At 40.5% G+C, this 60,948-nt stretch overlaps 2 protein-coding genes across 2 annotated transcripts; both read left to right on the forward strand.

The window, feature by feature from the left end:
* Window positions 1-32,138: 32,138 nt before the first annotated feature.
* Window positions 32,139-57,774, forward strand: LOC124282103 (beta-1,3-galactosyltransferase 5-like). The gene is made up of 2 exons (XM_046718076.1): window positions 32,139-32,231; window positions 56,618-57,774. Exon 2 carries the CDS (start codon window positions 56,620-56,622, stop codon window positions 57,772-57,774), a length of 1,155 nt encoding a protein of 384 aa, XP_046574032.1. The 5' UTR covers window positions 32,139-32,231; window positions 56,618-56,619.
* Window positions 32,459-40,039, forward strand: LOC124282078 (beta-1,3-galactosyltransferase 5-like). Its single transcript, XM_046718049.1, has 2 exons — window positions 32,459-32,494; window positions 38,800-40,039. Exon 2 carries the CDS (start codon window positions 38,802-38,804, stop codon window positions 39,954-39,956), a length of 1,155 nt encoding a protein of 384 aa, XP_046574005.1. The 5' UTR covers window positions 32,459-32,494; window positions 38,800-38,801; the 3' UTR covers window positions 39,957-40,039.
* Window positions 57,775-60,948: the final 3,174 nt, after the last annotated feature.

Below are 60,948 nucleotides of genomic sequence, written 5' to 3' on the forward strand. Positions count from 1 at the left end.
TGATTTTCAGGTTTGAACATGAAATGCATTACAGCAAAGTTGGGGTTGAGAACGCATTACAGAACTGCTAGTTTTACTGTTTATCTAGTTGTTGTTTTCTGAAGTTGGGTTTAAAATATAAATAATTAAAGTTTAGAAAATCGTGATTGCTTCATATCTACATAAGAAACGAAGACAAAAACATCACAACTTGGATTGTGCTTTATATTGCCTGTGTAGGAGTGGCTATGGGAAATCTACAAATAGAAAGGAACAAAAGACCTGTACTTCAAACTAATTTGTTCCTGCTTTTCTGGGGGACTCAGGAAATAGAAATATACACCGTTGTATACAGATCGTTTGTTGTCAGATTTGCAGCTTTTGAATCCATAACACAGATTTCTACAGGCAAAGGCAGCAGAGAACATCGAAATAGATTAAGACCGGTAAAGATCCGGGAAAGAATTGATCTTCAGTAACCCATGCTTGTCGTAAGAGGCGACTAACGGGATTGGGTGGCCAGGCCCGCTGACTTGGTTGACACATGTCATCGGTTCCCAATTGCGTAGATCAATGCTCATGCTGTTGATCACTGGATTGTCTGGTCCAGACTCGTTTATTTAGACCGCCGACATATAGCTGGAATATTGCTGAGTGTGGCGTTAAACAACCAACCAACCAAAATAGATTGAATCAGATGTTACAGTGACAAAGTTAGATATTAAAGGGTTTCTTTGCTTTTTAATATTTGATAAATGAAATATACCAAGCAGTTAGATTTCTTGTGATTTTTCACTTGTCCTCTACCTACATAGGGGCGGTGGGGTAGCCTAATGGTTAAAGCGTTCGCTCGTCTCGTCTAGGCTACCCCACCACCCCTACACAGTAAGGGAGCAGTTGAATGAGAAGTAGTTAGCTCCGAGTTCGAGTCGGCGAAAATACATTTGTATAAAAATCAACAACTTTCTTTTTCATTTTCGGATCGGCGGCCAAATTGCAGAAATATAAAATGTTGCCCTGAGACAAAATTACAACAGAGTTCTAGTAAACCTTGTTTACATTCGTGCTTAACTTATCGGACGGTTTTTTGTAATTAGCGTGACAAATATACCTTGGAGAGAGAAACTCTGACCCTCGGAGATTTGTAACGCACAAACACTAGCGTTAAAGTACATATTGCCACTGACAGGGTCTTAACATTATATACTCTTATCTCTGTCTTTATTTCAGTTTTGCCGCTACTTTCAGTCTGGTTACATTAACCTTTGAATACTGTTTGTGTTGAAATTTAACAGCTATGCTTTCATAAATGCACAAAGCCACTTTGAAAGTGGTCAAATGTAACATATGTGATTGCACTTTCCCAGTAAAGTACTGATTCTAGTACTTTTGTTAGGTTGAGTCCCATCTGAGATTCGAACCCTCACCATCATAGTCAGGTGCGGAGAGATGGATGGATGGATGGAATGTGGATGGATGAATCGCACTCAGCAATATTCCAGCTATACAACGGACGTCTGTAAACAGCCTTTGTCAGGACCAGACAATAATGTAATAATTCTGCATTTATATTGCACTAAACTCCATTCACTAGTCGGATGCTCATAGCGGTAACAATCGGACTGACCGCCTCCGTGGTGTAGTGGTTAGAGCGTCCGCCCGGAGAGCGGAAGGTCGCGGGTTCGATCCCCGACCGCGTCATACCAAAAAGTCGTTAAAATATGGTACTTGTTGGTCCCTGCCTGGCGCTCGGCAGTAATGGGTACAACAAGGACTGGTCGGCTCGGAGTCAGTATAATGTGTCTGAGTGGGGTATTCCTGCTTCACTGCGACATGGTATCTCAGTGAGCTAGCACTATAAAACCAGCTTCAGTCTGGGCTAGTACAAGCAGCCGCACATACACATACACATGCATGCACGTCGTCATATGAGCGAAATATTCTCAAGAACGACGTAAAACCCAATTTCACCTCACCTGACAATCGGAACATTATTACCCCGGATTACCTAACCTGTCAGCAAGGCGCTACGTTAATAGTCACATGACTTATCCCACTGGGTACCCATTTTCTGCTGGGTGAACAGAGGCTATTTTGAACAAACTCACTTGCCCAAGGTGAGAACACACGCATCACATGCGCTTCGTTGTGGGGCAGGACTTAAGTCCTAGAAACTCACAGGAGTCAAGCCGACACACATGGCACAGTCACCCATCCAAGGACTCTCCGCGCCCACGTAGCTTAACTTCAACTGATTTGTGACCTGAGCTCTATGCACATGACCACACACCACCACAATCCAGTGGTTGACATAATGAGCATCCATCTAAACAACTGGGTCAGCGTGACATGCGTCATCAACCAAGTCAGCGATACTGACTGACCGATCCCGTCAATCACCACTTTCGGAAAGCCCGGGGGGATCAATACACGTGGCATGTTTGTTCGTCAGCTGGTGGTCATTTTGTTTAATTTGAGATTAAATACAGTACAAATACATGTGTAAATAAATATGAAGTATCTGAGAACTTCAACAAAACAACAACAATACTAATAATTATATTTGCATTCGATTGAGGGATATGCTGTGATGTGTTAACAGCCTCCTAGCCATGGATGTTTCTGACAAACTGGTTAACGGACATGGTCCATACCACACACTGGCTGTCACACCCGTATCGTACCTCTGTAACATACTTGTACCATACATCTGTCACATACTTGTACCATACATCTGTCACATACCTGTAGCATACCTTTGTCACATCCATGTATCATACCTGTAGCATACCTCTGTCACATCCATGTATCATACCTGTAGCATACCTCTGTCACATACATGTATCATACCTGTAGCATACCTCTGTCACATCCATGTATCATACCTGTAGCATACCTCTGTCACATCCATGTATCACACCTGTAGCATACCTCTGTCACATCCATGTATCATACCTGTAGCATACCTATATCACATCCATGTAGCATACCTATATCACATCCATGTATCATACCTGTAGCATACCTCTGTCACATCCATGTATCACACCTGTAGCATACCTCTGTCACATCCATGTATCATACCTGTAGCATACCTATATCACATCCATGCGTCACACCTGTAAGATACGTAGATATACCTGACCTGAACATGATGCAGATGGTGAGGGTACGCGCACCAATGTGAAGGAACTACAACCATGATATTTTGATTAACAGAGACAGTCACGCAAGCTCAATTATTTATTTATACAAGACTGTTCATTACCTGCTTGATTCGTGATTTGACTTGTACCATACCTCTGTCACATCCCTGTATCATACCTGTGGCATACTTCTGTCACATCCATGTATCATACCTGTAGCATACCTCTGTCACATCCATGTATCATACCTGTAGCATACCTCTGTCACATCCCTGTATCATACCTGTAGCATACCTCTGTCACATCCATGTATCATACCTGTGGCATACCTCTGTCACATCCATGTATCATACCTGTGGCATACCTATGTTACATCCATGTATCATACCTGTAGCATACCTCTGTCACATCCCTGTATCATACCTGTAGCATACCTCTGTCACATCCCTGTATCATACCTGTGGCATACCTCTGTCACATCCATGCGTCATACCTGTAGCATACCTCTGTCACATCCATGTATCATACCTGTAGCATACCTCTGTCACATCCATGTATCATACCTGTAGCATACCTCTGTCACATCCCTGTATCATACCTGTGGCATACTTCTGTCACATCCATGTATCATACCTGTAGCATACCTCTGTAACATCCATGTATCATGCCTGTAGCATATCGCTGTTGCATCCATGTATCATACCTGTGGCATACCTCTGTGATATCCATGTATCATACTGTAGCATATCGCTGTTGCATCCATGTATCATACCTGTGGCATACCTCTATGACATCCGTGTATCTAACCTGTAGCATGCTTCTGTTACACCCAGGACCGCCTCCGTGGTGTAGTGGTTAGAGCGTCCGCCCGGAGAGCCAAAAGACGTTAAAATATGGTACTTGTTGGTCCCTGCCTGGCGCTCGGCATTAATGGGTACAACAAGGACTGGTCGGCTCGGAGTCAGTATAATGTGTCTGAGTGTGGTATTCATGCTTCACTGCGGCATGGTATCTCAGTGGGCTAGCACTATATAACCATATTAAGTCTGGGCTAGTACAAGCAGCCGCACCTACACATACACACGCATGCACGTCGTCATATGAGCGAAATATTCTCCAGCGCGACGTTAAACCCAATTTCACCTCACCTCACCTCACATCCATGTTTCATACCTGTAGCATACCTGTGCTACATCCATGTACCATGGTTGCAGCATACCTGTGTTATATCCAGGTATCATACCAGTAGCATACCTCGGTTACATCCATGTATCACACCTGTAACATACATATGTTACATCCATGTAACACACCTGTAACATACCTGTGTTACATCCATGTATCTTACCTGTAACCTACCTCTGTAAAATCCATGTATCATACCTGTAGCATACCTCTGTTACATGCATGTATCATACCTGTAGCATACCTCTGTTACATCCATGTATCATACCTGTAGCATACCTCTGTTAAATCCATGTATCATACCTGTAGTATACCTATGTTACATCCATGTATCATGCCTGTAGCATACCTCTGTAAAATCCATGTATCATACCTGTAGCATACCTCTGTTACATGCATGTATCATACCTGTAGCATACCTCTGTTACATCCATGTATCATACCTGTAGCATACCTATGTTACATCCATGTATCATACCTGTAGCATACCTATGTTACATGCATGTATCATACCTGTAGCATACCTATGTTACATCCATGTATCATGCCTGTAGCATACCTCTGTAAAATCCATGTATCATACCTGTAGCATACCTCTGTTACTTCCATGAATCATACCTGTAGCATACCTCTGTAAAATCCATGTATCATACCTGTAGCATACCTCTGTTACTTCCATGTATCATGCCTGTAGCATACCTCTGTAAAATCCATGTATCATACCTGTAGCATACCTCTGTTACTTCCATGTATCATGGCCGTAGCATACCTCTGTAAAATCCATGTATCATACCTGTAGCATACCTCTGTTACTTCCATGAATCATACCTGTAGCATACCTCTGTTACATCCATGTATCATACCTGTAGCATACCTCTGTTACATCCATGTATCATACCTGTAGTATACCTATGTTACATCCATGTATCATGCCTGTAGCATACCTCTGTAAAATCCATGTATCATACCTCTGTTACTTCCATGTATCATACCTGTAGCATACCTCTGTTACATCCATGTATCATACCTATAGCATACCTATGTTATATCCGTACAGCATACCTGTAACACCTCTGTCAGATAATTTGAGTGAACAGTTTGAGTGAGTAGACCCACTCCAAAAAGCTTCAGGGACGTTCAATTAGCAAAGACAGTCACGCAAGCTCTCCATGCAATTATTTATTCATAGAAAACTGTTGATTATCTGCCTGACTGGTGATTCGATTATTCGATTATTTAAATACACAGTAGCATCCCATAGCATTTACCATTTTGGATTCAAGCCCTTTTGGATTCAAGCTGCAATTGGTACCAAGCAAACTGTGGTGACTTAATAGAGGGGCGGTGGAGTAGTCTAGTGGTTAAAGCGATCGCTCGTCATGCCGAAGACCCGGGTTCGATTCCCACACATGAGTACAACGTGTGAAGCCCATTTCTTGTGTCCCCCGTCGTGATATTGCTGGAATATTGCTAAAAGCGGCGTAAAACCTCACTCAGTCAGTCAGACCTAATGGATCGGACGGTCCCTCCGGGCAGTTTTGGATTTTGGAGTGATGTACAGACATGTGAATGAGTAAATGAGTTTGGTTTTACGCCGCTTGTAGCAATATTCCAGCAATATCACGGCGGGGGACACCAGAAATGAGCTTCACACATTGTACTCACCCAGATAGCATTCGGACGTTGGCCCAACGTTGGCAATGTTGGCAAAACCATTGCCAACGTCGGGCCAACGTCTGAATGCTATCTGGGGAATCGAACCCGGGACTTCAGCGTGACCAGCGAACGCTTTAACCACTAGGCTACCCACCGCCCCACAGACACGTGAAGTAGGAAGGTCATTAGACTAACGCATAGTCTCTGAATATGTATCATTTTAATAAAAACAAACAATTCCGTTTAAATTGAAAAGGAGTCCTTGTGAGGGGGGAGATTCAGAACCTGGGGGAATGTAGACTTGCCTCATTTAGATTTTATCATTGCAGAATGGAGACTAGCGCAGTTCGGGGGCTGTGTGGTATGATGCACCTAGTTCTCTGAAGTTTCACTACAAACGTCGACTACGGCTACGTTTATGCGAATCGGACATGTTTCCAATCTGCTTTTGCATCACCACCATAACTTGACTGTCTTTAAAGGCACAATGTAACACATTTTCGACAATATTTTGGAGTATATCATATATAGGGGCGTATGCACTCACTTTAGCTTTTTGCTGATGCAATAAATGACTTATTATCCTTACGACTTGCCTGAAATCGATAATTAAAACTTCGAGGCAAACAGCTTCCAAACAGAACACTTGCCATACAGTGGAGCGCAATAGTGCAGCGGTAATGTGTCTGCCTATCACGCTGCAGGCCCAGGATCGATCCCCGGTGGAGGCACCTAGGTTCGGGTCCCGAGGTGGGCACATTTGCGTAGTATCCTTGGACAAGATACTTAGATCCACATTGTCTCAGTTCACCCAGCTGTAAAATGGGTACCCGGGAGGATGTGTTGGCAATGTGGGTGTTTAGTTCATTGCGCCTAACAGGCAGCATGGTTATATGATCCCCAGGGAGTTGAAAAAGTATCGGAAAATACGATAGTGAGCGCCATATCAGCGGACTATTACTATTACTATATGGAATGTAAACATGGAATATAAATAAAAATGGAATGGAATGCTCCGTACATCGGAAACTGTCGCACGCGGTGTTTGCTGAACAGGTTTTAATCACATATTGTGCGTAGGATGTTTGCAAAGAGCGCTCCAAGGGACACAACTCTATGGGGTTCGCTTGAAATAATGTTCGTCCGGTAGAGGGCTAGAGTCGATTTAATGCAATGTTGCATTAATTCATTCGAAGTTTCTAATTTAATATTGTAATCTAAATACGTAAGTATTTTGGGGAATAAATTATATGGTAGCATCCCTGAGGGTTGATAGTTATAGTATTGTTGAGAGAAATACATTAGTTATTTTTAGAGAATTGTGGTGTGATTACTGTGATATATAGTGTGATTACTGTGATATATAGTGTGATTACTGTGATATATAGTGCCTTTAAGATGTATTTGGTTCTGTAACAATAATCCGAAAGAGTGATTTCACCTATGTCATGTTATTTATACATTGCATTGTCCAAAATTAGTTTTCTACTTTTAACGATATATGCTAGCTAGTTTTAACTCATTTTGTGAGAATCTAGTAATTTTTCTGTCCATGACAAGGTTTCATATATTATATGTATGTATTATGAATTTAGAACAAGTTTTAGTCACGATATGGCTGAAATATTGCGGATGTGACTTTAAATTTTAACTCACTCACTCCTTTTGAAGGTTTTATATACGTATGTACAATGCGTAAATTCATCTGGAACGTGAGCTCCTGCTATTGGAAATAATAAATAATAATAATATTGAGTCAATTTACATAGCGCCAAATTCCAGACCAGGTATGATCATAGCGCTAATGGGCCGGTGGGGTAGCCAAGTGGTTAAAGCGTTGGCTCGTCACGCCGAAGACCCGGGTTCGAATCCCCACATGGGTACAATGTGTGAAGCCCATTTCTGGTGTCCCCCGCCGTGATGTTGCTGGAATATTGCTAAAAGCGGCGTAAAACCAAACTCAGTCAGTCAGTCAGTCATAACGCTAATGAACAGCACAGCACATTATTACCCGAATAACCCAAGCTGCCTGGGCCAATTTCACCGAGGTAAAGAGTGCAGAATACCAAGTTTAATATGTTATCCAAAATGTAAATCAATTATTTTAAACAATAAGCATTCCTCATAGCGGTGAATAGTTCTCGTTTATACTCTTTCTACACACAATCATGTAACATTGTTGCATAAGTACCTTGACACTGGATCCATTCTATTAATCCATCATATTGTCAACGGTAGTTTTTAATGTGCACCATAAGCATTAAACAGCTGAGATCCGTGTTCTATGGATTACATAGAATTAGATCATTTTTCAATTGGTGTTTCGTTATGAAATAAATATCCAAGTCTGTGAAAACAAATTCCATCAGAAACTGGCGTCTTGATACACAAAGAGCATACCCGTGAAAAAGTATGTGGACATACATGTATATCAATGCAATGCTAATTAGTACCAAGCTAAAAAACGTAACTGACAAAATGCCCTTGTTCATTCATACATCTAACTCCTCCACAATGCCTTAAGGCACAGGTGCAGATAATCCCAATAATCATTCAGCCTTGACAAAAGTACATTGAGAACTCGGAAAAAGATTAAACGACCCTAATTAATCGCTCTATCCTCAGTGAGGGGTCAACGATGAATGAATGAGTGAGTGAGTTTAGTTTTACGTCGCTTTTAGCAATATTCCAGCATTATCATGGCTGGGAACACCCAACAATGGGCTCCACACTTTAGACCCATGCGGGGAATCGAACCCGGACCTTCGGTGTGACGAGCGAACGCATTAACCACTAGACTAACCTATCGTCCCTGCCTTGAAGGAAACAGGTGAGATGCGGGGGTGGGTTATGCTCTTGGTCATTTAGTTTGTTGTTTTAAGGTGCAAACGTTTGGAGATGTAGACGCTATGGGAGGATATTCCAAGAAGGAATATAAAGTGTCTCACCAGCACATTTGATATGCATTTTCATTTACTTCATAAGGTTACCGAGTGTGCACGTTAACGTGGGGCATGGTTGGCGAGCTGTCTAAGGCGTCACGCTAGTGATCCAGCGAGTCAAAATAGTTTTTAAAAATTATCGATGTACATTTTCCAAAATATCGACATTTGTGTAACCCCATACTTCGCAACTATACAACATTACTGGTAAAACCATACTATCAAAACATTTAAACATACAGTCAGTTGGTAGATGAACATTTCTGGACTTTGATAATAAAGCGAACATAGCTTTTAATGCTTGGTCATGTAATGTCTTAATAGCAAAATTAAATTTACCATTTCTATGAAATTTAGCACCCAGATATACATAGTCGTCAACAATATCAAGCTGCTTGGTATATGACGTTGGTATATGACCAGCTGGTGAGAGAGTGAGAGTAGGGTTGATTGAGACTGAGAAGTGTAGATGAGTTTGTGTACCCCGTCTGAGGCACCCCCAACCAAGACTGACTGCACTTGTTGTGAGTGAGTGAGTTTTCCGCCACACTCAGCAATATTCCAGCTATATGGCGGTGGTCTGTAAATAATCGAGTCTGGACCAGACAATCCAGTGATCAACAGCATGAGCATCGATCTGCACAATTGGGAACCGATGACATGTGTCAACCAAGTCAGCGAGCCTGACCACCGGATCCCGATAGTCGCCTCTTACGACAAACATGGGTTACTGAAGATCAATTCTAACCCGGATCTTCACGGGTGTGAGTTTGAGAGTGTGAGTTTGACTGAGAAAGTGAACAGCTGATTGTAAACTACATGCCATTGGAGATTTACTATACTGAGTCAAAAAAAGAAACTTCACATTCTTTCTTCATGGCACTATAAAAGAACAAGAGATGGTAAGATGGTTAAATTGTTATTATTTTATTGCTGAGATCTGTGTGATGTACTCGATACACTGACAGTGCCATAATCAGTTCCATTAGGCTACACCGCCGTTCCAAAACATGGGTATACAGAATGTCAAGTCACAAGAATAAAAATGCAAAATTTCTCAGTTCAATATCGTGTATGGCCGCCCCGCGCATTCACCACTGCCAAACACCGTCTCCTCATCGACTGCCTGATGCTTGTGAACACGTGGTTGCGGATTCTGCGCCATTGCTCTTGCAAGGCAGCGCCAAGTTCCTGCAAATTCTGAGGTTGGTTCCTAAGACCACGAAGCCTTCTCCCAAGTGCATCCCAAACGTGCTCTATTGGATTAAGGTCAGGGGACCTCGATGGCCAGTCCATGACGTTGATTCCAGCGTTTTGAAGGAAATTTCGTGTCAACATCGCGGTATGCGGCCGAGCATTATCATGCTGGAACTGTAGACCTGGGCCATGAGCCGCCATGAAAGGAACGAGTTCAGTGGTGAGCACCTGGTCGCGGTAAGCAGCAGCTGTGAGGTTTCCACGGATGACCAGAAGTCGGGAACGGTTGTTCCCACAGAAAGCACCCCACACCATGCAACTTCCGCCCCCGAATCTGTCGACTTCCTGTACACAACATTGGCCATACCGTTCACAACGTCGTCTCCAGACTCTATGCCTGCCGTCCGCGAATCTGAGGGTAAACCTGGATTCATCGCTAAAGACGACTCGATTCCAGTCTCTCTGGGTCCATCGGAGGTGACGTTGGGCCCACAGCACCACAGCAGACGTTGACGTTGATGAAACGGCGTCGATACTGGCCCACGATATGGACGTCGAGAATGGAGATTGGCAGCCCGCAACCGATTTCGAATTGTCTGTGAGGACAGTCGACCTCTAAACATCTCAGCCCTGGTTCGTGTAGCCGGCAAAAATCTGTCACGTAGTTGACGTAGGACGATTTGACGGTCTTCTGCTCGTGACGTCACACGTGGACGACCCGACCTTGGGCGATCAGAAGTGGTGCCAGTTTGTTGTAGACGACCTCGCAAATCATACACAGTACGACGGCTGCATCCCATTGCTCTTGCGACGTCAATAACTGATCTTCCCGCTTGCAACATGCCAACGGCACGTTCACGTTGCACATTTGACAATCGTGGCATTTCAAGTACCGTTAGAACTGTGGTTTAAAAGTGTTTTTTCAATTCTTGAGGCCAATGCAAACACGTGCATATCATGAAAACTTAGATGCGAAGATCACTTGATCGACTGCACGTGCAAAACCTGATTTGGCACTAACGTCATTTGCACGACGAATGGATGGGTTTGAGTGGGTTTTGCTAACGGTTTTCTAGAGTCGAAAGATAGGGATCCCATTTCGGATACATAGATGTATCATCAGAGAAAAATTATTCATTATTTTTCAAATTACATTTTGTGAAGTTTCTTTTTTGACTCAGTATATTTCAAACGTAAACAAAACATATTGGAAGTTAGTATTGTCGCAATTGCGTACAAATGATTAAATGGGCCAGTGGCGAACGCATACAAAATAATGACAGACAGACAGAAGTTTATTCGTAATATCGTCCTCGTGGCCTCTAATACAGTCACAAACTTTGGCAGTTTCGTGAAACAGAGGTCATAATTTGTATTGGGATCTTACTTTAAAAACATAATGTAAAAATAGTGCTGTGCAGTATATAACTTAATTGGGGGGTTTTGGATTGCAAAATTGACAGCAGAGTGAGTGGGCCTTTGTAGACATTTTGTAATTGTTTGAAATAACTGTCTCTATACCGCTGATATTTGTCACATCGGAAGAATACATGATTCTCAGTTTCTGTTTCTGCGGCATCACATAATGAACACAAATAGTTCATACGTGGGGTATCTTCATTAAGTCTGCACATGTTCACTTTAAAGTTGTTATTCGAAATACGAAACTTGATAAGTGCACGGATCAGATGTTTTATATTTTAGTTCTGTTATGTAGGTCTCCAGGCAAAGTTCATGTTGAAACTGTGAATAATGGCTGAAAAAAGTGGAACTGTTGATTTCGTCGTGCCAAGTTTGGTAGGCAATATCCTTCAATCGTGGGGCGGTGGGGTAGCCTAGTGGTTAAAGCGTTGGCTCGTCACGCCGAAGACCCGGGTTCGATTCCCCACATGGGCACAATGTGTTAAGCCCATTTCTGGTGTCCCCCGCCGTGATATTGCTGGAATATTGCTAAAAGCGGCGTAAAACTAAACTCAGTCAGTCAGTCAGTCCTTCAATCGTTGTTCAAAAGTATACATTGTAATATACAGCCCTAATTATCTTTTCTCGCATTTGGCCTCGGGTTAATTCCGGTGTGTTTACATTCGACGAGTTTTCCCCGTCGGTATATAGGCAGTGAGTTTCATTGCGTTTATCCTCAGTCTTTGGATTGTGAGACGTAATACCGTTTGAATAACATTAAAAACTACTCGATGTTGTGTACATTGTAATCCATATCCTTTTTACCTGATAGAACTTATATTTAACTGTCGTTTCGTCAGAGCTATTGCTTCGGCAATGTTATCCATGGAGGCGGCCATATTTGATGATGACGTCATGAGTTTATGTGTACACAGTTCGTTGACAAAATTACTTTTGCAAATTCTGTATTTTAAGCGTCAAAAGACATTTCCACAATTATAATGAGTCCAGTGACGCTCTACATTTATTATTCTGCACCAATAATAAATTAATATGTTTTGCTTGTTGATTGTAAACAAATTACGTCATGAGGATTGTGACGTAGTTCTGGTCAGTTGTCAGTTGACAGTTCTAGACTGATTGTGGTGGAGGCGAGTCGCTGTTTTTCCGTATATTTTCACCGGTATCTACCGAGAACAGTAGTATATAGCAGGTCGTCAGACGGTAGATTTGGTTGAGGGAGGTTGAGGGAAGGGTAAGGACATTGATTGGCTGATGTAAGTCACGTGATCATAGCTGATAGGTAAATATAGACAGCACGTCACAGGTTAGGAAAGTTCAATGAAAGGTGTCGGTGTTTTAAGGCAGTCGTGCAGAAAACTTTTCATTAAGCGAGAAAAAAAACAAAACAAAAGCAAAGTGTCCTGAATAGAGCTATGTATAGCATGCTGCCCTGAATAGACAGACAGACAGTACCCGTCAGCCCGGTTTTGAATTGAGCGCGCTTGACAACTCACGTGACTCCGTCGTTTTAAATAGCCCGCGCTCGACAGAGCGGGCGACCTGTTTTGATGAATGCAGGGTGTGTGTGTTGAAAGTACATCGTATCACAATAGAGACGGGTTGTGTCAACATGGTTCGGAGACGGAATCTTCAATTCATGTAAAATGTAGTTAAAAAACATTTCATTCAGAACGCGTCCTGTACAAGTATAACACCATCAAAGTAATGGAAAGTTGGTGTAGGTTTATATGTTATTTCATACTATTTGTTTTGTTTGTTTTTTCCTCCAAATATAGCGTGATGAGAAATAAATGATTTTGAGCCATGTACACTAATGGATACAGTTTTAGGTTTACTAGACAGCGAGATGTTTGAAATAAAAGGCTTGAAATACACATGGATAGAAGCATATCAATATCATATAACACACGTATAATACCATGAAAGTCACGTCGTATTATAGGTGAGAGCAGAAGGTAGATTTGGTGGAGGGAAATGAGGGAAATGTATTGGCTGATCCAAGTCACGTGATCACCGTCAAATAGCCCGATCTGGGCAAAGCGTTGGACTATTGTTCACCCTTTGTAAAGAAGGCGCTGAATTATTCAGCCCTGTGCCGACTTGATGCTGATGTTTGAACGTTATTTCACGCGAACTTTTTTCTTCCCCTGCAAATGTAAGCTTATGAAACAAATAAACTGTAGCGTTTGTGTATATGAAACTATGTATCCAATTTTAGTTTTACTTCAGGACTGAATTTCAGGGCGTGTTGTTTAACGGTTTGAAATACATATGGATAACTATATATATCCATGTTAAATAGAAAAAAACAAACAACAAAAAAAACAACAACAAAAAACAAACAAACAAAACAAACGATGAAACATGTAGCAGTGCGACAGCATGCAGCTAGGTTTGTTGGGAAAGAGACAGAATTTGCAATCTATAAGAAAATTTAGTGGTGAGCAACGTGTTTAACAATAATTACCCTTCATTCGAAGAGAGAACCTAGTTTAGGAATTTAGACGTTGGAAACATCATACAATATAATGATAAATACATTTTACTTCAACCTAAATTAAGGATTATGCTCGGAAAATATAAGTGTAGGTGTTTGAAAAGTAACGAATTACGGTTAGACTTGTAGATGGCATCACATTCCAAGTAACGTAATCAGACTGAAAACCATAGTTTCACGAAGTATACTCAGTACTCAAGGAGGACGACATGCATGACTGAACAGTCAATGCAACAGGCAGGTGTGTGTACCATTTATCTGGTGTGAACTGAGGGCTGTGAAGGAAAAGGTTCAATGTCTTTTCCCGTGTGAGCATACATGGGTGGTTCCTATCCCAACCCGTCAGTCATGTCTACAGTGAGATACACAGGCGCGTTGAATGGATAGTTACTATTTGTCAATCATTATTCGTAAAATATCCTATATAGACATCATCTGCACACCAGAGCGTTATTTTAGTTTCAACAACGAGCGAGAATTCATCAACTTTTACGTGACCAGTCTGAACATGGACTCAACAAACGCGTAAGTATACTTCTTAATGAGGTCTCACTATTTAATTTTTATAAATGAGAATGCTACAGCTAACAAATGTTTTGATTTCAATAAAAGGGTATATGTTAGTATAGTAATTATGAGTTTCATGACCAAGTTTATGAAATCATGTAGAAACATTTTTGTATCTCTAGCGTGAATTGAAAGAAACGTTATGTCTTTCAGACAATTTACCTGTCCACAGTGCGGGAAAGGTTTTAATAGAAAAGATAACCTTTGCCGCCATGTGCGATCAGTCCACCGTGGAGAACGTTACGTGTGCTTTCCATGCACAAAAAATCTTTTGCTTCAAATCAAAAACTGAAGCAACACAAATGTGCCTTGTCGCAACAACGGCTATCGGAATATCGATGTAGCGTGAGTAGTGTTTATTATTTATGTGTAAGTTCTCGCTTCTGTCTGCTATAATATCATCAGATATATTTGATCATATGTAGAGATATTATCTTCCTATGTCTTTAACCGACTGTTTCATAAGGTGTATATTTTAAAGACGTGAGCAATGTTGTCTACAGTTTCAAATGTTACTTTGACATAGTATCGCAGTGGTTATCATCAGTAAAGTTAAATGTTACAGCGACATAGCGACAAACTTCCCCTATAATTCAGAGCATTTTGTTGAAAAATGTTACTTCTATATACAGAAATGCCCCGAGGTGTTCCCTTCTCCCCGTGAGCTGGGCGTGCATTTTCTTCGCGTTCATTCTTCCGGTGAGTTTATGTTCATCTCCGACATTAATCTTGTGTATGTACTGCTTCCGTGTATTTTCGAGTGTGTTTTAGTTTAGTATGTACAGATAATGATGTAGATTTACAGGCACAACTACACAAACAGATGTTCACGCACGCCCGTCTACCTCGAGAGGAGTGCCGGTTAGTGGGGGTAAGCCTCTATTATATCTCTCTCTGTCACTTCATTCATCCATGTACGATGGTTAGTATTACCGAGGTTCGTACCGCATAGGGTTTCAATGTGTGTGTGTGTGTGCGTGTGCGCGCGCGTGCGTGCGTGCGTGCGTGCGTGCGTGCGTGCGTGTGTGTGTGAGATGTGTTTGTAGATAGCATCGGCCGGGGAATGTTTTCAATAAATTGTTTTGTATTTCAGGGACAAGCCAGCCGACACCGTCCACCTCCTCAGGTCAGGCTGCAAGGGCGGGAAACTCTCGTGGTAGTGGAGGTAGATATTGAATAGTATTTTATATGCTAAGGGTTTTAGGTAGCCCTGAATTATGTATTAATTCAGTTCGTCATAGTGTTAATATGTATTCGCTTTGGAAGTATTATACCATGTGTTAGTCATGAGTTTTATTTGAAGCATAAAAGCTGGTAGTGAGTGAATGATGCTGTTATATGAGACTTAGTATTCATACATTGAATTTTTTCTCTATCACCAACTCCCTCGTCTTCCCACGTCGCAGCATCGGATGGTTGTACCTGCCGGACGTGTCATAGGCGTTTCTTGAGGATCGGTTGTCTCTACCGTCATCAGATGATGGAGGGACACCGTATCCTATCATCGCAGTCCGGCGGGAGTATAATATGGATACCGATGCTGCTGTTAGTGAGCTCCAACCACGCCCATGGGGAGAAGGTCCAACCCCGTGGGTAGACGAGAGCACTGGCGAGGTGACGGAGCCCGGACTCCAGGAAGCCTATGACCTGGACGCTCCGTTTATCCTCGCACGGGACCAACCCGGCGAGGTGTTTTCAATCTACAACCTCCCCCTTAACAACAACTTTTCCATAGGTGAGTTGATGGAACGCGCTAGGGATATCTATCAATCGTTAAATCATAGTTTTAGGATGAATTTAGCATTCGGTGTCATCCTACGGCTCGTGGAGACGGACGCTATCGCTATTTCCAACCTTACGCTGTCGATCCTCTCTTTACTAGTCCTCTCTATATCACCGAATTGGAGGATATCAAACGGTTACGCCAGAGACTGGAAAGCTTAGATGTCATGTCTTTACTCCTCAAACAACGCCCCGATACCAAATGGAAACCTGTTTTGATTACCCATGTGAATTTCTTTATTTACAGAACAAATTTTCCGTTCGGCCACCCTCCAGCCCCTCTCCCCGAATATATTAAAAATCATAAAGCTATCCTTTCTTTAGATTATAACAAGAAGACTAAACAACTTTATAAGGATCACTTATGCGCTTTCCGGTGTTTGGCATTGCATCGAGATCCTACAAGTCGGGGTGCTTTAGAAAAGCCTACCAAAGCTCTTTACTATCAGTGGGTCATGTACTGTCGGGACCATCATCTCCACACTCTTTCTATAAGATTGGTCCCGAAGAGTATAAAGGTCTCGACCCAGCTCTCTTACCTCGTTTTGAAGTCTGTTTGCGTGTGAATGTGAGCATGTTCACTCTTGACGTGACGGGAGTAGCTCAACCCGTGTATAAATCTCAAGGGTTGTATCAGGAACACATGCATTTAAATCAATTCGAAAATCATTTGTCCCTCATCACCGACATGACCATCTATTGTAAACGCTACCAGTGTCCCATGTGCGAACGTCTCTTCAGGCGCCAAAACAAATGCAACGAACACCAACGTCGTTGCACAGGTCAAACGACTTTGCGGTTCCCGGGTGGTTTCCACCACACCCCAAAGACCGTGTTTGACGAGCTGGAAGGTTTTTTTTTGAAACCCATGAATACCGCAACCAAGAAACTGAGATGGACACAAGAACACCGCCCCATCTCAGTTAGCGTGTGTTCCAATGTGGAAGGGTTTACTTCACCACACTGCATCGTCGATTCCGATCCGGATCCATTGATTGCAGCCATGTTTGAATACATGACGGAAATAGGCAAAGCTGTAAACAAGCTAGCCAAAGTAAAATATAAAGAGGTGTTAGAAACCTTGCGCGATATGATAAAGTCGTTGCCTGACAATGGTGGTGGTGATGATGATGATGATGATGATGATGATGATGATGATGATGATGATGCTCACAACGTCATGGAGAGTGACAACCACCCCACCCAAGGTAAACCAACTCGCGCACATTCTACACCCGAGACTAAGTGGAGAAAGCATGTGAGCGATCACTGCGGGAAGCTTCTGGGATACTGTTCTCAAGTCCCCGTCCTCGGATTTAATTCAGCTCGTTACGACCTGAATATCATTAAAGAGAAACTTCCCAAACATCTCTCTCTCGATGACGAATCTCAGGCTTTCAACGTCAAGAAAAACAATGCTTACTTGTGTCAAAGTAATCAAAGTTTCAAATTTCTTGACGTCACGCAATACCTCTCTCCCGGAACGAGTTATTCTCAGTTTTTGAAAGCGTTTGGAGTGCAAGAGAAAAAGGATTTTTCCCGTACGAGTATCTTGACACCCCGGAAAAGCTAAACGAAACTCGACTCTACCCCTCTGGGTGAGGCGTGGTATTCCAGTCTCAAACAGAAGTCCGTCCTAGATGTCTGCTAGCCCTAATTCTAACTCCTGAAAAACACGTTGTTAGCAGAGCGTGGTTTCGATCCACGGTCCTCTGTGTTATGAGCCCAGTGCGCTTCCACTGTGCCACTCTGCTCTCCCTTCACCTACCTTTTGTTAGGACTTTTATACACCACATCAACCAATGACAACCAAAATTGATTTATTCTCAAATAGTCTCAAATACACACAGAATTGTACAATGAACATCACACTCTTACACATGTAAATCTACATGACTACCCCAACGGACCACCTCTTTCTGAGGTACTCCTACCAGGGCCAAATACGGACAGTTTGGAGACCATTTTTCATGTTCGACCCAAGGATCATCCTCTACGTCCCAGTTCCGGAGAACAACACCACATTGAACAACCTTGCAAGCGTCCCCTCTGATTAAGTACACAAATCCTGCCTGGGCCATTTGACTAGGACTCTGTTTCATCTGCACAGGCAAAGACTGAAAGGAATTAAGCCGTTCTTGGAACTGTGTTCGAGGTCTGATAGGGATACTGTCCATACATAGGTACCCACCTAGATCATCATGACCATGAGGATACTCTGTCTCTAGTCCCAACAATGTCATGGCTTGTATCTCTCCGCATTCCTCCAACGCTTTGCAGAAGAGGGTGTAAGCTTGGGGTCCTCGCCGGGGAAGGGTATCTAATAAAGCTCTCACCCGGTCAAAGAACGTCCGTGGTTTTTCGATAATCTCTGCCTTCATGAAGATGGTAAGGACTTCAAACTGTACCAGTTTGTCCACCACCTCTTCTACGTGCTTTATAGCTTGCACTAGACCGGAGTGATTCTTCCTCAGGATATCACGGTGAACGGCTTCCATCTTCAAGATAAACAGCCAACAGAGAGAGAGAGAGTTGTATAGCTGGATGTCGTCTGTGTAGTCAGGGATGAAGTGATGCATGATCCGAAATGAAGGGGTTTATATATTTTCATCCCAAACCGGATTAAACCAGTTGATCTATCCATATGCCATGATGTCATTCTCTTTCAGTTGCTATGCACCTTTTGGAAAGTGGTTTATCCCAAGGTCAGCTCAGTACAAGGTCATTGACACCCCTGTGAAATGAGGTCAGCCAGGTGTTCGATGATGACGTCATTTTTCGTCTATTTCAACCTGTCTACAACATATATTTTCTCGGGCTAATTGTGTCACTTGTCGACTTCCAGTAGCAAACAGTACGTTAACCCAGAAACTGTACATCCAAAATGTGAAACCAATAAATTATAAAGAAATACTATATATTAACAAATCTATTATATAATTAACTAGATTTACAAATCAATACGCATTACTGCGAAGTAGGTTCAGCGACAGTGCACTACACAGTGACATTTCATTCAATGGCAGTACATAATACAATAGTATGAGTAATGGTACAATATCGACAGGGGGACAAAATTCCATTGATGTTCCACTTCTTTATTTAATGAATGCGACGTTTCAGGGTAGATACAATGGCGGTTATCAAGTGTATGATGTACAGAAATATGAATTAGGAAGGTGACTTACTTGAGGATAATTGACGTCTATACAAGTATAAATGATGATAGATTGGTGTTTACACATCAGATGAAGTTGAAGAGTAGAGTCCGTTTGATGTATATGTAAGAATAAATGAGGAGTTAACAACACACATTATTAATTAGAAATTCAGTAGGCGATGGTCAAGTTGCACAAAGGCCTAAACTTGATACTCAGGGTGAAATAACGATCGTCAAGAGTGAACATGCTCACATTCACACGGAAACAGACTTCAAAGTGAGGTAAGAGAGCTGGGTCGAGACCTTTATACTCTTCGGGACCAATCTTATAGAAAGAGTGTGGAGATGATGGTCCCGACAGTACATGACCCACTGCTAGTAAAGAGCTTTGGTAGGCCTTTCTAAAGCACCCCGACTTGTAGGATCTCGATGCAATGCCAAACACCGGAAAGCGCATAAGTGATCCTTATAAAGTTGTTTAGTCTTCTTGTTATAATCTAAAGAAAGGATAGCTTTATGATTTTTAATATATTCGGGGAGAGGGGCTGGAGGGTGGCCGAACGGAAAATTTGTTCTGTAAATAAAGAAATTCACATTGGTAATCAAAACAGGTTTCCATTTGGTATCGGGGCGTTGTTTGAGGAGTAAAGACATGATATCTAAGCTTTCCAGTCTCTGGCGTAACCGTTCGAGATCCTCCAACTCGGTGATATAGAGAGGACTAGTAAAGAGAGGATCGACAGCGTAAGGATGGAAATAGCGATAGCGTCCGTCTCCACGTGCCGTAGGATGACACCGAATGCTAAATTCATCCTAAAACTATGATTTAACGATTGGTAGATATCCCTAGCGCGTTCCATCAACTCACCTATGGAAAAGTTGTTGTTAAGGGGGAGGTTGTAGATTGAAAACACCTTGCCGGGTTGGTCCCGTGCGAGGATAAACGGAGCGTCCAGGTCATAGGCTTCCTGGAGTCCGGGCTCCGTCACCTCGCCAGTGCTCTCGTCTACCCACGGGGTTGGACCTTCTCCCCATGGGCGTGGTTGGAGCTCACTAACAGCAGCATCGGTATCCATATTATACTCCCGCCGGACTGCGATGATAGGATACGGTGTCCCTCCATCATCTGATGACGGTAGAGAGACAACCGATCCTCGAAACGCCTATGACACGTCCGGCAGGTACAACCATCCGATGCTGCGACGTGGGAAGACGAGGGAGTTGGTGATAGAGAAAAAATTCAATGTATGAATACTAAGTCTCATATAACAGCATCATTCACTCACTACCAGCTTTTATGCTTCAAATAAAACTCATGACTAACACATGGTATAATACTTCCAAAGCGAATACATATTAACACTATGACGAACTGAATTAATACATAATTCAGGGCTACCTAAAACCCTTAGCATATAAAATACTATTCAATATCTACCTCCACTACCACGAGAGTTTCCCGCCCTTGCAGCCTGACCCGAGGAGGTGGACGGTGTCGGCTGGCTTGTCCCTGAAATACAAAAACAATTTATTGAAAACATTCCCCGGCCGATGCTATCTACAAACACATCTCACACACACACGCACGCACGCACGCACGCACGCACGCGCGCGCACACGCACACACACACACACATTGAAACCCTATGCGGTACGAACCTCGGTAATACTAACCATCGTACATGGATGAATGAAGTGACAGAGAGATATAATAGAGCTTACCCCCACTAACCGGCACTCCTCTCGAGGTAGACGGGCGTGCGTGAACATCTGTTTGTGTAGTTGTGCCTGTAAATATACATCATTATCTGTACATACTAAACTAAAACACACTCGAAAATACACGGAAGCAGTACATAGACAAGATTAATGTCGGAGATGAACATAAACTCACCGGAAGAATGAACGCGCCGAAAATGCACGCCCAGCTCACGGGGAGAAGGGAACACCTCGGGGCATTTCTGTATATAGAAGTAACATTTTTCAGCAAAATGCTCTGAATTATAGGGGAAGTTTGTCGCTATGTCGCTGTAACATTTAACTTTACTGATGATAACCACTGCGATACTATGTCAAAGTAACAATTGAAACTGTAGACAACATTGCTCACGTCTTTAAAATATACACCTTATGAAACAGTCGGTTAAAGACATAGGAAGATAATATCTCTACATATGATCAAATATATCTGATGATATTATAGCAGACAGAAGCGAGAACTTACATAAATAATAAACACTACTCACGCTACATCGATATTCCGATAGCCGTTGTTGCGACAAGGCACATTTGTGTTGCTTCAGTTTTTGATTTGAAGCAAAAGATTTTGTGCATGGAAAGCACACGTAACGTTCTCCACGGTGGACTGATCGCACATGGCGGCAAAGGTTATCTTTTCTATTAAAACCTTTCCCGCACTGTGGACAGGTAAATTGTATGAAATACATAACGTTTCTTTCAATTCACGCTAGAGATACAAAAATTGTTTCTACATGATTTCATAAACTTGGTCATGAAACTCATAATTACTATACTAACATATACCCTTTTATTGAAATCAAAACATTTGTTAGCTGTAGCATTCTCATTTATAAAAACTAAATAGTGAGACCTCATTAAGAAGTATACTTACGCGTTTGTTGAGTCCATGTTCAGACTGGTCACGTAAAAGTTGATGAATTCTCGCTCGTTGTTGAAACTAAAATAACGCTCTGGTGTGCAGATGATGTCTATATAGGATATTTTACGAATAATGATTGACAAATAGTAACTATCCATTCAACGCGCCTGTGTATCTCACTGTAGACATGACTGACGGGTTGGGATAGGAACCACCCATGTATGCTCACACGGGAAAAGACATTGAACCTTTTCCTTCACAGCCCTCAGTTCACACACCGAATGGTACACACACCTGCCTGTTGCATTGACTGTTCAGTCATGCATGTCGTCCTCCTTGAGTACTGAGTATACTTCGTGAAACTATGGTTTTCAGTCTGATTACGTTACTTGGAATGTGATGCCATCTACAAGTCTAACCGTAATTCGTTACTTTTCAAACACCTACACTTATATTTTCCGAGCATAATCCTTAATTTAGGTTGAAGTAAAATGTATTTATCATTATATTGTATGATGTTTCCAACGTCTAAATTCCTAAACTAGGTTCTCTCTTCGAATGAAGGGTAATTATTGTTAAACACGTTGCTCACCACTAAATTTTCTTATAGATTGCAAATTCTGTGTCTTTCCCAACAAACCTAGCTGCATGCTGTCGCACTGCTACATGTTTCATCGTTTGTTTTGTTTGTTTGTTTTTTGTTTGTTGTTGTTTTTTTTGGTTGTTGTTTTTTTCTATTTAACATGGATATATATAGTTATCCATATGTATTTCAAACCGTTAAACAACACGCCCTGAAATTCAGTCCTGAAGTAAAACTAAAATTGGATACATAGTTTCATATACACAAACGCTACAGTTTATTTGTTTCATAAGCTTACATTTGCAGGGGAAGAAAAAAAGCTCGCGTGAAATAACGTTCAAACATCAGCATCAAGTCGGCACAGGGCTGAATAATTCAGCGCCTTCTTTACATCATCATCATCACACGTTTATTACTCAAAATAATCCACCATCGGTGGTACATGAGTATAACAAAGAGGTATGTTACATACAATATGTACAACAAGATGACTAAATGATGCATCAATTAAAGTGTTTGCAAACAATCTTGATGAACTTGGATACATTTTTAAGGGTAGAAATTTTACTTGAAAACAGTTGACGGAATTTCGATAAATTTGGCCAGGAACTATAAGGTTCTTTTAACAACGATTTACGTATGTCTGCAAAATAATTACATTTAAACAAATAGTGGAACTCATCTCCGATCAAATGTGAGTCACATAAGTTACAAACTCTGTGTTCTTTTGGTATATTTTGCCATCTCCCTGTTTCTATGGGGAGTTTATGGTTGCATGTTCTAAATTTTAGGATCGGTTTAGAAATAGCATCTGAGAGAAGTAGGTATTGTTCGAAGTTTGGAGAGCGCTTCAGAACTTTATAGTATATTCCTTTAGAGGAGTTTTGCATATCGCTCGTCCACGATTGTAAAAATTGGTCCATTAAGATAGATTCAACATTTGAAATGATCCATGAATTTGAGTATAGATGAGGGTTGTCAAAAACGTCAGGCAATCCGCACCTACAGAGAATATGTTTAATATGACTTAGCCAGACATAGTTATTCGATGTTTTGTTTTGTTTAGTAATATATTGAAGAATGAAAGCTGCTATTTTGTTATTTGGATGTGATAATGTCAATTTACACCAGTACGAGATTAGTCGTTTCGAAATTTGAAGCTGAATAGGTTCCCTACCAAGCTCCCCGTACACCATGAAATTAGGGGTGTTATATTTTAAACCAATTGCTAATTTAAGAAATTTTAGATGTACTCTTTCTATCATGTCAGTCTTCTCATGTCCCCATATTTCACATCCATACATCAATATTGGTACTATTAATCTATCAAATGCAGAAAGGAGCAGGTCCAGTGGTAACTTAACATTTCTGGCACGTTTTAGTAACGCTATTGATGCCTTCATACCAAGATCGGCTATGTGTTTAACAGCAAAATTCATACGACCATTTCTGTGTAGTAGAGTTCCCAGATATTTATAAGTGTCTACAACTTCTATTCTATCATCATATAGTGTAAACGATTTCTTATAACTAGCTGCAGGTCCGGAACCAAAAACAATAATATTAGTTTTACTAATATTTACTTTAAGTTTCCATATGTCGCAATATACAGCGAATTTATTCAGTGTATGTTGTAAATCATCATGAGTTTCAGCTAAAGAGGACTGTATCGTCAGCGTAAAGTAGAACTAGCAATTTTAGATAAATAATAAACTCATCATTATTTGTTTTTAATTCAATACCGACACATGCTTGTTCTTCTAAATGGGATTCTAAGTCATTTAGAAATAAAGAAAATAAAAGAGGGGACAAGTTTTCTCCTTGTCTAACTCCTGAAAGACAATAAAAGAAATCTGATCTTGCAGATTCTACCATAACGCAAGATTTTATATCATTATACATATTTTGTATTAAAGTCAGTATTTTACCCTTGATACCAGTTTGTCTTAATTTGGTCCACAGTCCAATTCTCCAAACCTTATCAAATGCTTTAGAAAAATCAATAAAGGCACAAAAGAGTTTCTTTTTACATTTCTTCAAATGATTTAACAAATTATGAATAATAAACACATTATCTGTTGTGGAGAAGCCTTTTCGGAAACCGGATTGACATGCGATATTATATCGTTATCATCACAAAATTTATTTAATCTCTCGTTTAGGATGCTAGTAAAAGTTTACCAAAGCAGCTTAAGATAGAGATTGGTCTATATGAAGCCGGGTCCGTACGATTACCAGTTTTCTTATAGATAGGTTTGATAGTACCAGTAAGCCATGCTTCGGGCAAAATTCCAGTCTGAAGTACAGCGTTAAAATATTCAACATAAAATGGTAGCAGTTTTGGTAAGGCTGAAGATAAGTGCTCATTTGAAATTGAGTCTAAGCCAGGCGTCTTGTTTTTCTTCAGTTTTGAAGGGCAACGACGATTTCATTTGAGGTTATTTCATCATTGAGTACACTAACATCATAATTTGGGGGTCTGACATTCCATCCCTGTCCACATCATCGTTAATGGTACTTTCGTTAACATTTTAAAATAATCATAGAATTCATCTAATGAGATAGGACAACTGTCTTCTTTCTGTTTTCCTTTCAATAATCTCCAATAGTGTTTTGGAGATAAATGCTGGGTTTCGCGTAACTGTTTTCTAATAAAATTATTTTCTTTCTTTATATACTTATTCATTGTTTTCTTATACTCTTTACTTGCTGTACGGAAAAGAGTTTTATTATGATCGGTTTTGTTCTTATAATAGACATATTTTGCTTTGAAAAATGACTTGCGTTTCTTCTTACAATCTGATCCAAACCATGGCTTATAGAAAGCATTCGTTTTACTACGAGTAGTGGTATTAGCCTTATAAGGAATATCGCCAAATGTTTTTCGTGCAGAATCAATTAGCACGTGCGCGACCTCATGAGCTATTTCATTCACAACCTCTAGTGGGTTACCTTGACCTTCCCTTAGTGACCTTGCCTTCGTGCACAGTGTGTTTACACAATCATCTGAAATGTTTTCAAGGAATACAACAACTTTATCATGCATGAATTTACCTGGTTTGCTGTCAGGAATGTCTGTGTGGGTATGAGCTGCCGTCTGCTCATGACATATGTTTGCATAATGGGTGTCTGACATATGTAGACTGAAGTGAATTGGTTTATGTACATCAGATAGCATTGGGCAAAATTCTTCAATATTAAAATCATGGAGTAAAGGTAGTGCATTTGGTGAGGAAATGACATAGTCTACTGTACTGACGTCTTTACATGTTGTTTTACCTTGGTGTTTATCCAAACCAAGTCTACCATTACAGATGACTAAATTATGATTTTACACAACTCAATCAATCTAAATCCATAATTGTTTGGTTGGCCTCTGTCTTGAGATGTTCTCTTAAGTGGAATGCCAAGATCTTCGAGCATTGATTCCGAGTCAAGTTCCGTCTTCATGTCCTCAAGGTCTAGATCTTCAGATATATGTCTATCAAATGTACAGAAATCAACCAAAGATTTAGTCCTTGCGTTAAAATCACCAGTTAGGATGATAGTGTCGGAATGAGTAGATACTGATGAGAGATCGTGTTCAATTGACTCAAACATGTCATCACTAGAGAATCGGGAGCATTCTGGTGGTATATATACAATACCTACATGTACATCTTGGGCTAGGTTGAACGCTTTGCCCAGCGCGGGCTATTTGACGGTGATCACGTGACTTGGATCAGCCAATACATTTCCCTCCACCAAATCTACCTTCTGCTCTCACCTATAATACGACGTGACTTTCATGGTATTATACGTGTGTTATATGATATTGATATGCTTCTATCCATGTGTATTTCAAGCCTTTTATTTCAAACATCTCGCTGTCTAGTAAAACTAAAACTGTACCCATTAGTGTACATGGCTCAAAATCATTGATTGCTCATCACGCTATATTTGGAGGGGAAAAAAACAACAAAAACAAACAGTATGAAATAACATATAAACCTACACCAACTTTCCATTACTTTGATGGTGTTATACTTGTACAGGACGCGTTCTGAATGAAATGTTTTTTAACTACATTTTACATGAATTGAAGATTCCGTCTCCGAACCATGTTGACACAACCCATCTCTATATTGTGATACGATGTACTTTCAACACACACACCCTGCATTCATCAAAACAGGTCGCCCGCTCTGTCGAGCGCGGGCTATTTAAAACGACGGAGTCACGTGAGTTGTCAAGCGCGCTCAATTCAAAACCGGGCTGACGGGTACTGTCTGTCTGTCTATTCAGGGCAGCATGCTATACATAGCTCTATTCAGGACACTTTGCTTTTGTTTTGTTTTTTTCTCGCTTAATGAAGAGTTTTCTGCACGACTGCCTTAAAACACCGACACCTTTCATTGAACTTTCCTAACCTGTGACGTGCTGTCTATATTTACCTATCAGCTATGATCACGTGACTTACATCAGCCAATCCATGTCCTTACCCTTCCCACTCTCCTACCCAGAGTTCCATGCGGCAAGCCAGCATAGTACCTCTGCCACAGGCCAGAAAAATGTGACGAATCGTCACATCGTGCACCGTCCATTCAATATAATGTACAGATTTCTTTTACTCTTTTATTTTTGACGAGTCTACACATCTAACTAAACATCTTTAATAGAATGGCTTAGTTTCACTGAGAAAATATCCAAAAACATGTAACACTATTTCGATTTGCGTAGCGATCCTTTGTTTACATAGGTTGTACGGCTCCACGTGCTGTCATCGAAGCCGACGGAGAGCAAACGATGCAGCCAGTTTGATATCTAAATATGTACTGTCATAGGCCTAACTGTCGCAGTTGTGGAAGAATATATATGTAACAATGTAAAAAATTATGAAGAGAGCGCCGAAAAGCTTTCGTGAGTCCAGTCTCTTCTTATTATGAATATGCGCGTCTGATTACAAACAAGAGAAAAGTCCGGTCACGTGATATGCAAATTAGCCTGTGGCAGTGATGTTATGTTAAGCCATCGCTGTGCCGGAGTGTGTACCCTTCCCTCAACCTCCCTCAACCAAATCTACCGTCTGACGACCTGCTATATACTACTGAGAACACCACAATATTATGTAAGTATACTATATCCAAGCTTTGTTTGAGACAGAACTTACTTAACCAGAAGTTTGTTCTGGTTGGTATAATATTTGACATTACTGACTTTGATAAATTTATATGTAATAAATTCTTGTTCATTGTTTCAACTTCATGTTGCTAAGTTATTATTTAATTGGTAAAAACTGTAATTAACAGGGTAAAAGTGAGAGTGGTCCACAGAACCGACATGCTACTTAAATAAAATTTATTTTTCTCCTTTTACCCCCATTGAACCGTTACAACATGAATAGCTGCACGTTAGCAACGCCCTGGTTTAACCAGACATGAGAAAACCCGTTTCTGAATAGCAAGCTTCTAACATTGGATGCCCAGTTTGTTCTGCCCATGTCATCAAATGTTTGTAGCATTATAACCCGATGAAGTAAAATGTCGAAACTATATTTATAATGTCCGCGTGGTGGTATTCACAATGGTTGTATTGTTGTGTAAATCATATAACACAACCGATAACCTGACACTGAAACCGAAATTGTTTTGTTTGTTTGTTGTTAAACATCACACTCAGCAATATTCCAGCTGCTAGTATATGACCACGGTCTGTGAATAGTCGATCCTCGACCAGAACCATGAAGATCTGGGTTAGAATATTGATCTCCAGTAACCCATGCTTGTCGTAAGAGGCGACTAACGGGATCGGGTGGTCAGGCTCGTTTAACCCCCTGGATACCACAGGGACATATATGTCCTTCCCCTTCAACCCTCAATTTGAAGTCGAATAAAAATCAAAATATCCCACGCACACAAATACACTTCACAGTTTCGAATTCTGCGGGAAATTTCCTGTTTTTTGATACCATCCACTATTATTTTAGACAAAGCTCAAGTGCTGAAAATGACCTTTCAAAATAGGCTTCATCGAAAGTGGCGACATTTTTGACACAGTACGAAATCGCGATTCACAGCGTTATTTGCTGTATGTTTTGAAATGTGAAAATCGGATAATTCCTGGGAGTACTGAATTTCAAAACTAACCTATTCATGATCACTGATATCAGTTTTACATGAAATCGCTAATTATAATTCTGAAACGTTGCCGATGAATCTAGAATTGGTTGGGATGTTTTCGAAAATGCACTTACACGAACGCCGTAGAGCGCTTTCCGCCATATTGGATAGTGTTTACAAAATCACGTTTCGCGAAGGCCGGTATTGAGACGCCTATTACATCACGTATATTTCATATTCAGCTTCGAACAATGCATCACTGAATTCCCCATACATTTTAGAATCAAACTGCAACTGGTCTGTGTCACCAATACCAACTGTCTAGATAAAATGAGACGAAACATATTGGGTGTGAAAACGAACGCTGTGCTCGAAAGACTGCGCTGGTTCGAAACGTAAACAAAGACAAATTCCGATTTTACACTGCGTAGCATTTTCTGAAATTTTCCAACATTCATCCGTCTGTTCATAGCTTGCAATAGCTTTTGAATATGCATGGAAAGAGTATCGTAGTAAGAAATAGGAAATTATAAATAGATACAATGCAATGATTTGATAATTCATAAGAAATTGTCAAAGTTTCCGTGCAGCGTGACGCCATGACTGGCGCAAAATCACGCAGAACGACAACTGTAATATATCAGCATTTCTGGCTTCTTCTCTTACTTACAGTGAAAACGATAGAAACATATAACAATACACAGTTAGTCAGAATCATTCTGATTACTTACATCTCATATTGATGTACAAACGATCCCTGAATCAATGGAAGAGTCCTCGCAAAATCGTATCTATCCTTGTCAGCAAAGCCGCCATTTTGTAAGAAATAAGTCATCGGTAGTGATGTCATACGTCAACATTGTTGTACATATTAGGCCATTTCTTTGAGGTGAAGGTCGGTTGAACAAGAGTAAACACAATCGCCCAATCCTTCCGATTACACTGTCAGTATTATAATGTATATTTTGCGGATAGTTCAGATACTTTTTCATGAAACTGACCTCAGTATCTACATTTAGCCTTGTCAAATATCATATCATACTTGCATATAGGGTTTACGGTGTTTTATTCTTTGAAAGGTTTTGATTGTTTGAATAATATTTACATAAGAAATTGACACATTTAGTGCAGTACACCATATTCTAAACCTTTACACAAGTGTTAGAAGATCAAACGTAGCCATAACTGCAATATTACTTTAGTTCCTATGATGTACAATATTCAATGCATTTGAACTAATATCGCAGTTTCACATGAACAGGTTAATGAATGGCGATTTGATTAAACCTTATAAGTAAAACTGATAATATTTAATGAAAATGATTTGTGTATGTTATGAAATGTATATGCACACACATTTAAAGGAAATGGCTTGTTCATTGCACATTTTTGTGTCGTTTTATAGAGAAAACAACGATGTAAATTGATTGGCCAGGTGCGCGTTTGTCGGAAACGTTTTATGATTCACTATCATTGTTTTCGATAATATAATCAATTCATATTCGATTTAAAAATATTGTGATGACAGGATATCAAACTCTAACTATATTTATACGAAAATTGTTTAAAAATGTATAAAGCATGTCATGTCTTAATTTGGACAAATCTTACATCCATATTCTAATACATAGTACGTACTAGTTCCATATATAAAAAGCTATCTTTTTTGCATCTTCCATTGCATACGTATGAAGAGAAATAGCTGCATAATCATAAATAAAGTAAATTCCTATCCTAAACAAAATATTCAGGTGTTGTGAAATGTTATTTTTCATTTACGTTAAATTGATGCCAAACAGGTGCGCGTGTTGCTCATGATAAGATACACAGTCAAACTGTCTAATTGTTGATATATTCAGGACACTATTTAACATGAAAAAAAACAGTCATTTTATGTTTCGTCTAAAGAGTGTTAATTCTGAAAAAGAAGCCGAGACCTTTCACACAATTAATGGAAATTAGGTGAGATATATACTAATCAGAATACCAATGTCGTCACTTTCCGACGTCGCAAAATGCATAAAACAAGCAATGACGTCAACTAAAATGTTGTATTATTTTCAGCAATTTCATTACATTTGAAGATATGGCTAGTATTCTGGTAATAACGATGCAAAATTAGTCAAAATACATCTACACAAACAGGAGAATATGGGAATCTAAGAACTAACTTATATATCGGATAGGGCCATCCAAATCGCTATTACGTGCTTTCAAATGTAGTACCTTGTCATCTTTTCTTATAAATTGTGAAACTACCAAAGCGTATCCGCTCACATTGGGGAACTTTGAATTGGAATAGTTTGGTTCACCGTGAACAAACAATAACGAAAATATAGCGTCCGTATCCACAACAAATACTCTCCATGTAATTAGAGTTACATTGACCTCGTGTTAAGAATAACGGAGTTATGCCCCCTTATCATTATACGTGTATGACCTCTCTGTCGTCGTTTGACGTCGTAGAAGAAAATCCATTTTTTGACATTTATTGCGAGTCATTTTTAATGTTGAGCGTATAATGTTATGCATAAGCACATAAATCCAATTCATATACACTTATGTCGTTCAGATATCAGGCTGTATTTTCTTCGCTCACACTTTCCGTAGAGATGCCAAAATAAAAAAATTGTAGCACAGTGCTTTTATGGGTGCGCGATAAAAAGCGGAGAAATTTACTGTTTTTTAACGCATAACAAAAAATTGGACAATATTTAGCAAGGTCTATTTTTCAAACCGCCGAGGAAGTTGCACTTATATTAATACCAACGGATAGGAAATTTAGTATTCTACATTTCTGTGTAATTTTATAGCCGTACGTAGATCCAGGACCACGCGAGCGCAATTCTCGCACAACGTTCACTTTTCAAAGCGTATGAAAATGTGCGCCTGAAAAAAAAACTCGGCAGCCAGGGGGTTAACTTTGTTGACACATGTCAATCAAGATCGATGCTCATGCTGTTGATCACTGGATTGTCTGGTCCAGACTCGATTATTTACAGACCGCCGCGTAAAACACCAAACCAACCAAACACCAGTAAAGGCGTCCTACTCCTTCTGGACACGCGTGGCAGGGTGGCTTTTACCTTCAGACAGAACAAGCTGGGCTCCATGATAAAATCCAATCAACTCTGCCTTCAATGATTAAGCAACGCTAACACGCCGAAGACCGACTTAATTAAAACGTCACATTCGCTCTCTTGACCCGCCACTGAGAAGTGACTATGCAAACACATCAGTAATTCATTAGCTACAGCCCTACTGGTCAGGGTAATAATCACGTGAACACGCGTCCAACTGTAACTATGGAGACGAGATGTGAACCGTCATCTGTAACCTTACAAGCCAACGAGGATGTTTACGACTCAAACCCCCATGCGCTCGTGACAGAAAAGTAAGTAAATATTTCCGTATTGATTGAGAATTTGTTGATGAATGCTAAGTGATATGTCTTAGTGTTGGAACATTGGTAGTTGAATTGTACGATGTGTAAAATCTACGGGATTCTCTTGTACTGCGTTCAGCATTTCGGGAGGTAATATAGGACTTTGTGCCGCTTCCTTACAGCGGATGCTTGGGCAAGTGGACACGTGGTTTAGACACTTCCGTGACCATTTCCTGTCCTGTATATTCCTGGGTTCATATTCCTGAGTGCGAGTAAGTAGTGATTCATGTTTCGCTAGTGAATATGATATCTACTCAGTACTGATGATATATACACATTCATGCCACCCGCATTTGTGCTGAGCCCATGCCTAGTAATGTGTATATACATAATCATGGCTCCCGCGTTAGTGCTGAGCCCATGTCTAGTAATGTGTATATACATAATCATGGCTCCCGCGTTAGTGCTGAGCCCATGTCTAGTAACGTGTATATATAAACATTCATGTCATCCGCGTTAGTGCTGAGCCCATGTCTAGTAATGTGTATATACATAATCATGGCTCCCGCGTTAGTGCTGAGCCCATGTCTAGTAATGTGTATATATAAACATTCATGTCATCCGCGTTAGTGCTGAGCCCATATCTTGCAATGAGTATATACACAAAGAACAAGCACCCCTGTATTTTTGTTATGATGGGTATTCAACACGTACATAAAACTTGTCGTGGTGACCACGATGGAAAAACATGATTTTTTCTGACCCGTATTATCCCTTGACTGATAAAAAACTACAAAATGATTGGAATCCATGTTGATTTTGTGATGAGTAAAAAGGAGGTTTAATGTCGATTTAAGTTTAGGCTTGGCCGATAGGCAGGCCTATATGCCAGTATCAGAGTGACAGGTACTGTTGGACCGTAACTACCGCAGCGCTCCAAGCGGGCAAGGGGGCGCAACTCCAGGAATGTTCCCCATTGCTCATTTAGAAAAAACGACACTGATTTTCATACAAAACCATGTCTGTACAAGTATGGCAAGTTGAATTTATTGGTGAATGTGAACATTTAAAATGTCATTTTGTGTGGGTATAATGTGTGAAGCCCATTTTCTGGTGTCCCCGTAGTGATATTGCTGGAATATTGCTAAAAGCTGCGAAAACCTAAACGCATGCACACAGGCGCGCACTCAGATCAGTCAAGTGGTGAGCTTGTGTCTTTTGATGATGGGAGACATAGTCACACGCTGAACAGTTATATTTCTTATATATAACTAACTATCGAATCGCAATGGACTAGCAGTAGGGTACAAGTATCCGCTTTCCATTTGTGGCTTGCATCAGAGATATGTGATCTCATGACCGATGTTTACACTGCTTTAAGCCTCGGTCAGAAATATTTCTGCTATGCATATGCCCATGATGTGAATAGCTGGATTGTCTGGTCCAGATTTGATTATTTACAGACCGCCGCCATGTAGCTGAAATATTCCTGAGTGCGGCGTTAAACAACAAACAAAGCAGATTTATTTCGATATTTCAGTATATCCAGTATGTTATATGTAATCTTATGTCTCTTGTTTACACTGCCTCATTCAGGAATATTTCATCTATATACTGAGAGAAACAAATAAAGGAACACAGGAAAATCCAAGTGTTCCTTTAATATTTTCCAGTTTTCATCACCATCTTTGAATAGCGCTGAATCTCAGGGAATCTCAGAGAAAAATAAAGGAACACTGCCATGAAGTGGTGTTCCCTTATTTGTTTCCCTCAGTATATTTGTCGTTGGTGGTTTCTCTGAAAGTGAGTGAGTTTAGTTTTACGCCGCACTTAGCAGCATTCCATCTATATGGAGGCGGTCTGTAAATAATCGGGCACAATGCACAGCATGCATCTACGCAGCTGGGATACGATGACATGTGCCAACCAAGTCAGCGAGTCTGACCATCCGATCCCGTTAGTCGCCTTTTTACGATAAGAATGGGTTACTGAAGATCAATTCTAACCCGGATCTTCACGGGTGGTTTCTCTGAGAGAATAACTGATCATACGGGTTCACATCGTGTCATGTATCCGGTAACCAATACCACCAGTCAGCTACTAATCCCCTCGGTCCCTCTGTTTCCATTGCTCGTTACGTGTAACCACACATTACATAAGATCCTGTGTTGCATTGTGGATAGATTGGAGGCTACGAGTCACCGCTAGTCAAGACAACACAAGGTAGGACTGTACGCTGTAGAATGTGCCCACCTGAAGACCTTACTTGTCTGTTCTTGCTATAATTTCCTTGCTCAACCCAACCTCTACAACTTTGTAGATGCGAACTTCTTGTTCGTTGCATAGAGTGTCGTTTCAGTTTAGATTCTTACACCGTTGTCTTTGAGCTTGACAACGGTGTAAGAATCCGAAACATCACTCTTGTAAACGTTCATAATTTATGGCTAGGGGGTGATGATGATTTTATAGGGTGAGGGTTGGTGTGTGGGGTGGGGGTTGGGGAAGGATGTATGGGTGGGTGGGTGGGTGTGCTTGTCGAAGATACAAGAATCTGTATCGAAACGCCGCATCACCTGAATAAAGAAGTTGTTCATCAATAATGTTTGTCAATATAGAACAAACTTTATGGACAACAACTTCTTTTATTCATGAGTAGCACTCACGAATAAAAGAAGTTGTTATCCATAACGTTTGGCCTAAATTGTACTTCCCAACTTCTAAAATACCACTCAAAGACGCCATAAAGGTTGTCCTTGTCTAACTGACAAATTGGTTGTAACCGGTTCTCAGTTTGCCGGCTGGCATTGGCCTCATGAAAGAATCACCTGGCCGAGATAATCTTGTCTGGGGTATTGTGACCTGTTAACAAGTCCAAGTGACGTAACCCCTGATGTTTAAGTATCTAAGCTATTGTTGTTCTGGGACAATCCCGTGAGTTAGTACAGTTCGCGATGTTACATATTAAATAGCAAGCTATGTTAGAGCAATTCAATTCTTTAATGCAAGGAAACACTTGACTCCCCGCCCCATACCTATGTAGCTTGATATTTTATCTCAGGTTTTAGTGTTTATCACGAAGGTGATGGTCGTTTAGCTCACGTAACAAATGTGTTCAGTGACATAACAAGCACTATTCAACGTGGGCATGTGTTACACTCTATAATCAACAACCCTTAGTGTCCAAACGTTCTACCTTTGTTTGCAATATCGACGAAATGAAAGCTTTCGATCGAATCAGCCTTCATCGTCTCTGAAATATAAACAGCAAATGCTGGATGTAAATGACATTTCTACTCAGCTGTTAAATTATGTAGGAAATTAATTCGCCAAGAGATTCCGTAAACGGCCATTAAGACGATTAAATTATTTTTCGTGATGGTATAAGACAAGTTGTCGTCTATAGTATTGTTGTTTTTTCGTCGTTTTTCAAACAATTAACTAGACTGAAGATTCTTATGACCAAAACAGTGGAATCAATATTGATAAAGCTATGCTTAGTACACATATACGAGGCTTTGAAAAGAAACAGTTATGAATACACAATGTGAGTAAGTGAGTTTAGTTTTAAGCCGCACTCAGCAATATTCAAGCTATACTGATGTACAAAAGAAAGTGCACACCTGGTGTATTGAGACTATTCCCAAATTAACAAATATTTTGCTAGCAACATTGTAATTGGGTAAGATATCTAGTGTTATTGCAACACGTACACAATGTTTGTGTTTAAGTTAATTTTAATGCCGTTTTCAAGACAATATTTCATCAAAGCATCAGGTGTGTACCAACATCACGAGCATCGATCTACGCGATTGGGACACGATGACATGTGTCAACCAAGTCAGCGAGCCTGACCACCCGATCCCTTTAGCCGCCTCATACGACAAACCTGGGTTACTGAAGATCAATTCTAACCCTGATCTTCACGGGTGAATACACAATGTCAAAACTGTTGTTATAATAAAAGAAGGGGCGGTGGGTTAGCCTTCTAATTGTTAAGTAATCTGCATTAGACAATAGCCAACACCCCATTGTGCCTACCTCAACCACAGTTGACTGCATTTGTGTCCTTGAGCAACAGGTGAAGGTATAATGAGGTGAAGGAACTCATTAAGTTTTGCGTTTTATACAATAGTCCATTGTGCATACAAGGTGTCAGCGCTTGGTTATAACAAAGGATATAACAAAGGCAGCAATTTGTTATTTGGATGAAATTGGTAGTTAACCGTGTGAACAGGTTGTAGATAGGGTGTTTTTAGGCGTTGAAATCCTTTCTTTCTCTGTGGGAAATCACGTTACCGGTTATTGCAGTACAGGTCGAAGACTCGTTCGGAATCCGTGTCATTTTATTACACTTGGCAAGAGATGACGAATTTCAACACAACTGATGTTGGAAAAATGTGTCGCGTTTTCACATCAATATGATGAATAAAACCTTTAGAGAGTGAGTTGGGTTTTACGCCGCTTTTAGCAATATCGCGGCGGGGGACACCACGCATTGTATCCATGTAGGGAATCGAACCCGAGCCTTCGGCGCAACGAGCAAACACTTTGACCACCAGGCTACCTTGTTTGCCCTCACTGATGACAAGTGCTTGCACAAATAACAACAAAATCAGCCTCAATTTGTGATGAGAATTACTTTCTACATACTTGCACATATGACAAATACAAACATGATTTATTGACCACCTTCTACTGTATATTCTGACTTTGTTCATTCAGTCTCACATTATGATGAGATTGTACACATCACAAACACAAACATCATTGATTGAACACAGTTCTATGGAATATTCATTCTTTTATCATTCAATCCCGTTTTATTGTGTGAAATGGTTGCAAATTACACAAATAAGAACCATTCGTCACCACTCGCCCCTTTCCGTAACCTGCAAGCGCTATGCGCTTGTCCCGGAATAACACGAGTTGGTCACGAATGAAATAAGAACCCGTGTTTCAAACTGTGACGTCGGCCAGGAGTAGTACAATAGTACTAGTTACCACCCACGACACACCAAAAGTATTTTACATTCGTGAACGTCTACAGAAACACGGAAAAACCTAACACATTAATTTACAGTTACGTGTGATCAAACGGATGTTTGGTTTTTAGAGACATTTAGAAATTGGAACCGTAATTTATTAATGTGCAACTACTATCCAGAAAAACTAAACAAGGTTAATTTTTTTAGAAAACGTTGAAATTGAATGTAAATGAATCCGGCTAGCTGAAGAGGCAAGGGAGATATAGTGGAAATGAGGACACGCCGGAGAAGCTGTGTACCGGACATAGTATTTTGGAGTATAACCGACGGACTGTTGCGAGATAACGCTGTTTTGAACAATATTTCATGTATGTCACGTCACGTCATATCATTCGGGAGGTCGATCCGAATTAATGCAAATATTTGTTGTTCATTCTGAAGAAGCTACGAGCTTGGGTATGTGCCGCCAGACATTGCGTCATATATGGGAGAAATCATTAGACACTGTTACAGCACCGTTCGTAACTACTCGTCCCTTTCCGTAACCTGAAAGTAGACTCGTACCCGTCTCGTAGCCATGTCCGGGATAAATATTCCCCCCAGCCAATCAGAATGCGCGTATGTAGAGAAGAAATTGGGTCAAAATAGGTCTTTGAAATATTTTTTCATTTCACCTTGCATAACTTTTGCCCAGACACTTCAAGTATATTCTAATTACTGCATAGTCCTCCTGGGTTTCCTGAATTTTTATAACGAGGATATTTTAACATTATGGCGTAGGAAAGCATATAAGCATGTTAAACACACCCTTTGAGGTAATTTCCTTGGCGTAGATGCCATGCCATTTGTGTTTTCCAAGTAAACTAGAGTTACATGCCCTTGAAAATAGTTCGGCGACTAGACTATTTCTTTTTCTCTGCGCTTTTGCGCTCAGACAAAGCCACGTTCAATAAAATGGCTACGAGAGGGGTACAAGTCTACTTTCAGGTTACGGAAAGGGACGAGTAGTTAGGAATGTTACAGCACTAGAAGCAACATCGTTGTCGGATTTGAAACACCTTACATGTTATTTATCATTTCTCTATAAGCATTGTGACATATAGTTGGTTTGAGATGGCCAGTGAGCTTTGGGCTAGGCAACAGCGACAATGGCGTCATGTCATTTTAGTTAGTATTGAGATTAGTTTTATCCTGCTTTTAGCAATATTCCAGCATTATCACGGCGGAGTCATCATAGTTGTTTCAACAGTGGACCCACGGTGATCCAGGTTAGAATTGATCTTAAGTAACCCATGCTTGTCGTAAGAGGAGAGTAACGGGATCGGGTGATCAGACTCGCTGACTTGGTTGACACACGTCATCGTGTACCAATTGCGTAGATCGATGCTCATGATGTTGGTCACTGGATTGTCTGGTCCAGACTCGATTATTTACAGACCGCAGCCATATAGCTGGAATATTGTTGAGTTCGGCGTAAAACTAAACTCACTCACTCGCTCAACACAGTTAATCGCGGAACATCCGCTTTCCGGTACCGCCCTGTGTTACAGCGATATTTACACGACACTTAATCAGGAACTTTTATTTCCCAGAAATGCCGTTCCGGATACCAGCGCTGAGGAAGTTCACCAGGCGTCACCTCCTCTCCATCACCGCCCTCAACCTCTTTGTCCTGCTCACCATCTTCTTCACCATCGACCTCATACCCAGAAAAAAAGTCCGTGACAACGGAACAGCCCGCAGCCCCCGGGACCAGGATCACGACCAACAGAACTGCAGCGATATTTGTCCCATTCCAACTGTAACCCCGTGTGAGAAACAGGCCGTCAATCCATTGTATGTGTTTTACGGCCACCAGGAACTACTTTCATCACCGGAAGTGTTTACGCCTAGGCGTGATATCATCACGCCGACTGACTACAATTTCTCCATCAAGGCCATCGATGTTTGTCCGGAGAAAAGTAGTCCTCTGTTGTTGATAATGGTTCTTTCCATGCATGACCATGTAAAGCAAAGGAGCAGCGTGCGAAACACGTGGGGGAGCGTCGCTCGTGATAAACCATGGCCAAAGAAAAAGTTATATGGCGAAACAAAGCTTGTGTTTCTTCTCGGTACGCAATCGCACAATGAAACAAATAAGAAAGTCCGCGAAGAAGCGGAAGTGCACGGCGACATTGTAATGGCGGACTTCGCGGAGTCGTACTTCAATTTGACGCTGAAGGTTCTGTCAGGGTTGAAATGGATGAAAACGTTCTGCCCAGGCGCACAGTTCGTGATGAAGATCGATGAAGACTCCTTCCCCGACATTCCAAGGATAACAAACCTTCTGGTTTCCACGGAAATGCAAAACACCATATACGGACCGCTGGCCTTCTCTGAATCAGTGGACAGGAAACTTCTCAAAGCCAAAGTTTCCAAGGATGCCTACCCGCCTAAATTTTATCCTCCTCACGTGAAGGGTAATATGTATGTGATGCCAAAGGCTCTGGCTTTGAATATCCTCAATGTGTCTAATTATTTCCCGTACGTAAACATTGAAGATGCTTTCATCACAGGAATCCTAGCCAAGCATTTCAATGCCCGTCATTTGGACATACCAGCTTCGCTTTATGAAAAACACCCTAAGAGCGCCCCTGACGTTTGTAGCTTTGTGTTTGAGAAGATAATATTGGCACAGCAAATATCCCCGGAGTTGGCCGAGAGATTCTGGAGACGGATTGTGAGTCCTGAACTTTGTGGAATTGTTTGATGCGACTGGGTCCAAAAGATGAATGGATATTTTTATATACGCTTTTTTACGAATTCAATGATGAAATACATGATCGTTTCATGCAAATATCGCCTTCGGGAGTGAGTGCATGTTGCTTTATGACGCATCAGCAATATTGCATCTATTAACCAAGTGAGTGAGTGAGTTTAGTTTTACGCCGCACTCAGCAATATTCCAGCTATATGGCGGCGGTCTGTACATAATCGTCTGGACAATACAATCCAGTGATCAACAGTATGAGCATCGATCTGCGCAAATGGGAACCGATGACATGTGTCAACCAGGTCAGCGAGCCTGACCACCCGATCCCGTTAGTGGCCTCTTACGACAAGGATGGGTTACTGAAGATCAATATTCTAACCCGGATTTTCACGGGTACTGTTCACAAAGTCACACACCAAGAGTATAATGACAGTCAAAGTAGCCATGACAGCTGTGAGTGAGTGAGTGAGTGAGTGGTGAGTGAGTGAGTGAGTGAGTGAGTGAGTGAGTGAGTGAGTGAGTGAGTGAGTGAGTGAGTGAGTGAGTGAGTGAGTGAGTGAGTGAGTGAGTGAGTGAGTGAGTGAGTGAGTGAGTGAGTGAGTTTTACGCTTCTTTTAAAGTCCGTTTGGCTCAAAAGCGGAACGATGAATTGCAATCTAACTCGAAAACTACTAAACATATAATACTCAATGAAACACTGACCATAATCAAAACATCAGACCAACTCTGTGATTATTTTGCAGAATTTATTTCCTCAAAATAAAAAGAGGAACATCCGGTCCGCTGTTGAGCCAAACGGACTATAGCAATATTCCAGCAATATCACGGCAGAGGAACACCACAAATGGGCTTCACACATTGAACCCATGTGGGGAATCGAACATAGGTCTTCCACTAGCTATACTGCTCCACCGCCCTGTGTATGAGAGCTTTTATGAACTTATATGACACGAAAAAGAGGACGAACTTATTTTCTAATATTCTTGTCACCATGCCTATTAATGGCTGCATAAAACTTAAAACATAACATAAAATGAACGCTTTTGATATGATTTTTCGCAAAAAAAGAGAATGCAATATTTATCTTTAAATGAAGTCTTCATTTTTACAGACTTATTATGTTGAAATATCAAATTGTCTCTGTCATGAACTGTGTCCCCATGTTTTGACCATTTTGCTCTGCTTTTACTACACTGTTGGATTTTGAACACTAATGTCCATAAGATGCTATTATATGTATACATTGTAAAATGTTTTCGGGTATAAAAACGTTTAAAATTGTTCAGAGTTATGTTTTAGAACCAAGAGTGAGTAAAGTTTGGGCCGCTATTAGCAATATTTCAGCAATATTACGGCGGGGGACACCGGGAATGGATTTCACACATTGTAATCGTGTGGGGAATCGAACCAGGGTTTTCACATGGTTTAACCACTGGGCTATCCCACCTTTCCTTTTAGAACGAAGAGGATCAAAGGATCAGTGTGTTTCAACTAGGCACGTCTAATGACTATAACACATCTTACGCTCCAAACTGTATAGATTTTGTAAAGCTGAGATTTATGAGACGGGAAAATACTCGATGGCAAATTACTGAAATGCATGACGCAGGGATGTCTTGACGCAACATCTGTGCTAACTTGATTATGTTTATTAGTGGACGTGGGAGGCCGCCCATGGCCGCAGGTGAAGTAAAGGATTGTCCAAAACCTGGAAGACCGCTCCCGCGTTAGTGCTGAGCCCATGTCTAGTAACGTGTATATATAAACATTCATGTCATCCGCGTTAGTGCTGAGCCCATAACTAGTAATGTGAATATATAAACATTCATGTCACACGCGTTAGTGCTGAGCACATATCTTGCAATGAATATATACAGACAGACAGACAGACAGACAGAAATATTTTATTAAAGTGTCACGTGATATGTTACAGGTAAAACAATATTTCATATGCCTAGATAAAACATATCACCCAGCCATAACATTGGCTTACGAGACACTACTAAAATAATTTAACTAAAAAATGTACAATATACAATCTGGACGATTGTATTCATGACATACATAAAACAGTACATTGGTAAGATATATTAAGAATGTAACTGCCTTCTACGGAACATATCGTTAATAGCATCAGCTAAAAGTTTAAGAACCTTGATTTCAGTAGTATTCATTATCATAATAAATTTCAGATGATGACTATCATCTGGGCTAAAACTAAATTCGTCTATAAAGTTACTTTTAAGATCATGGTAAAAAGCACAATTTAAAAGAAAATGGGCTTCAGACTCTACAGAGTCACAAAAGGGGCATAATCTTTGATTTATGGGTGTGGGGGGTTTGCTATAACGTCCATTTTCAATAGTAAGAGGTAGGATACCACAGCGTAATTTACTTAGATTACTTCTCCTATGTCTAGACATAATATATCTTACATACAGTTCTGGTCTACAATCTTTTTTAAACAACCTGTAAGTGCGTAACTTATTACCGTTAACCTTGCCTTTGTCGTCCCAAAGCTCTGAAAACCACTTTTCCTCATCTAATCTACACAAACGTTGTTTAATGACTGATATTTTGGAATTGATACCAGAAGTCGGCGATAACAAAGTATCATACAACAGCAACTGTCTACCCAATTTAACAAGGTTAAAAGCAAAAGAACCTTTTCGATTCATGGACCACCTAAATACCTTATTCGTAAGTCTGTCCTCTGACATATGATACAATTTGACAAAACAACGGAAACTCTCTATCCGCTGTTTAGTGAGACAAGTCCTCCAACCAAGTTCACCCTGAACAGCAAAGTTAGACGTATTACGAGGTACACCCAGGAAGAAACGACCAGCTTTGTTTTGTATGTTACTTATTTCACGCTGTCCATATAGTCCCCAAATAGGTGCACAGTAGAGTAAGATAGGCTGCACTGTTGATTCATAGAGTTTTGTGAACACATCATATGCCATATCACCACATTGTCTATATTTAGTGATGAGTAGAGACAGAGCACGGCTCGCACTTTTTGCGATCTCCTTTACTGTGAACTTTTTATCAAGGTGTTCCTCAAACTACAGTCCTAAGTACTTGTAACAATCACTGTATGATAAGGCCGTGTTGCAGCATCGAAACTGATAATTAGATCTATCAATGTTAAACCGTCTGAAGTACACAACCTTTGTCTTATCCGTGTTAATACTCAGACGCCATCTAGAACACCACCGTGTCACAAGGTCCAACATTCGCTGTAGTTTGTCTTCACTTGGGGCTAATAGAACTATATCGTCTGCATACAGTAATATGGAGACACAGAGTTCGTCTACAGATACACCGTCATTGAGGTTGGTAATCTCCTCCGCCAGGTCATTGATGTAGAGGGAGAACAGAGTGGGGGACAGGGTGCAGCCTTGCCTCACCCCCGTTGACACTTGAAAGAATGACGTCATAAGGTTATTGACACGTACTGCACTAGAGGTTTTATGGTAGAGAGACTGTATGGTAGAGAACATCTTCCCGTTGATCCCTGCACGTAGCAGCTTCAACCATAAGCAGTTCCTGTCCACATTATCGAAAGCCTTTCTAAGGTCGATAAAACAAGTATAAGTTGATTGCTTACAATCCAGCCTAGTCTTCAGCAGTGTGTACAAACTGTATATGTGATCAAAGCAGCTTCGGTGTTTGCGAAATCCGTTTTGAGAATCTGACAAAATGTTACTAGAGTCCAGCCAAGATGAGACACGATGATTGAGGACATCACAATAGATCTTGCAGGGTACAGATATTAGGGAGATCCCTCTATAGGTTCGAGGTGAACGCACATCGGTGTCACTTTTCACTAAAGGGTTAATGATCGACTGTTTCCATGCACTTGGAGTGATGCCACTATCAAAACATTTGGTGAAAAGGTTATACAGTATCTCGATACAGGCGTCGTTTTTAAAGGTCACATAAACCCTAGGGGGTACAAATACATAAATCACTAACTGGCATCGTTGTAAATGAAACCCCGTCATTAAAACTACTCATTTCGACCTTTAATTGACTTAAATCGACCTTTTTGACAACAGTGCACAATTCTCACCCGCGAACGAAATTTCAACCAATCAGAGCGGCGCGCCTCTGTGACGTCATATGAGGAATAGCTTTGAGAGCCGATGCAGAATTCATCTACATTTTAGGGGGTAAATTATCGTGTTTACAGGCTTGTATAAACCTGAAATCGTGACAATTGTTGTGGAAAATGAAAGCTATATGTTCTCACAATCTACTGTCATTTAATTTTGTCTCCTGCTTTGCCTAGTTTCCGAGTTACAACTTGTTTTCATAGACGATTCTGTCAAAATCGATTGGTGTCGTTAGGCCCTATTTGTATAATGCCTGATCCAAATTGATCCCGTTTCTGTGTTGTTTTACCTCGATATTTAATCATGTCATGTAAAAATCTGTTTGTATTCTCAAAACAGTGTCGGCCCATAAGTTTTCACATGCAATACAGCAATTAATACTCCCTCGTTGTAACCCGTGTTAGGTGGTATAAACCTACACATGTTATTTGTCATAATTCACTTGATGGTCAGTTAATGAATTTATAACAGGTATAATTAGTGGTAACACACTTAGATTACCCGACAAAGGTTCCCATTTGGCATTTCTTGTGTCTGGAGTAAACATCGATCAAAGGATTAACCGATAACACGCTGATTGATTAATTACTTTTATCTTACACAGCGGAATTGTCAAAAGGTAGTGTTTATGTATGTAGATTTACTAATCTATACTGAATACACTCTGTCGTGTCGGTGTCTGCGTAAAAACAACGTCCTTCTTTCAAAGGATTAACCGGCAATACATTGATTGATTGCCCATTATCGGCTAACTAAATTACTGTTTTTAAAGAAAGGCGGACATTATGCAATTAGTTGCCAGGTGTGCTATCTTGGGTGACCAATGAGACTACATGTATACACCAATACCTGAAAAGATTTATCACTTTTTCGTATATTAAACTGTTAAAAGACACATCATTTGGAACAGTTTTGTGGATATTGATGGATACATTCCTCGAACAAGGTAATGGCCTGATATTGTTCCTATAACTTTAATCTGTTTTAATTTTAATATTTGCATTTTGTTTTATTCATTTGTCGTAGCATTCAACAGAATCATTGTTTTCGCCGTGTAGTGTAATGAGACAGACAACATGCACTAGGGTGTGTGTGCGAATTATGATTCACATTGGCAAATTATAAAATGTCTAGATATTACAGTTCTGTTATAAATTCACTATAAGTATCAGCAGATCGTCAGCTTTTTATTTAGTTTCAAAATGCATACAAGTGTGATAATAAACTAATTAGGATTATAAGACCAAATATAAAGACGCACATTGACTAGTATCTACATACTGGTGAGTGGACATTAACCATGTGAATGTAGCAAGAAATTTATCGCGCAGTATTGTGAGGTGAGGTGAGGTGAAATTGGGTTTTACGTCGTACTTAAGAATATTTCGCTCATATGACGACGTGCATGCGTGTGTATGTGTATGTGCAGCTGCTTGTACTAGCCCAGACTTAAGCTGGTTTTATAGTGCTAGCCCACTGAGATACCATGCCGCAGTGAAGCATAAATACCCCACTCAGACACATTATACTGACTCCGAGCCGACCAGTCCTTGTTGTACCCATTAATGCCGAGCGCCAGACAGGGACCAACAAGTACCATATTTTAACGTCTTTTGGTATGACGCGATCGGGGATCGAACCCGCGACCTTCCGCTCTCCGGGCGGACGCTCTAACCACTACACCACGGAGGCGGTCCGCAGTATTGTGACTTCGACCCCCACCTCGCTTCCGTGGAAGAAATCGTTATGTTATAAGTTGTGTCATGCAAAATCCGTTTGGTTATGATTCCAATACATATTTAACAACGAGTAGAAAGTAGTCTTGATTTTCTAACTTGAAGAAAACAAACTATAATTTCATTAATTCTAACAGATGTTTTTTAGTTTTAAAAATGGCGGCGCCCTGTCGGGAACATCCGCCAGTCTGAGGATAAATGGTATTTAGGTTTGTTTTCACCGAGTTACAAAATCAAAACTACTTTCTACTGGTAGTAAAATATGTATTTTATTGATGGCCAATAGGATTTTGCATGACATAGCGTATATCATAACAATTTCTCTCGTGGCAGCGAGGTGGGTGTCAATATAATACTACTTACAATATTATTGTTACTTCGACCACAACCTCACTTCCGAGGAAGAAATCGTTATGTTACAAGTTGTGTCATAGAAAATCTTTATGGTCATCAATCATATGCATATTTTACTACAACTAGTAAGTAGTTTTGATTCTTTAACTTCCGTGAAGCGATCTGAACACAAGTAATATATCGTTTCAGGCTTCCACAACGCTCGCTTCGCACTCACAAACATAACCCATCTAGCACGAACTGCGGGGTCCTGTGGAAATCTGTGCATGGGGACACCATCGCCCGACCCCCTAGGAGCAACTGACGACAAAGCAACGATTCGGCATGTTGTCGTTGATGTCGAGAAATCATCAAAATGATGAGCGTGCTACACATTTTCTATACAACTAACTGAAAATCGTTCCTCATATGACGTCACTGCAGTGCTCTGGCGACAGAGTTACGTAACCTGTCTGTGGTTTCGTTGGCGGGCGAGAGGGAAGCAGGCGACTTTTTTGGCCACTTTTAATCGCTCGGTATTAATTAACCACAAGTTTTTAAAGAATAAATTTGGTGTTCCGCATAAGACTAACCACAAATCTTTCATATGTAATGGTTAAAAGAGTAACAAAAAACAAAGTTTAGTGGTTCTTTAAGAACTTCAGCTTTGATATTGTCTACACCCTCTGCCTTACCGTTCTTCGCCCGGTGCACAGCTCTGCGCACTTCTTCACGTGAGATTAGTGCGTTGAGAGCGCTCTCCTCGTGCCGCGCAGCATTACCGTTAGTTAATAGTTCAACCTCACGCTTCACCTCACCTAGATAACGGTTGTCGTAGTCGTCGCCGTCTGCTCCGGAATACAGCCTCTTAAAGTCACTTTCCCATTTGCTCAGCACAGAATGCACGTCACTGACGACAGTACCGTCTTCCAGTTTCACCTCCATAGGAAGTTTCTGTTTTCTCTCATTTGCGATTCCAATATTGCCGATTATTTTCCAGAAGTCAGCATCGGCTTGATTCAGTTTATCCAGGAGGTTGAACTGTTTTTGCTTTTGGTGTTGCAGCTTTAATTTTCAGTTCAATCGGTCAAACTTTCGTCTTTCATCACAGTATTTCTGCTTCAATCTCGCCTTCACACACACACCGGCTTTACAACGTAGCCACTCCTGTTCACACCGTGACGTCATATCCCACTGAATTTGCAGTTCATAACACCAGTACGGCTTCTTGAACGACTTCTTAGGTACGGGTCCAGAATTCTTCTGGAGAACAGGCAACTTGTCTTCCATCTCCTGATGTATCAGGTCGACAAAGTCATCGTACGCATGGTCGATTTCGTTTGCATTGTCAACAGTTTTCTGGATTCTGTCGATTGTTTGAGAGATAAGAAGTACAGAGGAGTCATTGTTTAGGAAGTCTTTAGGGATATGCTTACAACTGTACCATTTTGTACTGCTTGTGACATCACTGCTCTCTGGGGCGACATCATCGTGTGGCGTCACAAATCCTGATAGGTCAAGAGTATACTAGTATGGAGTGGTCCGGGAAGAGAGCACGGAACATCAGCATTGTATTGATCAATTATCGACGATATTGGTAACACTTGAAAGTCTGAGATTAAGTGGATTTGCTCGTGGGGCACCAACACATAATCCACAACTGAACGTCCCTGTGGACTGATATAAGTAAAGTTGTTCCCAGTCTCATATCGACCGTTCAGCATACAGACATTTATGTCTACCAGAAAGTCTATCAGTAGTTCACCGTACAAGTTGACGGTATTATCTATGACGTCACGTGTAGCTACTGTGTCCACGCCATGTACAAAGTCATCACGATCACCCGTCCTTGCGTTAAAATCACCACAAATTTGAACAATACCCTTGGATTGGTACCCATAAACTTGGCCAAGTAACCGGCTAAAAAACTCTTCAGGATCCAATTTACGTGAAGAACCATTTGGCGGGAGGTAACATACACAGACATACACAGAGCAGCTGCTATCATGACAGGATTCAAACTCTAGCCAGACGATATCATCTACTGAATTATCAACTATTTTACAAGAAAAGTGTTCAAGGATAGAATTTCTTACAAGTACGCCGACTCCGCCTGAACCACGCTTAGAACGTTTATGCAGAGATGTCCTATTATGCCCAAAGTAAGTAAAACCATCTTAAACTAATAAACTATCTTTTCCTCTTAAAAAAGTTTCACATAAGGCTATAATATCATAACCTCCTGATAAAACAGCAAAGGATCTAAAATCTGAACTTTCATTGTCATGGAGAGACCATCCACGACAATTCCAAAAACAAACACGCCACGCACAATCCTATGTCTTATTTGCTACGAGCTTTGTACCTCGAATGTGAACGTCATTGGATTTACCCAAATGCTTTAACATAGTTCTGATGGATGACTGAGTGTCTCTTGTCTCTTTTAAAAGTTCATTCTCGATGTACACTTTCTCGTAGCATTTAATGTCTTTTAATGATTTCTTTACCTTGAATACTTTACTCACAGCGTGTTTATTGTCCAGCGTCGCTATTACAATACCTGGTCTGTGTTGATTTGCACCTTTCCTCACAGCACGAGAAGCGCGGACATCCCGTAGCTTGAGTCCGTCACAGATCAATGAATTCACCTTTTGTAAAATCACGTTAGCGTCAGTTTCTTCACTCGCTGATTTTGGCAAATTCTTTATCACAATATTTACACCGGAAGAATTCACCTTCGCCGCATTTGCATACATAGTTTTCATTTCTTCACATCCTTTCTCCAACGTAGATATTTGTTCATTGAGTCTTTCACATTTACTTTGAAAATCATCCTTCACAGCTTTAATTTCTTCGTCTATCACATCACGGGCTATTTGTCGAAATTTTTCACATATCTTTTCCTCCAACGAGTTTTCGAGAGAGTTTATGCGTTGAGATAGACATTTATTCATATCTCGCATTTCAGACGTAAGTGTGAATACAGCATCGAACATTTTGGAAAACATATTTTCACTTACTTTGGTTTGGCAAGTTGAATCAGTTTTCTCACCGTGAGATTGTTCCTGTGCAGTATGCGCTTTGTTTGTATCACAGCACCCGCCATTGTCAATAACTTTTTGTTTTTTCGGGGCCGAGGGTTCACACTCGTTGATACTTGTTACGATTACACTTTGTTGAGACATGACGCTTTCAACATAGTCCATGGCTTCGAGTCTCTCACACATTTTCTATCAATGTCGTGAATAAAGTTAATTTCTCAAATTTTGCGACAGAATGTAAAAGTTCAGTGATCTAAATAATATCGCCTTTTAGTGTGAATATTTCCGACGGATGGCTTGAAATTTCTTTGATTCGATTCGAGTACGGCGTTAAACAACAAACAAATCCGATTTATTTCGATATTTCAGTATATCCAGTATGTTATATGTGATCTCATGTCTCTTGTTTACACTGCCTCATTCAGCAATATTTCATCTATATACTGAGAGAAACAAATAAAGGAACACAGGAAAATCCAAGTGTTCCTTTATATTTTCCAGTTTTCCTCACCATCTTTGAATATCACTGAATCTCAGGGAATCTCAGAGAAAAAACAAGGAACACTGCCATGAAGTGGTGTTCCCTTATTTGTTTCCCTCAGTATATTTGTCGTTGGTGGTTTCTCTGAGAGTGAGTGAGTTTAGTTTTACGCCGCACTTAGCAGCATTCCAGCTACATGGAGGCGGTCTGTAAATAATCGGGCACAATACACAGCATGCATCTACGCAATTGGGATACCATAACATGTGCACGTGCCAACCCGTTAGTCGCCTTTTTACGATAAGAATGGGTTACTGAAGATCAATTCTAACCCGGATCTTCACGGGTGGTTTCTCTGAGAGAATAACTGAGATGAAACTAATGAAAGTGAAATCGATCATCCGGTTTCTGGGTTCACATCGTGTCATGTATCCGGTAACCAATACCACCAGTCAGCTACTAATCCCGTCGGTCCCTCTGTTTCCATTGCTCGTTACGTGTAACCACACATTACATAAGATCCTGTGTTGCATTGTGGGTAGATTGGAGGCTACGCGTCACCGCTAGTCAAGACAACACAAGGTAGGACTGTACGCTGTAGAATGTGCCCACCTGAAGACCTTACTTGTCTGTTCTTGCTATAATTTCCTTGCTCAACACAACCTCTACAACTTTGTAGATACAAACTTCTTGTTCGTTGCATAGAGTGTCGTTTCAGTTTAGATAGTGTTTTCAAAATCACGTTTCGCGAAGGCCCGTATTGAGACGCCTATTACATCACGTATATTTCCCATTCAGCTGTGACAAATACATCACTGAATTCCTCATACATTTTAGTGTCAAATACGAAATGGTCTTTGTCACTAAAACCAAGTGACTAGGTGATATGAAACGAACGCTGTGAGCGAAAGAGAGCACTTGTTGAAATGTAAACCAGGAAACATTGAGACTTTACACTGTGTACTGTATTTTCTCAAATTTCAAACACCCATTCGTCTATTCGTAGCATGCACAGGCTCAATACTTTTAGAACATACATGGAAATAGTATCGTAGCAAAAAATAATAGATACAATACAGTAATGTGATATTTTTATACGAAATTGTCAAAGTTTCTGTCCAACGTAACGCCATGACTGACGGAAAATCTCGCAGAACAACAACGGTAATGATCGGCATATCTGGCTTCTTCTCTTACTTACAATGAAAACGATAAAACATGTAACAATACACAGATAGTCAGAATCATTTTGATTACTCACATCACACATTTATGTACAAACGATCCCCGAATCAAAGGAAAGGTCCTCGCAAAATCCTGTATACCCATGTCACCGAAGCCGCCATTTTGTAAGAAATCGGTCAACGGTTGTGATGTCATATACGTCAACATTGTTGTTACATATTTGGCAATTTCTTTGAGGTGAAGGTCGGTTGAATAAGGGTAAACACAATCGCCATGTTCCACCGATTACACTTTCAGTGTATATTTTGAGTATCTTTCAGATATTTTTTCATGAAACTAATTTCATTATCTACATTTAGCCTTGTTCTATATCATATCCTTGGATATAGGGTATACGGTTTTCATTCTTTCAAGGGTTTTGTTTTTTTGAATAATATTTACATAAGAAATTGATATACTGAGTGTAGTACACCATATTTTAAACCCTTAAACAAGTATTAGAAGAACAAACGATGGCGTAACTGCAACATGTACTTAAATAGTTCATGTATCATGTGCAATATTCGCCATTCGGACCAATATTACAGTTGCATATGAACAGGTTATGAATAGCGATTTAAATTTCAGGGGTTGTGAAATATTCTTTTTAATTTACGTCAAATTGATGCCAAACAGGTGCGTGTGTTGTTCACATTAAGATATCAAGTCAAACCGTCTAATTAAGGATCTATTCAGGACATTATTTAAATGGTAAAATCAGTCATTTTAAGTTCTGTCACAAGAGTGTTAAATTCAGACATAGAAACCGAAACCTTTTACACAATTCATGGAAATTATGTGAGATATATACTGATCAGCATACCAGTGTCGTTTTTTTCCGACGTCGCAAAATACATAAAACAAGCAATGACGTCAACTACAATTTTGTAATCTTTTCAGTAATTTCATTATATTTGAAGATGTTGCTAGTACTCAGTAAATAATGATGCAAAATCAGTCAAAATACATCTACACAAACAGGAGAATATGTGAATTTAGGAACTAATTTACATATCGGATCGGGCCATCCAAATCGCTTTTACGTGCTTTCTCATGTAGTACATTGTCACCTTTTCTTATAACTTGTGAAACTACTAAAACGTATCCGCTCACATTGGGGAACTTTGTATTGGAATACATGTAGTTTGGTTCACGGTGAACAAAACATAAGGAAAATATAGCGTCCGTATCCACAACGAATTCTCTCCAAGTGATCTGAGTTAGATTGACCTAGTGTTAAGCATAGCGGAGTTATGCCCCCTTATCTTTATACGCGTATGACCTCTCTGTCGCCCTTTGACGTCATAAGAGAAAATCCATTTTTGACATTTATTGCGAGTCATTTTTAATGTTGAGCGTATAACGTTATGCATAAGCAAATAAACCCATTTCATATATACTTATGTCGTTCAGATATCAGGCTGTAATTTATTCTCTCACACTTTCCGTAAAGATGCCAAATTAAAAAAATCGTAGCACAGTGCTTTTACCGGTGCACGATAAAAAGCGGAGAAATTTACTGTTTTTGAATGCATAGCAAAATTTTGGACATCATTTAGCAGTGTTTATTTCTCAAACCGCCGAGGTATTTGCATTTATACTTATACCAACGGATTTGAAATTTAATATTCCACATTTCTGTTTAATTTTACAGCTGTACGCAGATCCAGGACCACGCGAGCGCAAATCTCGCACAACGTTCACTTTTCAAACCTTATGAAATTGTGCGCCTGAAAAAACACTCGGCATCAAAAAGGGCTTAGACTGGTAGGAAGCAGTCTCAGGATTTAAGACAAAAAATGATCTCAGTCTTAACTTTCCCAAATATGACATATGTTGCTTAACTTTTAAGACTAAAAAATGTACGTGATCCCCGATTGAAGACAATTTTTGGGACTTAAGATCAAAATGACAGTTAAGCAAATTTTAGACTTAAGTCACTTTCATGACCCCGGGCCTGGTCGAGATAATCAATGGCGAACTTGTCTGGGGTATTGTGACCTGTTAACAAGTCCCAGTGAGGTAACCCCCGATGTTTAAGCATCTAAGCTATTGTTGTTCTGGGGCAATCCCGTGAGTTTGTACAGTTGGCGATGTTACATATTAAATAGCAAGCTATGTTTAAGCAATTCAATTCTTTAATGCAAGGAAACACTTGACTCCCCGCCCCATGCCTATGTAACTTGATATTTTAACTCAGATTTTAGTGTTTATCACAAAGGTGATGGTCGTTTAGCTCACGTAACAAATGTGATCAGTGACATAACAAGCACTATTCAACGTGGGCATGTGTTACACTCTATAATCAACAACCCTTAGTGTCCAAACGTTCTACCTTTGTTTGCAATATCGACGAAATGAAAGCTTTCGATCGAATCAGCCTTCATCGTCTCTGAAATATAAACAGCAAATGCTGGATGTAAATGACATTTCTACTCAGCTGTTAAATTATGTAGGAAATTAATTCGCCAAGAGATTCCGTAAACGGCCATTAAGACGATTAAATTATTTTTCCTGATGGTATAAGACAAGCTGTCGTCTATAGTATTGCTGTTTTTTCGTCGTTTTTCAAACAATTAACTAGACTGAAGATACTTATTACCAAAACAGTGGAATCAATATTGATAAAGCTATGCTTAGTACACATATACGAGGCTTGGAAAAGAAACAGTTATGAATACACAATGTGAGTAAGTGAGTTTAGTTTTAAGCCGCACTCCGCAATATTCCAGCTATACTGATGTACAAAAGAAAGTGCACACCTGGTGTATTGAGACTATTCCCAAATTAACAACTATTTTGCTAGTAACATTGTAATTGGGTAAGATATCTAGTGTTATTGCAACACGTACACAATGTTTGTGTTTAATTTTAATGCCGTTTTCAAGACAATATTTCATCAAAGCATCAGGTGTGTTCTTTCTTTTGTATGTCAGTGACCAACATCATGAGCATCGATCTACGCGATTGGGACACGATGACATGTGTCAACCAAGTCAGCGAGCCTGACCACCCGATCCCTTTAGCCGCCTCATACGACAAACCTGGGTTACTGAAGATCAATTCTAACCCTGATCTTCACGGGTGAATACACAATGTCAAAACTGTTGTTATAATAAAAGAAGGGGCGGTGGGTTAGCCTTCTAATTGTTAAGTAATCTGCATTAGACAATAGCCAACACCCCATTGTGCCCACCTCAACCACATCTGACTGCATTTGTGTCCTTGAGCAACAGGTGGAGGTATAATGAGGTGAAGGAACTCATTAAGGTTTGCGATTTATACAATAGCCCATTGTGCATACAAGGTGTCAGCGCTTGGTTATAACAAAGGATATAACAAAGGCAGCAATTTGTTATTTGGATGAAATTGGTAGTTAACCGTGTGAACAGGTTGAAGATAGGGTGTTTTTAGGCGTTGAAATCCTTTCTTTCTCTGTGGGAAATCACGTTACCGGTTATTGCAGTACAGGTCGAAGACTCGTTTGGAATCCGTGTCATTTTATTACACTTGGCAAGAGATGACGAATTTCAACACAACTGATGTTGGAAAAATGTGTCGCGTTTTCACATCAATATGATGAATAAAACCTTTAGAGAGTGAGTTGGGTTTTACGCCGCTTTTAGCAATATCGCGGGGGGGGACACCACCATTGTATCCATGTAGGGAATCGAACCCGACCCTCGGCGTAACGAGCAAACACTTTGACCACCAGGCTACCTTGTTTGCCCTCACTGATGACAAGTGCTTGCACAAATAACAACAAAATCAGCCTCAATTTGTGATGAGAATTACTTTCTACATACTTGCACATATGACAAATACAAACATGATTTATTGACCACCTTCTACTGTATATTCTGACTTTGTTCATTCAGTCTCACATTATGATGAGATTGTACACATCACAAACACAAACATCATTGATTGAACACAGTTCTATGGAATATTCATTCTTTTATCATTCAATCCCGTTTTATTGTGTGAAATGGTTGCAAATTACACAAATAAGAACCATTCGTCACCACTCGCCCCTTTCCGTAACCTGCAAGCGCTATTCGGCTTGTCCCGGAATAACACGAGTTGGTCACGAATGAAATAAGAACCCGTGTTTCAAACTGTGACGTCGGCCAGGATAGTACTACTTACGACCCACGACACACCAAAAGTATTTTACAGTCGTGAACGTCTACAGAAACACGGAAGAACCTAACACATTAATTTACAGTTACGTGTGATCAAACGGATGTTTGGTTTTTAGAGACATTTAGAAATTGGAACCGTAATTTATTAATGTGCAACTACTATCCAGAAAAACTAAAAAGGGTAAAATTTTAAGAAAACGTTGAAATTAAATGTAAATGAATCCGGCTAGCTGAAGAGGCAAGGGAGATGTAGTGGAAATGAGGACACGCCGGAGAAGCTGTGTACTGGACATAGTATTTTGGAGTATAACCGACGGACTGTTGCGAGATAACGCTGTTTTGAACAATATTTCATGTATGTCACGTCACGTCATATCATTCGGGAGGTCGATCCGAATAAATGTAAATATTTGTTGTTCATTCTGAAGAAGCTACGAGCTTGGGTATGTGCCGCCAGACATTGCGTCATATATGGGATAAATCATTAGACACTGTTACAGCACCGTTCGTAACTATTCGTCCCTTTCCGTAACCTGAAAATAGACTCGTACCCGTCTCGTAGCCATGTCCGGGCGAAATATTCCCCCCAGCCAATCAGAATGCGCGTATGTAGAGAAGGATTGGGTCAAAATAGGTCTTTGAAATATTTTTTCATTTCACCTTGCATAACTTTTGCCCAGACACTTCAAGTATATTCTAATTACTGCATAGTCCTCCTGGGTTTCCTGAATTTTTATAACGAGGATATTTTAACATTATGGCGTAGGAAAGCATATAAGCATGTTAAACATACCCTTTGAGGTAATTTCCTTGGCGTGGATGCCATGCCATGTGTGTTTTCCAAGTAAACTAGAGTTACATGCCCTTGAAAATAGTTCGGCGACTAGACTATTTCTTTTTCTCTGCGCTTTTGCGCTCAGACAAGCCACGTTCAATAAAATGGCTACGAGAGGGGTACAAGTCTACTTTCAGGTTACGGAAAGGGACGAGTAGTTAGGAATGTTACAGCACTAGAAGCAACATCGTTGTCGGATTTGAAACACCTTACATGTTATTTATCATTTCTCTATAAGCATTGTGACATATAGTTGGTTTGAGATGGCCAGTGAGCTTTGGGCTAGGCAACAGCGACAATGGCGTCACGTCATTTTAGTTAGTATTGAGATTAGTTTTATCCTGCTTTTAGCAATATTCCAGCATTAACACGGCGGAGTCATCATAGTTGTTTCAACAGTGGACCCACGATGATCCAGGTTAGAATTGATCTTCAGTAACCCATCCTTGTCGTAAGAGGAGAGTAACGGGATCGGGTGATCAGACTCGCTGACTTGGTTGACACATGTCATCGTGTACCAATTGCGTAGATCGATGCTCATGATGTTGGTCACCGGATTGTCTGGCCCAGACTCGATTATTTACAGACCGCAGCCATATAGCTGGAATATTGTTGAGTTCGGCGTAAAACTAAACTCACTCAATCGCTCAACACAGTAAATCGCGGAACATCCGCTGTCCAGTGCCACCCTGTGTTACAGCGATATTTACACGACACTTAATCAGGAACTTTTATTTCCCAGAAATGCCGTTCCGGATACCAGCGATGAGGAAGTTCACCATGCGTCAACTCCTCTCCATCCCCGCCCTCAGCCTCTTTGTCCTGCTCACCATCTTCTTCACCATCGACCGCACACCCAGAAAAAAAGTCCGTGACAACGGAACAGCCCGCAGCCCCCGGGACCAGGATCACGACCAACAGAACTGCAGCAATGTTTGTCCCATTCCAACTGTAACCCCGTGTGAGAAACAGGCCGTCAATCCATTGTATGTGTTTTACGGGCACCAGGAACTACTTTCATCACCGGAAGTGTTTACGCCTAGGCGTGATATCATCACGCCGACTGACTACAATTTCTCCATCAAGGCCATCGATGTTTGTCCGGAGAAAAGTAGTCCTCTGTTGTTGATAATGGTTCTTTCCATGCATGACCATGTAAAGCAAAGGAGCAGCGTGCGAAACACGTGGGGGAGCGTCGCTCGTGATAAACCATGGCCAAAGAAAAAGTTATATGGCGAAACAAAACTGGTATTTCTTCTCGGTACGCAATCGCACAGTGAAACAAATAAGAAAGTCCGCGAAGAAGCGGAAGTGCACGGCGACATTGTAATGGCGGACTTCGCGGAGTCGTACTTCAATTTGACGCTGAAGGTTCTGTCAGGGTTGAAATGGATGAAAACGTTCTGCCCAGGCGCACAGTTCGTGATGAAGATCGATGAAGACTCCTTCCCCGACATTCCAAGGATAACAAACCTTCTGGTTTCCATGGAAATGCAAAACACCATATACGGACCGCTGGCCTTCTCTGACCAAGTGGACAGGAAACTTCTCAAAGCCAAAGTTTCCAAGGATGCCTACCCGCCTAAATTTTATCCTCCTCACGTGAAGGGTAATATGTATGTGATGCCAAAGGCTCTGGCTTTGAATATCCTCAATGTGTCTAATTATTTCCCGTACGTAAACATTGAAGATGCTTTCATCACAGGAATCCTAGCCAAGCATTTCAATGCCCGTCATTTGGACATACCAGCTTCGCTTTATGAAAAACACCCTAAGAGCGCCCCTGACGTTTGTAGCTTTGTGTTTGAGAAGATAATATTGGCACAGCAAATATACCCGGAGTTGGCCGAGAGATTCTGGAGACGGATTGTGAGTCCTGAACTTTGTGGAATTGTTTGAAGCTACTGGGTCCAAAAGATGAATGGATATTTTTATGTACGCTTTTTCACGAATTCAATGATGAAATACATGATCGTTTCATGCAAATATCGCCTTCGGGAGTGAGTGCATGTTGCTTTATGACGCATCAGCAATATTGCATCTATTAACCAAGTGAGTGAGTGAGTTAAGTTTTACGCCGCACTCAGCAGTATTCCAGCTATATGGCGGCGGTCTGTAATAATCGTCTGGACAATACAATCCAGTGGTCAACAGTATGAGCATCGATCTGCGCAAATGGAAACCGATGACATGTGTCAACCAAGTAAGCGAGCCTAACCACCCGATCCGGTTAGTCGCCTCTTACGACAAGGATGGGTTACTGGAGATCAATCCTCTAACCCGGATCTTCACGGGTACTGTTCACAAAGTCACACACCAAGAGTATAATGACAGTCAAAGTAGCCATGACAGCTCTGAGTGAGTGAGTGAGTTTTACGCTTCTTTTATAGGCCGTTTGGCTCAAAAGCGGAACGATGAATTGCAAACTAACTCGAAAACTACTAAACATAATACTCAATGAAACACTGACCACCATCAAAACATCAGACCAACTCTGTGCTTATTTTGCAGAATTTATTTCCTAAAAATAAAAAAGTTGTTTAACAAACTATCATTAAAATTTTGACACAGTTTACTATGTGTTACGAGGGAGGAGTGCAAAGAGAGGAACAGCCGGTCCGCTATTGAGCCAAACGGACTATAGCAGTATTATAGCAATATCACGGCAGAGGAACACCACAAATGGGCTTCACACATTGAACACATGTGGGGAATCGAACATAGGTCTTCCACTAGCTATACTGCTCCACCGCCCTGTGTATGAGAGCTTTTATGAACTTATATGACACGAAAAAGAAGACGAACTTATTTTCTAATATTCTTGTCACCATGCCTATTAATGGCTGCATAAAACTTAAAAAATAACATAAAATGAACGCTTTTGATGTGATTTTTCGCAAAAAAAAGAGAATGCAATATTTATCTTTAAATGAAGTCTGCATTTTTACAGACATATTATGTTGAAATATCAAATTGTCTGTCATGAACTGTGTCCCCATGTTTTGACCATTTTGCTCTGCTTTTACTACACTGGTGGATTTTGAACACTAATGTCCACAAGATGTTACAATATGTATACATTGCAAAGTGTTTTCGGGTATAAACACGTTTAAAATTGTTCAGAATTATGTTTTAGAACCAAGAGTGAGTAAAGTTTGGGCCGCTTTTAGCAATATTTCAGCAATATTACGGCGGGGGACACCGGGAATGGATTTCACACATTGTAATCGTGTGGGGAATCGAACCAGGGTTTTCACATGGTTTAACCACTGGGCTATCCCACCTTTCCTTTTAGAACGAAGAGGATCAAAGGATCAGTGTGTTTCAACTAGGCACGTCTAATGACTATAACACATCTTACGCTCCAAACTGTATAGATTTTGTAAAGCTGAGATTTATGAGACATTTACAATTTTGTAAATGGCAAAGGGGGATAATTGAAAGTTGATGGTATATGATTTTTCTGTAGGGGCAAAATGCAGTTCCTACGTGAGTGAGTGTGTTTAGTTTTAGCAATACTCCAGCTATGTGGAGGTGGTCTGTAAATAATATCGAATCTGTACCACACAATCCAGTGATCAACAGCATGAGCATCAATTTACACAAATGGGATACGATGACATGTGTCAACCAAGTCAGCGAGCCTGACCATCCGATCCCGTTAGTTGCCTTTTTACGATAAGAATGGGTTACTGAAGATCAATTCTAAGCCGGGAAAATACACGATGGCAAGTTACTGAAATGCATGACATCTGTGCTAATTTGCTAACTTGATTATGTTTATTAGTGGACGTGGGAGGCCGCCCATGGCCGCAGGTGAAGTAGAGGATTATCCAAAACCTGGAAGACGGAGCAAAACCAATGGCCGTCCTAATTCATCTGGCAAGACACAATCCCACATGCAGTGACATTGTAACAGTATAGTTTCTCATAGGCTTAATAATAATAAATAATAATGAGGGTACTTATACCGCGGCAGTACTCCACACCACAAAGGGGCATGCTCAAAGCGCGCACAAACAGCACAACATTATTACCCTGGATAACCCAAGCTGCCTGTTGGGCGCAAGAAGGTTATACACATATGACTTTACACCACCGGGTACCCATTTTCTGCTGGGTGAACAGAGGCAATTTTGAACAAACTCACTTGCCTAAGGTGAAACCACATGTGTTTTGCTGTGGGGCAGGACTGAAGTCCTAGAAACTCTCAGGAGTCAAGCTGCCAAACAGGGTCACCCATCCAAGGACTATCCAAGCTCAATGTTGCTAACTTCAACTGATTTGTGACCTGAGCTTTATGCACATGACCACACACCACCACATTGAGCACGTTGAGGCTTACGTTGAGGTACGAAAACTTTGTGGATCGGGGCTCAGGGCACTATTACTCACCGATTTCTGTTTTCAGCTGCATGTTTGTATTACAAAGAAAGAAAACAAATTCAGTTTAGACAAATATATACTTTATAACTATAATTTGTTCCCTGGCCAGTAAAGAGAGCATAAGAATGTAGATCTCTAGTGAGACCATGATAAGACCCTGTGGTTGAAGACAACACCAGCCTTTGCCATGATCACTAAAAGCAGAATAAAGGTATGCATGAAGAATGGCACAACTGTAGGCAAATAAGTATAGGCATGAGGTACAAAATCCGGTTAAACAGAATCCTTGACAAAACACCAGGCAGTCCTGACAATCGACATCATTCTTATATATATCTTTTCCCAACAACTGACAAAAACATGAGATTGAAAGAGCCCCACCCACCCCACCCCAATAATATGACAGTGCATTTGGCATTTGGTATATACTAACCTGGAAATACCAAAGCACCAACACAAGAATGATAAATGTTGTGCAGTATAACAGTGATTATGTTTGAATTACATTTAATGGTGGAATGTTTTGGTCTCATGTTTGGCAAGGTGCCTTATTTTGTTCCAAGGTGGCATTAAGACATTAACTGTAACACATTTCTGTCGTATTTGGCACCCTTTACCATTATAGCGGTATAGCATACTTAGCTTCATTTACTAGGATAGAATTATATAATACTGTAAAGGCCTAAC

Source organism: Haliotis rubra, unplaced genomic scaffold, assembly GCF_003918875.1.
Source record: "Haliotis rubra isolate DU_JTF1 unplaced genomic scaffold, ASM391887v1 Scf1085, whole genome shotgun sequence".
NCBI classification, from domain to species: domain Eukaryota; kingdom Metazoa; phylum Mollusca; class Gastropoda; order Lepetellida; family Haliotidae; genus Haliotis; species Haliotis rubra.

Coding starts and splice junctions, on each gene's coding strand:
- LOC124282078 (XM_046718049.1), top strand. CDS start 38,802: ATGCCGTTCCGGATACCAGCGCTGAGGAAGTTCACCAGGCGTCACCTC.
- LOC124282103 (XM_046718076.1), top strand. CDS start 56,620: ATGCCGTTCCGGATACCAGCGATGAGGAAGTTCACCATGCGTCAACTC.